The sequence below is a fragment of the Daphnia carinata genome, chromosome 4, assembly GCF_022539665.2.
Source record: "Daphnia carinata strain CSIRO-1 chromosome 4, CSIRO_AGI_Dcar_HiC_V3, whole genome shotgun sequence".
In the NCBI taxonomy this organism is placed as follows: domain Eukaryota; kingdom Metazoa; phylum Arthropoda; class Branchiopoda; order Diplostraca; family Daphniidae; genus Daphnia; species Daphnia carinata.
In genome coordinates this window covers 8,828,824-8,900,912 of record NC_081334.1, presented here as the reverse complement: position 1 = coordinate 8,900,912, position 72,089 = coordinate 8,828,824, and the positions used below count along the sequence as shown (strand labels likewise).

Sequence of the window (72,089 nt, the reverse complement as noted above, 5' to 3'; positions counted from 1 at the left end):
TGTTATAGAATCAGTTTCATGATCTACATTCAAACAGTATCAAATATACGTGTATTCAATGTGAATATAGTATGATACAGTGAGTTTCAATATCTACATTCAAACAGCATCAAATATACGTGTATTCAATGTGAATATAGTATGATACAGTGAGTTTCAATATCTACATTCAAACAGCATCAAATATACGTGTATTCAATGTGAATATAGTGTTATAGAATCAGTTTCATGATCTACATTCAAACAGTATCAAATATACGTGTATTCAATGTGAATATAGTGTTATGATACAGTGAGTTTCAATATCTACATTCAAACAGCATCAAATATACGTGTATTCAATGTGAATATAGTGTTATAGAATGAGTTTCAATATCTACATTCAAACAGCATCAAATATACGTGTATTCAATGTGAATATAGTATGATACAGTGAGTTTCAATATCTACATTCAAACAGCATCAAATATACGTGTATTCAATGTGAATATAGTGTTATAGAATCAGTTTCATGATCTACATTCAAACAGTATCAAATATACGTGTATTCAATGTGAATATAGTATGATACAGTGAGTTTCAATATCTACATTCAAACAGCATCAAATATACGTGTATTCAATGTGAATATAGTGTTATAGAATCAGTTTCATGATCTACATTCAAACAGTATCAAATATACGTGTATTCAATGTGAATATAGTATGATACAGTGAGTTTCAATATCTACATTCAAACAGCATCAAATATACGTGTATTCAATGTGAATATAGTGTTATAGAATCAGTTTCATGATCTACATTCAAACAGTATCAAATATACGTGTATTCAATGTGAATATAGTATTATACAATGAGTTTCAATATCTACATTCAAACAGTATCAAATATACGTGTATTCAATGTGAATATAGTGTTATAGAATCAGTTTCATGATCTACATTCAAACAGTATCAAATATACGTGTATTCAATGTGAATATAGTATGATACAGTGAGTTTCAATATCTACATTCAAACAGCATCAAATATACGTGTATTCAATGTGAATATAGTATGATACAGTGAGTTTCAATATCTACATTCAAACAGCATCAAATATACGTGTATTCAATGTGAATATAGTGTTATAGAATCAGTTTCATGATCTACATTCAAACAGTATCAAATATACGTGTATTCAATGTGAATATAGTGTTATAGAATCAGTTTCATGATCTACATTCAAACAGTATCAAATATACGTGTATTCAATGTGAATATAGTGTTATAGAATCAGTTTCATGATCTAAATTCAAACAGTATCAAATATACATGTATTCAATGTAAAATAGTGTGATACAGTGAGTTCAAATATCTACATTCAAACAGCATCAAATATACGTGTATTCAATGTGAATATAGTGTTATAGAATCAGTTTCATGATCTACATTCAAACAGTATCAAATATACGTGTATTCAATGTAATATAATGTGAATATACATTCAAACAGTCAAATATACGTGTATTCAATGTGAATATAGTTTCATGAGTTTCAATATCTACATTCAAACAGTATCAAATATACGTGTATTCAATGTGAATATAGTATGATACAGTGAGTTTCAATATCTACATTCAAACAGCATCAAATATACGTGTATTCAATGTGAATATAGTGTTATAGAATCAGTTTCATGATCTACATTCAAACAGTATCAAATATACGTGTATTCAATGTGAATATAGTATGATACAGTGATTTTCAATTTCTACATTCAAACAGTATCAAATATACGTGTATTCAATGTGAATATAGTGTTATAGAATCAGTTTCATGATCTACATTCAAACAGTATCAAATATACGTGTATTCAATGTGAATATAGTGTTATAGAATCAGTTTCATGATCTACATTCAAACAGTATCAAATATACGTGTATTCAATGTGAATATAGTATGATACAGTGAGTTTCAATATCTACATTCAAACAGCATCAAATATACGTGTATTCAATGTGAATATAGTATGATACAGTGAGTTTCAATATCTACATTCAAACAGCATCAAATATACGTGTATTCAATGTGAATATAGTGTTATAGAATCAGTTTCATGATCTACATTCAAACAGTATCAAATATACGTGTATTCAATGTGAATATAGTATGATACAGTGAGTTTCAATATCTACATTCAAACAGCATCAAATATACGTGTATTCAATGTGAATATAGTGTTATAGAATCAGTTTCATGATCTACATTCAAACAGTATCAAATATACGTGTATTCAATGTGAATATAGTATGATACAGTGAGTTTCAATATCTACATTCAAACAGCATCAAATATACGTGTATTCAATGTGAATATAGTGTTATAGAATCAGTTTCATGATCTACATTCAAACAGTATCAAATATACGTGTATTCAATGTGAATATAGTATGATACAGTGAGTTTCAATATCTACATTCAAACAGTATCAAATATACGTGTATTCAATGTGAATATAGTGTGATACAGTGAGTTTCAATATCTACATTCAAACAGCATCAAATATACGTGTATTCAATGTGAATATAGTGTTATAGAATCAGTTTCATGATCTACATTCAAACAGTATCAAATATACGTGTATTCAATGTGAATATAGTGTTATACAATCAGTTTCAATATCTACATTCAAACAGCATCAAACGTGTATTCAATGTGAATATAGTGTTATACAGAATCAGTTTCAATGATCTACATTCAAACAGTATCAAATATACGTGTATTCAATGTGAATATAGTATGATACAGTGAGTTTCAATATCTACATTCAAACAGCATCAAATATACGTGTATTCAATGTGAATATAGTGTTATAGAATCAGTTTCATGATCCACATTCAAACAGTATCAAATATAAGTGTATTCAATGTGAATATAGTGTTATAGAATCATAGTGTTATAGAATCAGTCATGATCTACATTCAAACAGTATCAAATATACGTGTATTCAATGTGAATATAGTGTTATAGAATCAGTTTCATGATCTACATTCAAACAGTATCAAATATACGTGTATTCAATGTGAATATAGTATGATACAGTGAGTTTCAATATCTACATTCAAACAGCATCAAATATACGTGTATTCAATGTGAATATAGTATTATACAGTGAGTTTCAATATCTACATTCAAACAGTATCAAATATACGTGTATTCAATGTGAATATAGTATGATACAGTGAGTTTCAATATCTACATTCAAACAGCATCAAATATACGTGTATTCAATGTGAATATAGTGTTATAGAATCAGTTTCATGATCTACATTCAAACAGTATCAAATATACGTGTATTCAATGTGAATATAGTGTGATACAGTGAGTTTCAATATCTACATTCAAACAGTATCAAATATACGTGTATTCAATGTGAATATAGTGTTATAGAATCAGTTTCATGATCTACATTCAAACAGTATCAAATATACGTGTATTCAATGTGAATATAGTGTTATAGAATCAGTTTCATGATCTACATTCAAACAGTATCAAATATACGTGTATTCAATGTGAATATAGTATGATACAGTGAGTTTCAATATCTACATTCAAACAGCATCAAATATACGTGTATTCAATGTGAATATAGTATGATACAGTGAGTTTCAATATCTACATTCAAACAGCATCAAATATACGTGTATTCAATGTGAATATAGTGTTATAGAATCAGTTTCATGATCTATATTCAAACAGTATCAAATATACGTGTATTCAATGTGAATATAGTATGATACAGTGAGTTTCAATATCTACATTCAAACAGCATCAAATATACGTGTATTCAATGTGAATATAGTGTTATAGAATCAGTTTCATGATCTACATTCAAACAGTATCAAATATACGTGTATTCAATGTGAATATAGTATGATACAGTGAGTTTCAATATCTACATTCAAACAGTATCAAATATACGTGTATTCAATGTGAATATAGTATGATACAGTGAGTTTCAATATCTACATTCAAACAGCATCAAATATACGTGTATTCAATGTGAATATAGTATGATACAGTGAGTTTCAATATCTACATTCAAACAGCATCAAATATACGTGTATTCAATGTGAATATAGTGTTATAGAATCAGTTTCATGATCTACATTCAAACAGTATCAAATATACGTGTATTCAATGTGAATATAGTATGATACAGTGAGTTTCAATATCTACATTCAAACAGCATCAAATATACGTGTATTCAATGTGAATATAGTGTTATAGAATCAGTTTCATGATCTATATTCAAACAGTATCAAATATACGTGTATTCAATGTGAATATAGTATGATACAGTGAGTTTCAATATCTACATTCAAACAGCATCAAATATACGTGTATTCAATGTGAATATAGTGTTATAGAATCAGTTTCATGATCTACATTCAAACAGTATCAAATATACGTGTATTCAATGTGAATATAGTGTTATAGAATCAGTTTCATGATCTACATTCAAACAGTATCAAATATACGTGTATTCAATGTGAATATAGTATGATACAGTGAGTTTCAATATCTACATTCAAACAGCATCAAATATACGTGTATTCAATGTGAATATAGTGTTATAGAATCAGTTTCAATGTGAATATAGTGTTATAGAATCAGTTTCATGATCTATATTCAAACAGTATCAAATATACGTGTATTCAATGTGAATATAGTATGATACAGTGAGTTTCAATATCTACATTCAAACAGCATCAAATATACGTGTATTCAATGTGAATATAGTGTTATAGAATCAGTTTCATGATCTACATTCAAACAGTATCAAATATACGTGTATTCAATGTGAATATAGTGTTATAGAATCAGTTTCATGATCTACATTCAAACAGTATCAAATATACGTGTATTCAATGTGAATATAGTATGATACAGTGAGTTTCAATATCTACATTCAAACAGCATCAAATATACGTGTATTCAATGTGAATATAGTATGATACAGTGAGTTTCAATATCTACATTCAAACAGCATCAAATATACGTGTATTCAATGTGAATATAGTGTTATAGAATCAGTTTCGTTATCTACATTCAAACAGTATCAAATATACGTGTATTCAATGTGAATATAGTGTTATAGAATCAGTTTCATGATCTACATTCAAACAGTATCAATTATACGTGTATTCAATGTGAATATAGTGTTATAGTATCAGTTTCATGATCTACATTCAAACAGTATCAAATATACGTGTATTCAATGTGAATATAGTATGATACAGTGAGTTTCAATATCTACATTCAAACAGCATCAAATATACGTGTATTCAATGTGAATATGGTGTTATAGAATCAGTTTCATGATCTACATTCAAACAGTATCAAATATACGTGTATTCAATGTGAATATAGTGTTATAGTATCAGTTTCTGACGGGGAACTGCGGGGAAGCCGATGTAAGGGAGTAAGAACACTTGAGACAGTAATTAGAGGAGAACGGGGTGTATTTCGAAGGAACAATCTAAGACACTTTCTGAAGAAGACTGAACCCCGAACCTACTTAGGCTCGGGGTATTTAAAGGCAAGGATCACCCTGTTACGGGTGACGCCGGAAGAATCTAGGAAAAGATGGTCATCTAGATAACACCTAGATGACCGCTACGACGTTCTAACCCTTTTTCTAGGGTAAAGTAGAAAGTGTATAACACTATATTCACATTGAATACACGTATAATTGATACTGTTTGAATGTAGATCATGAAACTGATTCTATAACACTATATTCTTATTGAATACACGTATATTTGATGCTGTTTGAATGTAGATATTGAAACTCACTGTATCATACTATATTCACATTGAATACACGTATATTTGATGCTGTTTGAATGCAGATATTGAAACTCACTGTATCATACTATATTCACATTGAATACACGTATATTTGATACTGTTTGAATGTAGATCATGAAACTGATTCTATAAAACTATATTCACATTGAATACACGTATATTTGATACTGTTTGAATGTAGATCATGAAACTGATTCTATATCACTATATTCACATTGAATACACGTATATTTGATGCTGTTTGAATGTAGATATTGAAACTCATTGTATCACACTATATTCACATTGAATACACGTATATTTGATGCTGTTTGAATGTAGATATTGAAACTCACTGTATCATACTATATTCACATTGAATACACGTATATTTGATGCTGTTTGAATGTAGATATTGAAACTCACTGTATCATACTATATTCACATTGAATACACGTATATTTGATACTGTTTGAATGTAGATCATGAAACTGATTCTATAACACTATATTCACATTGAATACACGTATATTTGATGCTGTTTGAATGTAGATATTGAAACTCATTGTATCATACTATATTCACATTGAATACACGTATATTTGATGCTGTTTGAATGTAGATATTGAAACTCACTGTATCATACTATATTCACATTGAATACACGTATATTTGATACTGTTTGAATGTAGATCATGAAACTGATTCTATAAAACTATATTCACATTGAATACAAGTATATTTGATACTGTTTGAATGTAGATCATGAAACTGATTCTATAACACTATATTCACATTGAATACACGTATATTTGATGCTGTTTGAATGTAGATATTGAAACTCACTGTATCACACTATATTCACATTGAATACACGTATATTTGATGCTGTTTGAATGTAGATATTGAAACTCACTGTATCAACACTATATTCACATTGAATACACGTATATTTGATGCTGTTTGAATGTAGATATTGAAACTCACTGTATCATACTATATTCACATTGAATACACGTATATTTGATACTGTTTGAATGTAGATCATGAAACTGATTCTATAACACTATATTCACATTGAATACACGTATATTTGATGCTGTTTGAATGTAGATATTGAAACTCATTGTATCACACTATATTCACATTGAATACTCGTATATTTAATGCTGTTTGAATGTAGATCAGTGGACTATCCTTGTCTCCCACTATCTTCACATTGAATACACGTATATTTGATACTGTTTGAATGTAGATCATGAAACTGATTCTATAACACTATATTCACATTGAATACACGTATATTTGATGCTGTTTGAATGTAGATATTGAAACTCACTGTATCACACTATATTCACATTGAATACACGTATATTTGATACTGTTTGAATGTAGATCATGAAACTGATTCTATAACACTATATTCACATTGAATACACGTATATTTGATGCTGTTTGAATGTAGATCATGAAACTGATTCTATAACACTATATTCACATTGAATACACGTATATTTGATGCTGTTTGAATGTAGATATTGAAACTGACTGTATCACACTATATTCACATTGAATACACGTATATTTGATGCTGTTTGAATGTAGATATTGAAACTCACTGTATCACACTATATTCACATTGAATACACGTATATTTGATACTGTTTGAATGTAGATATGAAACTGTTCTATAACACTATATTCACATTGAATACACGTATATTTGATGCTGTTTGAATGTAGATATTGAAACTCACTGTATCACACTATATTCACATTGAATACACGTATATTTGATGCTGTTTGAATGTAGATATTGAAAATCAATTCTATCACACTATATTCACATTTAATACTCGTATATTTGATGCTGTTTGAATGTAGATATTGAAACTCACTGTATCACACTATATTCACATTGAATACACGTATATTTGATGCTGTTTGAATGTAGATATTGAAACTGATTCTATAACACTATATTCACATTGAATACACGTATATTTGATGCTGTTTGAATGTAGATATTGAAACTGACTGTATCACACTATATTCACATTGAATACACGTATATTTGATGCTGTTTGAATGTAGATATTGAAACTCACTGTATCACACTATATTCACATTGAATACACGTATATTTGATGCTGTTTGAATGTAGATATTGAAACTCACTGTATCACACTATATTCACATTGAATACACGTATATTTGATGCTGTTTGAATGTAGATATTGAAACTCACTGTATCACACTATATTCACATTGAATACACGTATATTTGATGCTGTTTGAATGTAGATATTGAAACTCACTGTATCACACTATATTCACATTGAATACACGTATATTTGATGCTGTTTGAATGTAGATATTGAAACTGATGTATAACACTATATTCACATTGAATACACGTATATTTGATGCTGTTTGAATGTAGATATTGAAACTGATTGTATCACACTATATTCACATTGAATACACGTATATTTGATGCTGTTTGAATGTAGATATTGAAACTCACAGTATCACACTATATTCACATTGAATACACGTATATTTTATGCTGTTTGAATGTAGATATTGAAACTCACAGTATCACACTATATTCACATTGAATACACGTATATTTGATGCTGTTTGAATGTAGATATTGAAACTCACTGTATCACACTATATTCACATTGAATACACGTATATTTGATGCTGTTTGAATGTAGATATTGAAACTCACTGTATCACACTATATTCACATTGAATACACGTATATTTGATGCTGTTTGAATGTAGATATTGAAACTGATTCTATAACACTATATTCACATTGAATACACGTATATTTGATGCTGTTTGAATGTAGATATTGAAACTGATTCTATACACTATATTCACATTGAATACACGTATATTTGATGCTGTTTGAATGTAGATATTGAAACTCACTGTATCACACTATATTCACATTGAATACACGTATATTTGATGCTGTTTGAATGTAGATCATTGAAACTGATGTATATACTATATTCACATTGAATACACGTATATTTGATGCTGTTTGAATGTAGATATTGAAACTCACTGTATCACACTATATTCACATTGAATACACGTATATTTGATGCTGTTTGAATGTAGATATTGAAACTGATTCTATAACACTATATTCACATTGAATACACGTATATTTGATGCTGTTTGAATGTAGATATTGAAACTGACTGTATCACACTATATTCACATTGAATACACGTATATTTGATGCTGTTTGAATGTAGATATTGAAACTAATTCTATAACACTATATTCACATTGAATACACGTATATTTGATGCTGTTTGAATGTAGATATTGAAACTGATTCTATAACACTATATTCACATTGAATACACGTATATTTGATGCTGTTTGAATGTAGATATTGAAACTCACTTCTATCACACTATATTCACATTGAATACACGTATATTTGATGCTGTTTGAATGTAGATATTGAAACTGATTCTATAACACTATATTCACATTGAATACACGTATATTTGATGCTGTTTGAATGTAGATATTGAAACTGATTCTATAACACTATATTCACATTGAATACACGTATATTTGATGCTGTTTGAATGTAGATATTGAAACTCACTGTATCACACTATATTCACATTGAATACACGTATATTTGATGCTGTTTGAATGTAGATATTGAAACTGAATATATAACACTATATTCACATTGAATACACGTATATTTGATGCTGTTTGAATGTAGATATTGAAACTCACTGTATCACACTATATTCACATTGAATACACGTATATTTGATGCTGTTTGAATGTAGATATTGAAACATGAAACTGATTCTATAACACTATATTCACATTGAATACACGTATATTTGATGCTGTTTGAATGTAGATATTGAAACTGATTCTATAACACTATATTCACATTGAATACACGTATATTTGATGCTGTTTGAATGTAGATATTGAAACTGATTGTATAACACTATATTCACATTGAATACACGTATATTTGATGCTGTTTGAATGTAGATATTGAAACTGATTCTATAACACTATATTCACATTGAATACACGTATATTTGATGCTGTTTGAATGTAGATATTGAAACTGATTCTATAACACTATATTCACATTGAATACACGTATATTTGATGCTGTTTGAATGTAGATATTGAAACTGATTCTATAACACTATATTCACATTGAATACACGTATATTTGATGCTGTTTGAATGTAGATATTGAAACTCACAGTATCACACTATATTCACATTGAATACACGTATATTTGATGCTGTTTGAATGTAGATATTGAAACTCACTGTATCACACTATATTCACATTGAATACACGTATATTTGATGCTGTTTGAATGTAGATATTGAAACTGATTCTATAACACTATATTCACATTGAATACACGTATATTTGATGCTGTTTGAATGTAGATATTGAAACTCATTCTATCACACTATATTCACATTGAATACACGTATATTTGATGCTGTTTGCATGTAGATATTGAAACTGACTGTATAACACTATATTCACATTGAATACACGTATATTTGATGCTGTTTGAATGTAGATATTGAAACTCACTGTATCACACTATATTCACATTGAATACACGTATATTTGATGCTGTTTGAATGTAGATATTGAAACTCACTGTATCACACTATATTCACATTGAATACACGTATATTTGATGCTGTTTGAATGTAGATATTGAAACTCACTGTATAACACTATATTCACATTGAATACACGTATATTTGATGCTGTTTGAATGTAGATATTGAAACTGATTCTATAACACTATATTCACATTGAATACACGTATATTTGATGCTGTTTGAATGTAGATATTGAAACTGATTCTGTAACACTATATTCACATTGAATACACGTATATTTGATGCTGTTTGAATGTAGATATTGAAACTGATTCTATAACACTATATTCACATTGAATACACGTATATTTGATGCTGTTTGAATGTAGATATTGAAACTGATTCTATAACACTATATTCACATTGAATACACGTATATTTGATGCTGTTTGAATGTAGATATTGAAACTCACTGTATCACACTATATTCACATTGAATACACGTATATTTGATGCTGTTTGAATGTAGATATTGAAACTGATGTATAACACTATATTCACATTGAATACACGTATATTTGATGCTGTTTGAATGTAGATATTGAAACTCACTGTATCACACTATATTCACATTGAATACACGTATATTTGATGCTGTTTGAATGTAGATATTGAAACTGATTCTATAACACTATATTCACATTGAATACACGTATATTTGATGCTGTTTGAATGTAGATATTGAAACTGACTGTATCACACTATATTCACATTGAATACATGTTTATTTGGTGCTGTTTGAATGTAGATATTGAAACTCATTGTATCACACTATATTCACATTGAATACACGTATATTTGATGCTGTTTGAATGTAGATATTGAAACTGATGTATAACACTATATTCACATTGAATACACGTATATTTGATGCTGTTTGAATGTAGATATTGAAACTCACTGTATCACACTATATTCACATTGAATACACGTATATTTGATGCTGTTTGAATGTAGATATTGAAACTGATTCTATAACACTATATTCACATTGAATACACGTATATTTGATGCTGTTTGAATGTAGATATTGAAACTCACTGTATCACACTATATTCACATTGAATACACGTATATTTGATGCTGTTTGAATGTAGATATTGAAACTGATTCTATAACACTATATTCACATTGAATACACGTATATTTGATGCTGTTTGAATGTAGATATTGAAACTGATTCTATAACACTATATTCACATTGAATACACGTATATTTGATGCTGTTTGAATGTAGATATTGAAACTGATTCTATAACACTATATTCACATTGAATACACGTATATTTGATGCTGTTTGAATGTAGATATTGAAACTCACTGTATCACACTATATTCACATTGAATACACGTATATTTGATGCTGTTTGAATGTAGATATTGAAACTCACTGTATCACACTATATTCACATTGAATACACGTATATTTGATGCTGTTTGAATGTAGATATTGAAACTGATTCTATAACACTATATTCACATTGAATACACGTATATTTGATGCTGTTTGAATGTAGATATTGAAACTGATTCTATCACACTATATTCACATTGAATACACGTATATTTGATGCTGTTTGAATGTAGATATTGAAACTCACTCTATAACACTATATTCACATTGAATACACGTATATTTGATGCTGTTTGAATGTAGATATTGAAACTCACTGTATAACACTATATTCACATTGAATACACGTATATTTGATGCTGTTTGAATGTAGATATTGAAACTGATTCTATAACACTATATTCACATTGAATACACGTATATTTGATGCTGTTTGAATGTAGATATTGAAACTGATGTATAACACTATATTCACATTGAATACACGTATATTTGATGCTGTTTGAATGTAGATATTGAAACTCACTCTATAACACTATATTCACATTGAATACACGTATATTTGATGCTGTTTGAATGTAGATATTGAAACTCACTGCATCACACTATATTCACATTGAATACACGTATATTTGATGCTGTTTGAATGTAGATATTGAAACTCACTCTATCACACTATATTCACATTGAATACACGTATATTTGATGCTGTTTGAATGTAGATATTGAAACTCACTGTATCACACTATATTCACATTGAATACACGTATATTTGATGCTGTTTGAATGTAGATCATGAAACTGATTCTATAACACTATATTCACATTGAATACACGTATATTTGATGCTGTTTGAATGTAGATATTGAAACTGACTGTATCACACTATATTCACATTGAATACACGTATATTTGATGCTGTTTGAATGTAGATATTGAAACTCACTGTATCACACTATATTCACATTGAATACACGTATATTTGATGCTGTTTGAATGTAGATCATGAAACTGATGCTATTACTATATTCACATTGAATACACGTATATTTGATGCTGTTTGAATGTAGATATTGAAACTCACTGTATCACACTATATTCACATTGAATACACGTATATTTGATACTGTTTGAATGTAGATCATGAAACTGATTCTATAACACTATATTCACATAGAATACACTCATATTTGATGCTTTTTGAATGTAGATATTGAAACTGACTGTATCACACTATATTCACATTGAATACACGTATATTTGATGCTGTTTGAATGTAGATATTGAAACTAATTCTATAACACTATATTCACATTGAATACACGTATATTTGATGCTGTTTGAATGTAGATATTGAAACTCACTGTATTACACTATATTCACATTGAATACACGTATATTTGATGCTGTTTGAATGTAGATATTGAAACTCACTATCACACTATATTCACATTGAATACACGTATATTTGATGCTGTTTGAATGTAGATATTGAAACTCACTGTATCACACTATATTCACATTGAATACACGTATATTTGATGCTGTTTGAATGTAGATATAAAAACTCACTGTATCACTTTATATTCACATTGAATACACGTATATTTGATGCTGTTTGAATGTAGATATGAAACTGATTCTATAACACTATATTCACATTGAATACACGTATATTTGATGCTGTTTGAATGTAGATATTGAAACTGACTGTATCACACTATATTCACATTGAATACACGTATATTTGATGCTGTTTGAATGTAGATATTGAAACTCACTGTATCACACTATATTCACATTGAATACACGTATATTTGATGCTGTTTGAATGTAGATCATAAACCGTTTCTATACACTATATTCACATTGAATACACGCGTATTTGATGCTGTTTGAATGTAGATATTGAAACTCACTGTATCACACTATATTCACATTGAATACACGTATATTTGATGCTGTTTGAATGTAGATATTGAAACTGATTCTATTACACTATATTCACATTGAATACACGTATATTTGATGCTGTTTGAATGTAGATATTGAAAATGATTCTATAACACTATATTCACATTTATTAACCGTATATTTGATGCTGTTTGAATGTAGATATTGAAACTGACTGTATCACACTATATTCACATTGAATACACGTATATTTGATGCTGTTTGAATGTAGATATTGAAACTCACTGTATCACACTATATTCACATTGAATACACGTATATTTGATGCTGTTTGAATGTAGATATTGAAACTGATTCTATAACACTATATTCACATTGAATACACGTATATTTGATGCTGTTTGAATGTAGATATTGAAACTGATTGTATCACACTATATTCACATTGAATACACGTATATTTGATGCTGTTTGAATGTAGATATTGAAACTCACTGTATCACACTATATTCACATTGAATACACGTATATTTGATGCTGTTTGAATGTAGATATTGAAACTCACTGTATCACACTATATTCACATTGAATACACGTATATTTGATGCTGTTTGAATGTAGATATTGAAACTGATTCTATAACACTATATTCACATTGAATACACGTATATTTGATGCTGTTTGAATGTAGATATTGAAACTGATGTATTACACTATATTCACATTGAATACACGTATATTTGATGCTGTTTGAATGTAGATATTGAAACTGATTGTATCACACTATATTCACATTGAATACACGTATATTTGATGCTGTTTGAATGTAGATATTGAAACTGACTGTATAACACTATATTCACATTGAATACACGTATATTTGATGCTGTTTGAATGTAGATATTGAAACTGATGTATTATACTATATTCACATTGAATACACGTATATTTGATACTGTTTGAATGTAGATATTGAAACTGATTCTATAACACTATATTCACATTGAATACACGTATATTTGATGCTGTTTGAATGTAGATATTGAAACTCACTGTATCACACTATATTCACATTGAATACACGTATATTTGATGCTGTTTGAATGTAGATATTGAAACTCACTGTATCACACTATATTCACATTGAATACACGTATATTTGATGCTGTTTGAATGTAGATATTGAAACTCACTGTATCACACTATATTCACATTGAATACACGTATATTTGATGCTGTTTGATCGTAGATATTGAAACTCACTGTATCACACTATATTCACATTGAATACAAGTATATTTGATGCTGTTTGAATGTAGATCATTGAAACTGATTCTATAACACTATATTCACATTTAATACACGTATATTTGATGCTGTTTGAATGTAGATATTGAAACTGACTGTATCACACTATATTCACATTGAATACACGTATATTTGATGCTGTTTGAATGTAGATATTGAAACTCACTGTATCACACTATATTCACATTGAATACACGTATATTTGATACTGTTTGAATGTAGATCATGAAACTGATGCTATTATACTATATTCACATTGAATACACGTAAATTTGATGCTGTTTGAATGTAGATATTGAAACTCACTGTATCACACTATATTCAAATTACACGTATATTTGATACTGTTTGAATGTAGATCATGAAACTGATTCTATAACACTATATTCACATTGAATACACGTAAATTTGATACTGTTTGAATGTAGATCATGAAACTGATTCTATAACACTATATTCACATTTAATAACCGTATATTTGATGCTGTTTGAATGTAGATATTGAAACTGACTGTATCACACTATATTCACATTGAATACACGTATATTTGATGCTGTTTGAATGTAGATATTGAAACTCACTGTACCACACTATATTCACATTGAATACACGTATATTTGATACGGTTTGAATGTAGATCATGAAACTGCTTCTATAAAACTATATTCACATTGAATACACGTATATTTGATGCTGTTTGAATGTAGATATTGAAACTCACTGTATCACACTATATTCACATTGAATACACGTATATTTGATACTGTTTGAATGTAGATCATGAAACTGATTCTATAACACTATATTCACATTGAATACACGTATATTTGATGCTGTTTGAATGTAGATATTGAAACTCACTGAATCACACTATATTCGCATTGAATACACGTATATTTGATACTGTTTGAATGTAGATCATGAAACTGCTTCTATAACACTATATTCACATTGAATAAACGTATATTTGATACTGTTTGAATGTAGATCATGAAACTGATGCTATTACACTATATTCACATTTATTAACCGTATATTTGATGCTGTTTGAATGTAGATATTGAAACTGACTGTATCGCACTATTTTCACATTGAATACACGTATATTTGATGCTGTTTGAATGTAGATATTGAAACTCACTGTATCACACTATATTCACATTGAAAACACGTATATTTGATAATGTTTGAATGTAAATCATGAAACTGATGCTATTATACTATATTCACATTGAATACACGTAAATTTGATACTGTTTGAATGTAGATCATGAAACTGATTCTATAACACTATATTCACATTTAATAACCGTATATTTGATGCTGTTTGAATGTAGATATTGAAACTGACTGTATCGCACTATTTTCACATTGAATACACGTATATTTGATGCCGTTTGCATGTAGATATTGAAACTCACTGTATCACACTAAATTCACATTGAATACACGTATATTTGATGCTGTTTGAATGTAGATATTGAAACTCACTGTATCACACTATATTCACATTGAATAAACGTATATTTGATAATGTTTGAATGTAGATCATGAAACTGCTTCTATAACACTATATTCACATTGAATAAACGTATATTTGATGCTGTTTGAATGTAGATATTGAAACTCACTGTATCACACTATATTCACATTGAATACACGTATATCTGATACTGTTTGAATGTAGATATTGAAACTCACTGTATCACACTTTATTCACATTGAATGCACGTATATTTGATACTGTTTGAGTGTAGATCATGAAACTGATTCTATAACACTATATTCACATTGAATACACGTAAATTTGATGCAGTTTGAATGTAGATATTGAAACTCACTGTATCACACTATATTCAAATTGAATACACGTATATTTGATAAGGCAAAGGATCAAAGCTAATATACAGGGACATTAAATGTCTATACCCGCTAGAGCTAGAAGCAGGGACGATAGACGATGATCATAAAAAAACTCTGCCGTTTCAAGACGGAGATGTAACGGACAGCTCAGACTCTGAGTTGGACGAGGCTCCAACGGGGGGGGTGTCGGAAATTCCGACGTCTGGAGCAATCCGAAGGGACGGCAGAGGGATAGACGGGAGGGCAACAGAAGCCCGGGCACTCGGCACCGAAGAGTCGGTAGCCGGGGTAAGTCCAACGCTAGGCGGGAACTAACCAGAAAGTTCCCGGCCAATGAAAGTGACAGACCGGTAGACGGTAGAAGACGGAATGTAAACGGGAGTTAGAAAATTTTCTCGGCGAATCCTTGACATAGGAGGTCGGAAGCCGATAGCATATTATTGAAAGTACTTGACGTCTTTTACAGCTATGTGAGGCGGTCTTTACCGACCGCTCTCATAAGTCAACACCAAAAACCATCGTGACTGGAGCCTGTTTTAGCCCAGAGTTAGGAGGGTGTTGGCGATGGAGGAACCGACGGAGGGTCGGTGGAGGGGTGTTCGAGGTTGGAAGAAGCGGAGGATCCTGCGGCTAAAACGGGTGACGGAACAACGATGACATCTACTCCAGCGTTTAAACATATGTATGTCTATTGTATATTAGTCAACGGTGTTTTGTAAATGTTGAGTATATAAAGGCCGGTTTTCGGCCGAGTAAATACACACGAGTTTCACCGAAGCCCTCGGAGTGGTCTCTTCATTCAGCCTGGTAACTACCCTCAAGTATTCTCTTACTATCATTTGTTCCTGCTTGCTGCGCTCGGCCGTCTACTTCTGCCCGGCCGTGGATCACCCACTCACCGCCCGTCAGCCAGTTCCGTTTGGCCGTCTCTTTTCTCGACGACTCCAACGAAGCCGCTTAAGGATTTGCCCGGTCCCGTGAAATCCTGTCTCGCAGTCGCTTCAGCTGGACCATCAACCCGGGGGCATTCTACGCCAAGAATCACAAGTAATTCAGCGTTGTTATTCGTGTCCGTCATATTCGGCCGCCCCAAGTGGCCCGGCTTTCCAAGGCTACGTTTCGCGCTCGGCATCTTATTTGAGATTAAGCCCGTCCAACCCCTGCCGACCGGCACCCCCATCGGCGGCCTGCCTGGACGTAACGCGGCTATTACCCTGAGACTGACAAGTCTCAGCCACTACTTTACGCTGAGCCGGCAGACTCCGGCATTGAGGGGCCCAGCAGAGGGGCAAATCTCAAATTGGTCTTTCGAACTAAAAATTAAAATATCCGTACATCCAAACAGTGTCGGACAGCATATTCCACCAGCACCAGAAGGCGGTGTTTGCCAAGTTCCAGTACCTCTTAGACTCAGAGGCCAGACCATACGAGCTCTGGAGCGACCTGAAGAGCTGGAGCTTACGATCCCGAAAGGTGTCTTCAGGAGACTCAGGATTCCAGAGCCCTTCCTGGAACAACGCCCCAAAAGGCTAGTGGAGAAAAAGAGACGGCCAAACCCATACGTTCGGCCGGCAACACCCACCTTAGAATCGCCTGCCCAGTTTCTAAGTGAGCAAGAAAGGGCACAGCTAGCTGCGCTCACCAAAGTTCAAGAGTCGCACTCCTCTGTAATAGCAGCGGCACAAAAGGCAGCAGAAAGAGCAGAGGAGCACGCGAAATACCTACTGGAGACAAGCAAGTTAAGGCGGGACAAAGAGGAATTACAAAGAAGGGAGCAGGTTTTGGAGAGGGCACGCGGTGTCAAGAAGCTGCCGCCCGCCACACTTCAACTACCAGCCCCGGCACCGACCCCCACGGTGTTAGGTCAAGGGAGCGAAGATCCGGCCGCTGGAACTTCCGAGGAACCGGCCCCGGCAAGAAAAGCGAGATCCGCTACAGGCACGCCAAGAAGCTGGAAAAGATCTTCACCCGAAGAACGGTTGAGCAAACAACTATCGAAGCGACTTGCGAGAACAGGAATTGCATCCTCCTCGGAGGACGAAATTTTAAAGTCTCCAGTGCTTTGTTAATATATTGTTGTTTGTAATTGTTGAAACCTGTTATCAGAAAAATAAAAATATAAAAAAAAAAATCTCTGTTATCACTAAAAAAAAAAACATATAATAAATTGTCAGTCCCGACAAGGAGAAGAAGACATGCGGTCACAGACCAAGACGAGCCGAGCATTGACGAAAGACTGTCGATGATCGAAGAGAAACTAGAAAAAATATACAAGACAGGCGACCCCTATCACTCGATGTTGCATAAGAGGATAGAGGTCGCAGAGAAAACGATAGAAAAATTTATAACAGACACGGGAATAAAAATAAAAGACGATTGAAGACAGCCTGCCGGACCTAGAGGAGAGCCCGATAAGAAGGACGGAGCCGTTACGGGCATCGTCAAGGGCAGAGTCTCCCGATAGGCACACCGGAAGAGCTATTAGAAGATCGGGCACTAATAAAAAGAGAGCTGAAAGATAGCATAGCGTTGGCGGAAGCAGACGCAGAGAGCAGGCAGAAATACACAGATAAAGCCGAAGCTCGGTGGTTGGCCGTAGTGGCGATAAATGAAAAGCTTGCCGCAGTGTCTACAGCTGCCGATAAGGCGGGAGATAGAGAGATGGAGGACAAGTTAAGAGAAAAAATAAAGAAATTAAGAGAGAAATACAAGAAGAGCGAAACCCAATCGCCAGTAATCAGAACAGCGCTGCCTCTACCGACGTTTAACGGAGAGATCACAGCCTGGAAAGGATGGAGAGCGATGTGGACGGCGTATGACGCCGACCCAAGGCAAACAGAAGCCGAAAAATTTCAATATCTGCGGATAAGCCTGAAAGGCAAGGCCGCAGAATTGATATCTAACATACACTTTGATGAAAATCAATACCAGGCAGCAATGCTGAAACTGGAGAAAAGATTCGGGACACGGAAAAACAAAAGTCCCACTACGTGAACGAATTGAAGAGCCTCGTAGCAATACGGCTAGGAGATTCGGCCACAATCGATCAATTGAGGAGAATCTACGATGGGCTAACAAACACCAGAGTAGCCTTAACGAGTCTTGAAGTAGACATGGGTGGCTATGGAGAATACATCGCGGGTGATGTGCTAAAGGCGCTGCCGAAAGCTCTAACTTCGCGATGGTGGAGAGACAAGTGGTTTGACGAGGATCAACCAACATTAGAAGCCATTCTCAAGGAGCTTGATCGAGAGATACGGCTCAGAGAAATGGAGGAAGGTCCGGTAAATCAGCCACAAAGCCCCAGAAGGGAACCTCAAGAAAGGGGAGGAAGAATGACACCCTGTTGTTTCTGTCAGCAGAATCATATACACCATAGATGTATGGTGAATACCCCGCAGTTCAGACGGACGCTATGCGAACGAGAGAACCGTTGCTTGAAATGCCTCGGCAGACCGCATAGAACGGAGCATTGCGTAGCGAAAGTCCCTTGCAGAAACTGCGGGAGTATGGATCATAGCCCGGCGCTATGTCTGTCCAGACAGAGACAATACGGGCCTGTCAGACCTCAGTCCCCGAAAAGACCAAACAGATCGGTGACTGTAGACACCAACGTGAATTGTGCGCAAGCAACCTCGATCGGACTGCCCACGTTCACGGCGGTGTTGCAAGGGAAGAGTAACAGGAGAATAAAAGTGCTGGGACTGATAGACTCGGGGAGCGAGAAAACGTTCATCCGACAGAGTCTAATCAGAAGATTAAAGGCAGATGAAGAAGAAGAAGGAGAAGTAAAGCTGAATACGTTTGGTTCAGACCAAGTTGAAAGCACGGTGCTAAAGACATATAGCATATGGATGATCCCCGAGAAGCAGGGGAAGATAAAAATCAAAGCTACGGCGATAAAATACGTGGCAAAAGCAACCCCTAAAGTCCGGTCAAAACTGGTGGAAATTTTGACGGAAAAGGGGGAGAAGATCGCGGATGAAAGGCATTTCAAGCCCGATAACAAGATAGAGTTTGACATGATAATAGCATGCGACTATTATTGGCAAATTCTAAAACACCAAACGAGAAAGGGTCCAGACGACTCAGTGGCATGTGCCAGTAAGCTGGGGTGGATTATTTTTGGAGCACCCTCAGCAGGAAATCAGAAGGAAGTATCGGCAAACATAGTTACACAGGCCGATGGGAAAAGAGCGATGGTAGACTTCAAGGAATTCTGGGCCTTGGAACACATGGGAGTTACGCCCCAAGAGTTAGAGGACCCGGGATTCCTGAAAAACTACCAGGAGACTATAAAGAAAGACCAAACGGGCAGATACGAGATTCTGTTCCCGTTCAAAAACAACAGAAGGTCGATGGAGTCTAACAAGAACATAGCCTCGATCAGGCTAAAAGGGTTGCTGAAGAAAATGAAGTGGGAGGACAGAGTGGCCTACCACGAAGTTTTCCAGCAGTACCTGGAGAAGGGATACATAGAGGTAGCAGACAAAAGCTACACGGGAGCCTGTACGTATTTGCCGCACAGCCCGGCGATAAAAACGGAGGCAGCAACGACCAAAATCAGGCCGGTGTTTGATGGCTCGGTCCACCAACAAAGTAGGCCTAGCTTAAACGACCTGTTGGAGACCGGGCCAAACTTGAATCCAGAACTGTTGTCAGTGCTGCTCAGGTTCAGGCAAAACAAGATAGCGTGGATGGCGGACATCACGCAGGCATTCCTTCAGATAGGAATACAGGAAGAGCACGGACAGATAGTCCGGTTCTTATGGATAAAAGACCCGAGAGAAGACAACTCGGAATGGATAGAATACAGGTGGAAGAGGGTACCATTTGGGCTCTCGAGTAGCCCGTTTATTCTAAGGGCAGTCATTCTGAAATGCCTGGATGAGCATAAAGAAGACCACCCGGAGTTGGTAGAACAACTGGGCTCACAGTTATATGTGGACGATTGGTTGGGGGGAGTCAGCAGCATTCCCCAAGCAATTGACCTGATAACGCAGGCGCAGAGACTGTTCAGCTCAGCTAAAATGGAGCTTAAAAAATGGACGACAAATAGCAAGGAACTGAGAGAACGGCTACAGACGTTGCAGTTCCAGAACAACGAGAAAACGATGGGAGACAATACGGAAAAGACCGTAAAAGCATTAGGGGTCACTTGGGATCCGGAGACGGACTCATTTAGATTTAGACCCGAGAAAATAGTAGAAGAGGCCGAGGAGTTGAATAAAAGGCCGACGAAGAGGAAGCTGTTCAGCCTGGCGCTAAAAGTCTTCGACCCGATGGGGTTAATATCACCGGTAACGGTAGTAGCGAAGATCATTATGCAAGAGGTCTGGATAGACAAGACAGGCTGGGATGAACCAGTGTCAGCAAGCATAATGCCACACTGGGAGACATTCATTAAAAGTTTTTCGGAGCTTACGAACACTAAGCTGGGACGGTGGACTGGAGAGATCCGTTCACCGAGGTTACACTTGTTTTGTGACGCGAGTGACGACGCGTATAGTGTAGCCCCATATTTAGAGACAGGAGAAGAGACAAAGCTGTTATGCAGCAAAACCCGGATAGCACCGAACCCCAAAAAATCAGTATCAACCCCCAGGTTGGAGCTGCTCAGCAATTTGCTGGCAGTCAGGCTGGGGGAATACATTGAAAGGTCTCTTGGACGATCGTTCGAGAAAACACTGTGGACAGATTCGGCGATAGCCTACTGGTGGATGAAAGGCGAGTCGGGCCGTTGGAAACAGTTCGTTCACAACCGAGTGACAGAGATAAGAGAAAAAATCGACATAGAATCGATAAGGCACTGCCCGGGAGTACAAAACCCGGCAGATATAGCATCGAGAGGGGCTTCAGTGAGCCAGCTGAACCAAAAAAGTGATTGGTGGGTTGGCCCGAAATGGCTGAACAAAAAAGAGAATTGGCCGAAGAATCCAGCACAAGTGGAGCTGGATTGTACGGCAGAAATCAGAAAAGAGGAACGAGCCAAAGAAATAACACAATGCAGTGTGTCGATACCAAAGGAAAAAGAAAGGTATGAAAACTATAGTTCACTGCGCACGATCGTCAGGATCTGGGCGACAGTGAAAAGAGCGGTGAAGAGGTTTAAGGGACAATCGAATCCCGAGACACCACTGGCAGAAGTGTCTAGTGGAACCTCGCAGTAGAAGAGGTAGAACAAGCGGAGCTGGACTTATGGCGAGGGATGCAAAGCGAAGCGTTCCCCGATGTAATGGAAGCCATGAAGGAAAAAAAGCCCTGGAAAAATGACAAGCTGAGAAAGCTAGGGTTGGCCTGGGACGAAAGGAACGGGCTAATCAGATGTTACGGCCGGCAAGAAAACTGGTTGCGGCTCAACGGCCGAAAAGCGGTGATCTTGCTACCAGAGAACCACTACTTGACGGGCAAACTCATAGAGCAGACGCACGAGCGGCTACTGCATACTGGAGTGTGCACGACAATGGTGGAAATAAGGCGGACGTTTTGGATCCCAAGACTGAGACAGACGATAAAGAAAGTATTAAGGAGGTGCATTAAGTGCCAGAAATTAGATTCAAGGCCATTCAACGAAGTACCGGCACCCCTACCGGTAGATAGACTGCAAATGGCAAACCCGTTCAACGTGACGGGGATTGATTTTGCGGGACCTTTCCCGATAAGGCTCACAGCGAGAAGTGGGCAAGCGAAAGCTTATATTTGTCTATTTACGTTTGCGGTGACGAGAGCCGTGGACTTAGAAATGACTACAGACCAAGAAGCGGCGACCTACATCTTTGCCCTGAGAAGGTTTTTTGCAAGGAGAGGGGTGCCGAAAGCCATGTATTCAGACAACGGTAGAACGTTTACGCAAGCCGCCAAGTATTTGAGAGCGGCCTACAAAAGTGAGAAGGTGTATAATACACTGGTAGACCTGAATGTCAAATAATACGCCGATAGCATATTATTGAAAGTACTTGACGTCTTTTACAGCTATGTGAGGTGGTCTCTACCGACCGCTCTCATAAGTCAACACCAAAAACCATCGTGACTGGAGCCTGTTTTTGCCCAGAGTAAGGAGGGTGTTGGCGATGGAGGAACCGACGGAGGGTCGGTGGAGGGGAGTTCGAGGTTGGAAGAAGCGGAGGATCCTGCGGCTAAAACAGGTGGCGGAACAACGATGAAATCTACTCCAGCGTTTAAACTTATGTATGTCTATTGTATATTAGTCAACGGTGTTTTGTAAATGTTGAGTATATAAAGGTCGGTTTTCGGCCGAGTAAATACACACGAGTTTCACCGAAGCCCCCGGAGTGGTCTCTTCATTCAGCCTGGTAACTACCCTCAAGTATTCTCTTACTATCATTTGTTCCTGCTTGCTGCGCTCGGCCGTCTACTTCTGCCCGGCCGTGGATCACCCGCTCACCGCCCGTCAGCCAGTTCCGTTTGGCCGTCTCTTTTCTCGACAACTCCAACGAAGCCGCTTACGGTTTTGCCCGGTCCCGCGAAATCCTGTATCGCAGTCGCTTCAGCTGGACCATCAACCCGGGGACATTCTACGCCAAGAATCACAAGTAATTCAGCGTTGTTATTCGTGTCCGTCATATTCGGCCGCGCAAGGTGGCCCGGCTTTCCAAGGCTACGTTTCGCACTCGGCATCTTATTTGAGATCCAGCCCGTCCAACCCCTGCCGACCGGCACCCCCAACGGCAGCCTGCCTGGACGTAACGCGGCTATTACCCTGAGACTGACAAGTCTCAGCCACTACCTTACGCTGAGCCGGCAGACTCCGGCATTGAGTGGCCCAGCAGAGGGGCAAATCTCAAAACATTGAATACACGTATATTTGATACTGTTTGAATGTAGATCATAAAACTGATTCTATAACACTATATTCACATTGAATACACGTATATTTGATGCTGTTTGAATCTAGATATTGAAACTCACTGTATCACACTATATTCACATTGAATACACGTATATTTGATACTGTTTGAATGTAGATCATGAAACTGATTCTATAACACTATATTCACATTGAATACAGGTATATTTAATGCTGTTTGAATGTAGATATTGAAACTCACTGTATCACACTATATTCACATTGAATACACGTATATTTGATGCTGATTGAATGTAGATATTGAAACTCACTGTATCACACTATATTCATATTGAAAACACGTATATTTGATACTGTTTGAATGTAGATATTGAAACTCACTGTATCACAGTATATTCACATTGAATACACGTATAATTGATGCTGTTTGAATGGGCATGTACTCTTTTGGGCGAGTTACAAAAAGGACTCCAGGGTTTCCGACTTTTGGTTGCAGGTTTCCGACACTTGGACATCTGGTACCCGACGAAAGGACATCTGCCTACCGACTTTCGGACTAGTGGTTCCCGACATTTGGGCGCAACAATAAATTGTTGCTGAACCCAACGAGTGGTACACTTGACACCAAGAGGATTCCAGTGCAATTGACGTTAGGTCTTTTGACTCTTTTTTTCACTTGATGATCGGGACTATAAAGTTAAAATGCATACGTATGTCAGCGACAAGTGGACTCCCGATCCAGCGACAAATGGACTCCTGATTTAGGTACACATTAATTTTCGGAATTACTTCACCTCAAGGTAAAGTTAACACATGAAATCTTCAAATAACACTGTGAAATTAATGAGCCAATTGTATTGCTATTACAGCGGAAGATCTTACATCAGCAGCCATACTTGACTCGAGTAACTAATGTATTCATGGAAAAAAAGATATGGTAACGTAGTTATTCTTTAAATATACTCTAATGAATGAATGAATTATATTGTATTTACAGTACAAGATCTTACCTGTGCGATGGATGAACAGCCAATAACCCAGGATATCTCATTCATTCAATGTGAATTTGCAGGAAAAGGTAAAGTTAACACATCAAATCTTCAAATAACACTCGGAAATTAATAAGCCAATTGTATTGCTATTACAGCAGAAGATGTTACATCTGCTATTGATGAACAGCCAGCAGCCCAAGTTTTCTCAATTGTCCAATGTGAATATGCAGTAAAAGGTAAAGCTAACATAGTAAATCTTCAAATAGTACTGTGAAATTAACGAATGTATTACATTGTTATTTGCAGCAGCAACACTTACCTTTACTATCGATCAAGTAAAGGAAAATTCCACACCAATTCTCGCTTCCGGATAGCTTCTGAGTGGCTAGCTGACTTAACCCCTCCTCAATACCCTACACGTCGTAAGTTGGAGTCATTGCGTTATAAATTCCAAAAGTTGCTATAGGGTATATATTTACGTGGCAGAATATCCAGTCAGCTCAGTGGTGATAACAAGTTTTGACGTAAAGTTGGGAATTGAGTGGGAATTCTCCATGCCGAATTTGACCCTAGATGGAATAGTAGAAGCTGTTTATTGCTATCAGCGGAGTTGATGTGATGTGTCCATTTGAAGTCGCAGTTGACGTCATTTTTTACAATGAAGCATGTTTGAAACAGAAAAATATCCGCCACTGTATGCTGGTTTGCTTTCTTGTTTTGACTTGGCGTAAATCAGTTACCATTGTTACACACTGTAGTGCGCGCTACCCATATGGCTCATGAAGTAAATGAATGGGGACATAATTCAAAACAAAATTTCGGAAATTATGTAGGTTTGCATGCAATGATTATGCGATAGAGGAAACGCGGAAATGAAAGCAGAGCATACATATGTCGACGCTAGTCAAAGAAGATCACTAAATCCGTTAGCAGTAACCTCAGGTAAAAACAATGAAAAACATTGTTCTTTTCATATGGTTTCTAGAGTCAAAATATCATTCTTCACTGATAAGATATGGCTTCAATCAATAAAGAGTCTTTAAATAAGCTAAATAAACTAGGCCTATAACCGTTTCTTTCCGATAATGAAGAAGCTTGGCTACCTGCTTGTGTAAACTGAACAAAGTGCAAAGAAATGCACATGCTGCCCAAAAATAACTTTATATGTTTTAGATATGTTACATTTTATTTCAATTTCATACCTTTATTCAGTTTCTTACAACACATACGAACAAGCGCAAGGCATAATGTAGGCCAGAATGGTATTCGGATTAATAGAAGTAAAAGTAAAACCATTCTAGCTTTGCCAGTAGGAAACAACTTGCATCCATAACTTTTCACTCGTATTCCGCAATCAAAACCATCATATAGACACGAACAAGCAAGGCAGCGATTTCCATTAAGAATAACTACGTTACCATTATCTTTTTTTCCATGTATACATTGGTTACTCGAATCAAGTATGGCTGTTGACTTTGAGTCAGACTTATGAGGTCGCACTGTAAATGAAAAAATGATGTGTTCATTAATTACTAAATATAGTCATTTGAATTGTTTCGTGTTATTACCTTTGCTTCCAGATTCACATTTCTCAATAACAGACATGAAGTGGTCATACCCGTACCATACAATGTCTTGAATAGAATATGCATTAATTTTATACGGAATGGTTTGTATTGCTACACCATACCTCACTGCCTGGAATAAACCAAGCATAAGTAAATTTAAGTAATAAAAATTAGTATGTTTTACCTCTGGTATCAGCACATAATGAACGAGCTTACGAATTCCTGCTCGAGAAAGATTTATTTGTTCTGGGAAAATAGCTTCTATATTATTGGTAAGATAGGTTTCAATTTCGCCAAACAGCTGTAAAGGAAGACGAGGAATATTATAGTAAAAGAAATCATTATGTTTGATTAAAGGCAACAACTTACGGCGTTTATCCTCTGTGGGTTGTTATGGGATGAAATAATACCATATGTGGCATTAACTTTTAACCTACCCCAATCGTGTTCAGTTGCAGCTTTCATGACATCACTATCCTTTTCTACGTAGGACTTGAAGTGCGCAACACATTCTTTGGATTTGACGTAATTTTGCACTAACGTATAAATAACACTTTGGTTTCTGTCAAAAGCCATCACAAAAAAGTAAATAACGCAATTGCAAGTGGCGCTAATTTTATATGATTTTATTTACACTTTTTTTACAATACAAATACCAAAGTTCATTAACCAATAAATAATAGCAAAATATCTGTACAGCAATGAAATCAATTAACTACCAAACTATTTGGCAATACTCTAGGTAAATGATTCCGAAAATTAATGTGTACCTAGATCAGGAGTCCATTTGTCGCTGGATCGGGAGTCCACTTGTCGCTGACATACGTATCCATTTTACGTTTATAGTGCCGATCATCAAGTAAAAAAAAGAGTCAAAAGCCCTAACGTCAATTGCACTGGAATCCTCTTGGCGTCAAGTATACCACTCGTTGGGTTCAGCAACAATTTATTGTTGCGCCCAAACGTCGGGAACCACTAGTCCGAAAGTCGGTAGACAGATGTCCTTTCGTCGGGTACCAATGTCCAAGTGTCGGAAACCTGCAACCAAAAGTCGGAAACCCTGGAGTCCTTTTTGTAACTCGCCCAAAAGACTCTGTCCCGTTTGAATGTAGATCATGAAACTGATTCTATAACACTATTTTCACATTGAATACACGTATATTTGATACTGTTTGAATGTAGATCATGAAACTGATTCTATAACACTATATTCGCATTGAATACAGGTATATTTGATGCTGTTTGAATGTAGATATTGAAACTCACTGTATCACAGTATATTCACATTGAATACACGTAAAATTGATGCTGTTTGAATCTAGATAATGAAACTCACTGTATCACACTATATTCACATTGAATACACGTATATTTAATGCTGTTTGAATGTAGATCATGAAACTGATTCTATAACACTATATTCACATTGAATACACGTATATTTGATGCTGTTTGAATGTAGATATTGAAACTCATTGTATCACACTATATTCACATTGAATACACGTATATTTGATGCTGTTTGAATGTAGATATTGAAACTCACTGTATCACACCATATTCACATTGAATACACGTATTTTGATACTGTTTGAATGTTGATCATGAAAGTGATTCTTTAACACTATATTCACATTGAAAACACGTAAATTTGATACTGTTTGAATGTAGATCATGAAACTGATTCTACCACACTATATTCACATTGAATACACGTATATTTGATGCTGTTTGAATGTAGATATTGAAACTAAATGTATCACACTACATTCACATTGAATAAACGTATATTTGATACTTTTTGAATGTAGATCATGAAACTGATTCTATCACACTATATTCACATTGAATACACGTATATTTGATGCTGTTTGAATGTAGATATTGAAACTAAATGTATCACACTATATTCACATTGAAAACACGTATATTTGATACTGTTTAAATGTAGATCATGAAACTGATTCTATAACACTATATTCACATTGAATACACGTATATTTGATACTGTTTGAATGTAGATCATGAAACTGATTCTATAACACTATATTCACATTGAATACACGTATATTTGATGCTGTTTGAATGTAGATCATGAAACTGATTCTACAACACTATATTCACATTGAATACACGTATATTTGATGGTGTTTGAATGTAGATATTGAAACTGATTCTATAACACTATATTCACATTGAATACACGTATATTTGATGGTGTTTGAATGTAGATTTTGTTACTGACTTTTTCACTCTATATTCACATTGAATACACGTATATTTGATGCTGTTTGAATGTAGATCATGAAACTGATTCTATAACACTATATTCACATTGAATACACGTATATTTGATACTGTTTGAATGTAGATCATGAAACTAATTCTATAACACTATATTCACATTGAATACACGTATATTTGATGGTGTTTGAATGTAGATATTGAAACTCATTGTATCACACTATATTCACATTGAATACACGTATATTTGATGCTGTTTGAATGTAGATATTGAAACTCACTGTATCACACTATATTCACATTGAATACACGTATATTTGATGCTGTTTGAATGTAGATCATTGAAACTCACTGTATACACTATATTCACATTGAATACACGTATATTTGATACTGTTTGAATGTAGATCATGAAACTGATTCTATAACACTATATTCACATTGAATACACGTATATTTGATGCTGTTTGAATGTAGATATTGAAACTCACTGTATCACACTATATTCACATTGAATACACGTATATTTGATGCTGTTTGAATGTAGATATTGAAACTCACAGTATCACACTATATTCACATTGAATACACGTATATTTGATACTGTTTGAATGTAGATATTGAAACTGATTCTATAACACTATATTCACATTGAATACACGTATATTTGATGCTGTTTGAATGTAGATATTGAAACTCACTGTATCACACTATATTCACATTGAATACACGTATATTTGATACTGTTTGAATGTAGATCATGAAACTGATTCTATAACACTATATTCACATTGAATACACGTATATTTGATGCTGTTTGAATGTAGATATTGAAAATCACTGTATCACACTATATTCACATTGAATACACGTATATTTGATGCTGTTTGAATGTAGATATTGAAACTCACTGTATCACACTATATTCACATTGAATACACGTATATTTGATACTGTTTGAATGTAGATCATGAAACTGATTCTATAACACTATATTCACATTGAATACACGTATATTTGATGCTGTTTGAATGTAGATATTGAAACTCTCTGTATCATACTATATTCACATTGAATACACGTATATTTGATACTGTTTGAATGTAGATCATGAAACTGATTCTATAACACTATATTCACATTGAATACACGTATATTTGATGCTGTTTGAATGTAGATATTGAAACTCACTGTATCACACTATATTCACATTGAATACACGTATATTTGATGCTGTTTGAATGTAGATATTGAAACTCACTATAACACTATATTCACATTGAATACACGTATATTTGATACTGTTTGAATGTAGATATGAAACTGATTCTATAACACTATATTCACATTGAATACACGTATATTTGATGCTGTTTGAATGTAGATATTGAAACTCACTGTATCACACTATATTCACATTGAATACACGTATATTTGATGCTGTTTGAATGTAGATATTGAAACTCACTGTATCACACTATATTCACATTGAATACACGTATATTTGATGCTGTTTGAATGTAGATATTGAAACTCACTGTATCACACTATATTCACATTGAATACACGTATATTTGATACTGTTTGAATGTAGATCATAAAACTGATTCTTTAACACTATATTCACATTGAATACACGTATATTTGATGCTGTTTGAATGTAGATATTGAAACTGATTCTATAACACTATATTCACATTGAATACACGTATATTTGATGCTGTTTGAATGTAGATATTGAAACTCACTGTATCACACTATATTCACATTGAATACACGTATATTTGATGCTGTTTGAATGTAGATATTGAAACTCACTGTATAACACTATATTCACATTGAATACACGTATATTTGATGCTGTTTGAATGTAGATATTGAAACTGATTCTATAACACTATATTCACATTGAATACACGTATATTTGATGCTGTTTGAATGTAGATATTGAAACTCTCTGTATCATACTATATTCACATTGAATACACGTATATTTGATACTGTTTGAATGTAGATCATGAAACTGATTCTATAACACTATATTCACATTGAATACACGTATATTTGATGCTGTTTGAATGTAGATATTGAAACTCACTGTATCACACTATATTCACATTGAATACACGTATATTTGATGCTGTTTGAATGTAGATATTGAAACTCACTGTATCACACTATATTCACATTGAATACACGTATATTTGATACTGTTTGAATGTAGATATGAAACTGATTCTATAACACTATATTCACATTGAATACACGTATATTTGATGCTGTTTGAATGTAGATATTGAAACTCATTCTATCACACTATATTCACATTGAATACACGTATATTTGATGCTGTTTGAATGTAGATATTGAAACTCACTGTATCACACTATATTCACATTGAATACACGTATATTTGATGCTGTTTGAATGTAGATATTGAAACTCACTGTATCACACTATATTCACATTGAATACACGTATATTTGATACTGTTTGAATGTAGATCATGAAACTGATTCTATAACACTATATTCACATTGAATACACGTATATTTGATGCTGTTTGAATGTAGATATTGAAACTGATTCTATAACACTATATTCACATTGAATACACGTATATTTGATGCTGTTTGAATGTAGATATTGAAACTCACTGTATCACACTATATTCACATTGAATACACGTATATTTGATGCTGTTTGAATGTAGATATTGAAACTCACTGTATCACACTATATTCACATTGAATACACGTATATTTGATGCTGTTTGAATGTAGATATTGAAACTGATTCTATAACACTATATTCACATTGAATACACGTATATTTGATGCTGTTTGAATGTAGATCATGAAACTGATTCTATAACACTATATTCACATTGAATACACGTATATTTGATGCTGTTTGAATGTAGATATTGAAACTCACTGTATCACACTATATTCACATTGAATACACGTATATTTGATGCTGTTTGAATGTAGATCATGAAACTGATTCTATAACACTATATTCACATTGAATACACGTATATTTGATGCTGTTTGAATGTAGATATTGAAACTGATTCTATAACACTATATTCACATTGAATACACGTATATTTGATGCTGTTTGAATGTAGATCATTGAAACTCATTCTATAACACTATATTCACATTGAATACACGTATATTTGATGCTGTTTGAATGTAGATATTGAAACTCACTGTATCACACTATATTCACATTGAATACACGTTTATTTAATACTGTTTGAATGTAGATATTGAAATTGATTCTATAACACTATATTCACATTGAATACACGTATATTTGATGCTGTTTGAATGTAGATATGAAACTGATTCTATAACACTATATTCACATTGAATACACGTATATTTGATGCTGTTTGAATGTAGATATTGAAACTCACTGTATCACACTATATTCACATTGAATACACGTATATTTGATGCTGTTTGAATGTAGATATTGAAACTGATTCTATAACACTATATTCACATTGAATACACGTATATTTGATGCTGTTTGAATGTAGATATTGAAACTCACTGTATCACACTATATTCACATTGAATACACGTATATTTGATACTGTTTGAATGTAGATCATGAAACTGATTCTATAACACTATATTCACATTGAATACACGTATATTTGATACTGTTTGAATGTAGATCATGAAACTGATTCTATAACACTATATTCACATTGAATACACGTATATTTGATGCTGTTTGAATGTAGATATTGAAACTCACTGTATCACACTATATTCACATTGAATACACGTATATTTGATGCTGTTTGAATGTAGATATTGAAACTCACTGTATCACACTATATTCACATTGAATACACGTATATTTGATACTGTTTGAATGTAGATATTGAAACTCACTGTATCACACTATATTCACATTGAATACACGTATATTTGATACTGTTTGAATGTAGATATGAAACTGATTCTATAACACTATATTCACATTGAATACACGTATATTTGATAGCTGTTTGAATGTAGATATTGAAACTCACTGTATCACACTATATTCACATTGAATACACGTATATTTGATGGTGTTTGAATGTAGATATTGAAACTCACTGTATCACACTATATTCACATTGAATACACGTATATTTGATGCTGTTTGAATGTAGATATGAAACTGATTCTATAACACTATATTCACATTGAATACACGTATATTTGATGCTGTTTGAATGTAGATATTGAAACTCACTGTATCACACTATATTCACATTGAATACACGTATATTTGATACTGTTTGAATGTAGATCATGAAACTGATTCTATAACACTATATTCACATTGAATACACGTATATTTGATGCTGTTTGAATGTAGATATTGAAACTCACTGTATCACACTATATTCACATTGAATACACGTATATTTGATACTGTTTGAATGTAGATCATGAAACTGATTCTATAACACTATATTCACATTGAATACACGTATATTTGATGCTGTTTGAATGTAGATATTGAAACTCACTGTATCACACTATATTCACATTGAATACACGTATATTTGATGCTGTTTGAATGTAGATCATGAAACTGATTCTATAACACTATATTCACATTGAATACACGTATATTTGATGCTGTTTGAATGTAGATATTGAAACTCACTGTATCACACTATATTCACATTGAATACACATATATTTGATACTGTTTGAATGTAGATCACGAAACTGATTCTATGACACTATATTCACATTGAATACACGTATATTTGATGCTGTTTGAATGTAGATATTGAAACTCACTGTATCACACTATATTCACATTGAATACACGTATATTTGATGCTGTTTGAATGTAGATCATGAAACTGATTCTATAACACTATATTCACATTGAATACACGTATATTTGATGCTGTTTGAATGTAGATATTGAAACTCACTTTATCACACTATATTCACATTGAATACCCGTATATTTGATGCTGTTTGAATGTAGATATTGAAACTCACTGTATATCACTATATTCACATGGAATACACGTATATTTGATGCTGTTTGAATGTAGATATTGGAACTCACTGTATCACACTATATTCACATTGAATACACGTATATTTGATGCTGTTTGAATGTAGATATTGAAACTGAGTGTATCACACTATATTCACATTGAATACACGTATATTTGATACTGTTTGAATGTAGATCATGAAACTGATTCTATAATACTATATTCACATTAAATACACGTATATTTGATGCTGTTTGAATGTAGATATTGAAACTCACTGTATCACACTATATTCACATTGAATAGACGTATATTTGATACTGTTTGAATGTAGATCATGAAACTGATTCTATAACACTATATTCACATTAAATACACGTATATTTGATGCTGTTTGAATGTAGATATTGAAACTCACTGTATGACACTATATTCATATTGAATACACATATATTTCATGCTGTTTGAATCTAGATCATGAAACTGATTCTATAGCAATATATTCACATTGAATACACGTATATTTGTTGCTGTTTGAATGTAGATATTGAAACTCACTGTATCACACTATTTTCACATTGAATACACGTATATTTCATGCTGTTTGAATGTAGATATTGAAACTCACTGTATCACATTATATTCACATTGAATACACGTATATTTGATGCCGCTTGAATGTAGATATTGAAACGGAGGTCGGAGAAAAAAGCCCAGACGAAAAAGGCCAGCGAAAAAGGCCCAGACGAAAAAGGCCAATACGAAAAACGCCCACTTTTTGCAAATTCAAAAGTGGGCCTTTTTTCCATTGGACTGGGCCTTTTTCTCCTCTCAATTTCCATGTTAGCGTTTGTACGCTAGTTAATCTTTGATTATTTATTCGGTTGCAATCTTATTTCGGATTATGTTAGTATTTATCTATTGCTAATAGCTCGTTACATAAGGTTCATTTTTCACAATTTTTGTTTACTGAACAACTATCGCTTCTTTAAATATAATAGAAGAAATACATTTTTTCCGCACTTAGCCTTGTTCTGTCCACCCTCTTTAATCATTCCTCCCAACCCCCAGTCCATTTCCTTTATTATTTCCCTTTGTCGATGCTTATGCCATAGATAAAAACCACTGATTCGTTGTGAATACGGAAACTGAATGAGTTCCGCGGGGCTTTTGTGGTTGCTGGAAACAAAGATATGTTACCACGAAGACTAGTTTGTTATTACTAACATTTGATAAATAATGTTTATAGGAATAATATTACAAACTTAAACTATCGTCTGAGGCAAGGACCAAAACAAAGACTATTGTAATTCAATATTGATTCTAATACCATTTATTCCTTATACGTTTTCAATCCTTTTAACAATTACAAAGATCCCAATAAATATATTAAAATTATAACCTACTGCTAAAAATGATTTTGTTCGTTCTTCGTGTCCTGTTTTCACCGTTTGCACATTTTCAAGCAGCTATTGATTACCTAATTACACATCACATACTACATTGAGATATAAGGAAGCTTTACACTTTACGTTAACAAAGCTACTAATAATGACAAGTCAATTTTCTACCATGACGGTGGCAAAAACAATAAAGATGAATTGAGCAAGCTAAATAGAAAAAACATTGATAAATGTAATGTGTGAACAAAGCGAACGCAGACAATGAAAGAGACAAATTTTGCAAAAAAAATTTATAAAAAAAATTTATTGACAATTCTCTGCCCATTACAATTATTTTTGCAACTTTAAAAAGGCACAATAGCCCTTTCAAAAGTTGCCGTCAACCCAGGCAGGGGGAGACACTGCCTTGTTGACCCACCGGGGAGATTACCCGGTGATTGGCTAAGAGAAGCCGGAAGAAGAGCTGAAGATTTGGAACATTTTTAAAGGAGCGATTAACCTTCGGAAGTTCGGATTTGTGGGTAGCCACGTCGCCCTCCGTGAACACATCATCGGACTAAGCGGACCCCCACGTCCCCTTTCCGTCCCGAGCCCTCCAAACCTCGGTATATGTTGTTTTTATATATACCGTACAGTAGGGGCATGACCCCCTACGGGCTTATTACGAGTCAAGAGGAAACGGGGCTACGGAAAGGAAGGAAGCCCAGATATGCAATTCAATTTTTTAAATACAAAATACCGTCTCGGGAATCCAATTAAGTATAGAAATGTCATGTCATCCATTCAATCATTACAATTTATTCAGTGTCTTGCCCCAACCAAGTATCTTTTCAGATCCAATGTTACTATTAACCTATGCTGAGAAAAGAAAAACAACACCATTAAGCATCTCAATTGTTGCTCATGTGACTTACATGACTTATAGATTCAACTTCTGGCAGAAGCTTGGGAAAGGCCATTCAAATTGCAGATGAAAATCATTGTATAAGGCTCTTGAATGATAAAATAGCACCCCTAGAATGTTGCATTGTTGATAGTTGTGTTCCCAGTATGCTGAAAATCCTTTCCTATTGGATAAATTTTTTTCTGTAGATTAGACATGGTTGGCAAAAAGGAGGAGAAAAGCTTCATCATAAATTCAAAAATTTTTCAAGAAAATTCCTTTCATACCTAAAGAGTCCATGTATGATGTTCATCGCTGCAATGCCAGTGAAGTGAAACATCTTTAGGGCCATTTAAGTATCCAGCTTCACCAACACTCTGAGCGTAAAGGACAAGTTGTTCTTTAGCAAGGGAAGCAGAATTATTTGAGGCTTCTAGCTGTGACAGAACTATAAAGGATTGCTGTTATACAGGATTCATTCACACAAGATGGTACTTCTCATTAGACAATTTGCATACTCCATTACTTTACCTCACACCTTAACAGTAATGCACACTCAGTGTTTTTGCAACTACAGGCTGACTCTTCCATCCTGTAACACTTCCAGACTTGACTTGATCCCCCGCTAAAATTCTGTGAATGCAAAATAATAGCATTAAAAATACTTTTTCGATAGACAAAAAACCGAAAAGTAGCTAATTCATGTTTTATGTTGAACTCGTGCTATTTCTGGGTTTCCGTACCACACCCATTTTCAGCCCAAATACAGTCCCACAATTGTTCACTTCCTTCGCTGCATGGACTTATTACTAACAATTCTTTTAGTGCAGCACTAACAGAATTTAACTTTAACACACTGTCAGGTGGTAGACTGAATAACTAAACAATCAATAATTGTTTGTTAAAATTCTATACTTATTTAATCAAACAATAATTAATAATTGAAAACCAATATAATAATGTTTATACTTACCATCCTTTTGTTGTATTATCTTATCCATTTTTCAATTGTTCCTCCAGCCACGCGTTATTCTCCATCAACGCTACTGAACTAACTGCGAATGGCATCCAATGGACTGAAATTGCCTACGCCAGTAATAACGAGTCTGAGCGGTAGATGGCTACGTGTCGGAAAAAAAAAGTGTGATTTTTTTTTTTTGGCGAAATATTTTTTTTTGTGTGTGTAAAACGGATTGCCATAACTTTGTTATTGCTCATGGTTTCCATCTGCTTATACTGCCCTCAAGTGGAGGCGTCCTGAAGCTAGATTTGGTTTGAAAATGTTGTTCTCTAAAGAAAATAACAATAAGCTAGGTTCGTATAGTGTGATTTATGGATTGATCCATGATAATGTTGAGAGACCAAGGTAAATAATAATGAAGTTTAAAGATTATGATATTAGAGGCACGTTTTGTAAATGGAAAAACGGAAAACTTGAAAGTGTCGTCTAAACAAGATTTGTAGGAATTGGACCCAAAAAATGAAGAGCCTGATAAAAAGCGAGGGCGCGTTGACGTCGGCGCTCTTAAATAGCAACTCTCTTCGGAAGGCGTTTTCATTTCTAGCTCATTGACCAATATTCCAACTCAAAGTGTAGTTCTTTCCAAAAAATGGGAACCAGGAACCTTGCTTACAATCCTGAAGAAATGGAAGAACGTCCAGCAGCTAAACTCTCACACTTCACAGGTATGTGTTAACCTATACATTTGAGTAAAACGGCCAGTTTACTCCATTGATTTTCAGGTAAAAAGCTGGATTTATCTGATAAGAAGACAAAAACCAAATCAAAGTTAGATGAAATGAAGAAGAAATTAAAAAGGAAAAATAAGAAGAAGAGGTCCTGAATTGCCAAACTTGCACGAGCCACCAAGGCAACATCAGTGTTATCAACCTCTGGTCTTTCAGAGTTTTTCAAAACAGAAATTCCTGAACCAAGAGTAGCAAGTACAATGCCAACACCAATTTTCAACCGTGAAGGCTACCTAGTTATCAGCAAATTTGGTTTTATGGAATTTTTTAATCCCTCACACATTCTGAAAAAGACCACTTTAAATCAATAAATGGCAATGATTAAAATGGAAAAAAACTTAAACCAAACGTGAAAATCTTAGTAGGCCCAGCTGAAGTTGAGAATGCAAGAAGCATTGAAGAGAAACTGGCATGAAATGGTACTCTTCAAATAGCTGAAGGTTTGCAGGTAAACTATCAATTTGACAAACACATTTGTAAGATGTTAAAAACTTTTAATTTTTCTGTATTGCAATAGGTAGAAGACTGTGGAATTGCTTGGCAAATATATTAAGAAACGAGATAAATCAAATCAGAAAGTAAAAAAAAATTGGGCTGAACTCATCGAAGAAAAGGAAAAGAGAAAGGAATAACAACAGATAAAGAGAAAAGCCAACATTAAGAAAAAGGAAACTGAAAAGGAAGAATATAAAGTGATTAAACCAAATTAAAAAAAGGAAAATTTATCATATTAAATACTGATACTGACTCATGGATGAGCTAAATTCGTGTTCTTTCATGTGCAAGCCATGTCGTTATAGTTAAAAAAAAAATACACTGGCATGCCTTCCATGGAAAATTTCTTGGAAAATTTTAAGAAAAAAAATCTTAGATTCATTTTATAAGGTTTAGCGTCTTCACTAATAACAGTATCACAAAACAAAGTCCTTCATGGTAGAAAACTGTGGCTCATAGACGTTCCTACGCAAATTGAATATTCCAGTTTTGCTCGAACTATTTATTGCTTTCGATCGGGCCGGATTCCAAAAGGCATACTTCAGTGATCTCGCGTCGGAAGATTCCGGAGGGTAGTTCGATATCGATGGCGCGTACGCAGCCATCTGATCCCGGGAACACCTGCACGACGTGTCCGATGTTCCAGACTCCGCGACTAAGACTCTTGTCGATCTCGAGGACAACATCACCTATTTTGAAGTTCGGGCGTTCCGTCCTCCATTTCTTTCTGGCGGCTAGTGATTGCAGGTAAACTGTTTTCCATAGATCCCAGAAAAGATTGATGACGCCTTGCAGATACCGATAGTGGTCTCGCGGTGGAGCGTCGTCAAAGGATCCGGGTGGCGGGTAGGCGGTGGGGGAACGATTTAGGAAATCATTCGGAGTTAATGGGCGGAAGTCAGCTGGATCGGAGCTCACATAAATGAGGGGACGGGTATTCAGCAATCCAGCGACTTCGTATAGCAAGGTCCGGAGCAGGTCTTCTGATGGATAGCGAAGGCTATTGTTTTCCTGTTCCAGTGCGTTATAAAGCGCTCTTTTGGTTGACTTCACCAGTGATTCATGAGAGCCTCCGAAGTGCGGCGACCGAGGCGGCTGGAAGGTCCACTCGATTCCAGATTCTTTCATGAATTCCGGAACTCCATCGGAAGCGTGTAAGGCTTCAACTGCCTCGCGTAGTTCTCGTTCGGCGCCCACGAAATTCGTCCCGTTATCGGAGTGGATGACAGCGGGCTTCCGATACGTCGCGATGAATTTCCGCATCGAGGGCAAGAAATCTGCTGTCGAAAGGGATGGCACTAATTCGAGGGATATGGCGCGAGTCACCATGCAGGTGTACAGAACTCCCCAGCGCTTGGCGGTTCGATTTCGATAAAGGCCTACGTCGAATGGACCGAATAAGTCGATCGCGGTTCTGGTAAAGGGGAGTGAGCCGGAATCGAGACGTGACTCTGGTAGATCGGCCATACATTGCTCCCCGGGCTTGGCTCGGTCGCGACGGCAGGTAATGCACGCACGGTGGACCTTTTTCACTGCCTCACGTCCGCTGGTTATCCAGAAATGTTGCCGTAGGTAGGCAAGAAAGAAGTCTGTTCCAACGTGTTTAAGGTGTTCATGGAAGGCACGGATGATCTTTTCCGAGAACGGGTGTTTTCCTGGGAGAAGAGGGGGGTGCAGCTGGTCGTAAGGTAGCTTCGCTCGACCGGCCCGACCTCCAAGTCGTAGGATTCCATCTGCGTCGAGTATCGGCGCCAACGCCAGCAAACTCGAGGTTGATTGGAGCGGCTTCTCTTTCTTGACGCGCTTCAACTCTTCAGTATAGACCTCATTTTGGCAACGCTTGACGAGGTCGAGAAACTTCGTACTCATTCTTGTTAGGGTCGCGACATCGCGGGGCTTGACTTCTACATCGCTCCAGTCGAATTTCACTTCTTGAACGGCAGCGTGATAGGCGCGGCTCGTTCTGATTTCTTCTGTAATAGCCTTCCAGGGAAGATCTACTGGCCAATCTTCTTCAGAACGAGCGAGAAAGCCGGGTCCCGCTAGCCAAGTAGGAGGGAATACCTCCCCGTTCAAGGTGGAGCGGGTAGCGGCGTCGGCTGGGTTGAAGATGCCTGGGATGAATCGCCATTCCTCTGGCTCCGTGATCGTCTGGATTTCGCCGACCCGATTGCCGACGAAAACTTGATAGTGAGCAGCGACGGATCTAATCCAGTTTCGGACCGTGCTGCTATCTGTCCAAAACCGCCGACGATGGATCTTAACCGTCAAAGAGGTTTGGAATGCTACTGCCAGTCGGGATCCTAGCAGCGCAGCGTTAAGCTCCAATTTCGGCACCGATATCACCTTCTTTGGTGCGAGTTTGTTGGCTGCTCTCGCTTGTCGAACAATTATCTGCCCGTCGGAATAAGTGTTGCGGATGTAGATGACGGTGGCGTAGGCCTCCTCGGAAGCGTCGCAAAAGGTGTGTAGCTCCGATGTCAGGATGTTGAGTCTTCTCGGGAATAAACAACGCGGCATTTCCATTGCGTTCAGCTGACTAAGGGCTTCAAACCACCTGCTCCACCATATATGATCGTCGTCGATCACCACGTCCATCCAATTTAGGCCCTTTAAGCCTAACTCACGAAGGCCTCCACGATGAGAGGAGAGGCGGTTCCTAGCGGGTCGAAGACGCCGGCGACATGGCTGACTAGAGCCACTCGAGTAAAATCGGTGTCGGGAGGGTCGGCTACCTTAAACCCAATCGTGTCCGAACGGGTGTTCCACATTACGCCGAGCACCTCTCGTCTACTCCCCCGATCAACGGGTGAGTTGCCGGTTGATCCTCAGGGATGTCGGTGGATATCCCTAACATGAACTCGCGGGAGTTGGAGATCCATCGCTGCAAGTTGAGATCGACGTTGGCCAATGCGGTCTTGACGACGAGGGCTTCACTTAAGGTCGCTGGAACGGATGGAGCTGAACCCAAATAGTCGTCTACATACATCTGATCTCGGGTTGCAGTGATTATCCTTTCTTCTACTCCGGCGTCACGCACGATTTGGCGAACCGTGTGGATGGCAACAAAGGGCGAGCAGCTTGCTCCGAAGGGTAGTCGGTCCATCCTACAGACTACTGGTTCGTGTGTTTCCTTTTCTCGCCAAAGAAAACAGAAGTAGTTGGCGTCTTCGGCGTTTAGGCGGAAGCGACTGAACATCGCTTCGATGTCGGAGGCCCAGGCAATTTCATCTTGCCGAAATCGACTGAGGACTGTTGCTAATGCCGGCTGTAGGGCTGGCCCGCTGACAATAGCGTCATTCAGGGATTTCCCTCTAAAGGGAGCGGCTGTGTCGAAGACGAACCTCAAGTTCGGCCCCTTGTATACTCCGTGGTGCGTAAGGAAATATTTGGCAGAAGCCGGGTCTAGAGGACGAGAAGCATAACCGTGGTCAAATGTTTTCTGCATCGCCCTACGGTAATCCTCTTCAAACTTGGAATTACGCTCGAATCTCTTCAGCAAACTCTTAAGCCGATTTTCGGCCAACTGTCGATTGTTGATCAGGTTCGGCTCTTCTTCTTTCCAAATGATGAGCACCTCATAGCCGATGTCTAGCTTTTGGGTCTTCTTTTTCATGATCGCGAGGGCTCTGTTGTCTTCTGGGGAAAGGCAACCGGTTTGAAATTCGGTTCCGAAAGCCTCTGTGTCGCAGAATCGACGCATCTGAACCGTGAGACCGTCTAAGGGGATGCGGCACGATATTGTGCAAACTCGAACGGCCGTTACTGTCGTGTGTTTGGTGGTAACTCCCCGGATAATCCAACCAAGTCTCGTTCGAGAGGCAATCCGTTCATAGTCCTTGCCTTCTCTCGTTTCTTTCACTGCTAACAGGTGGGTATGATCCGTGCCGATCAATATGTCCACCTTTCCACCTACTTCTCCGGTCGGTAAGTCTCTCAAGTGTGGCCATTTGTTCTTCATCTGATTCCAATCAGTAATGGGCGTAGGGCTAGCGACTATCTTCATCGTCGAACCTTCTAACGTGACGATTTCGCCAGACTCCGTGCGTAGCTGGAACTGGACACGTCTGGATCTGTGTCGGTTTACCACGCCTCCTGCACCGTCGATCTCGAGAATTTGAGAGGTGCCTTTAATCTTCAGAGATGTAGCGAATGCGCTCCTCATGAGTGTAGAATCACTCCCTTCGTCGATGAAGACGTTGGCCAGGCGCCAATTTCCATCGGCTGCTTGGATCTCCAGACGCATCATTCCTAAGGCCACACGTTGTCGTCGACCCATGCGTGCAGTGGTAGAACGCGCTTGCTTAGTTGTTACTTGTATGGGGTCGTGTAGCAGCGGATGGTGCGAATACCGGCAGTCTTGATATTTACACGGCTTCTTAGTGGTACAGTCTCTAACGGAATGCTTCGGCCCCAAACAGCTGAAACACAGGCGGTGTTTCATGCAGAAGGTTACGCGTTCTCTAATTGAGAGCGTCTTAAAGTCCCCGCAGTCGGACAGTTTATGCTCCTTTCCGCATTTGAAACAGTAGGCCCAGCTAGTTCTCTTTGGTAGTTCCTCCCCCGTCAGGTGCGACGAGCTCTGATGTGTTCTGGCTTTCCGGAAGCGGCCAACTGAACTCGGGGGCGCAGATTGTTCAGCAGCTATGCTGTACGCGTTTTGGTAGGCGGCTGCACGATTGCAGAGCCAGGATCCGAAATCGTTCAGGCTTCGATGCTCCAATTGTCCCCGTCTCCCCTCATTCCATGCGAGACGATCATGTAGGCTGAGTCTTAGGCAAACTCTTTCGATCAGGTCAGCTGCTGATATTTCCCAATTCTGCTGAGGTCGAAAAAGTGAGTTCGCACCCTTTCTGCGAACCGCCTGAGCGTGGCTGGATCCTGCCTAATCTCTAACTGGTTCAGGGCTTGAAGATCAGCGGCTCTCATGACGTCTCGTCGACCGCAGGTCTGCTTCAGACGAGTGAGGGCTTCCGTGTAGGCTGGTTCTCCGCCGCCGAGGCCGTAGATCACGTCTAGACAATTACCGCGCAGATACCGTTTCAACATTGCCAACTTCTCACCTGACGAATTCGTCGTGTCGTGCACGAGCGCGCGAAATAAGTCAATCCCCGAGAACTATTCTAGGGAGTTCCCATGGAATACTTCTAGGTCTACTGACACCGTCGAGCGAAACCCACGTTGACCGATATTCGGCGGCAATGTGCCGGAACAGTACTGGTCTATCCAGTCATCGGTTGCGTCTGAGACAACGGCTCGAGGTTGTCCGTACGATAAACGTTGTCGTAAGAGCCAATCAGCGACGTGTGGTGCGACGGGCGGGTTGTAGTGGTCGACTGAACTGAAGGGTTCTTGGTCGTCAAGGCTTAGCCGCTGCAGATCTCTCTCCGCGTCTGCTGCCGCCGAACGTGCGACGTCTGCTTGCATTCGGGCCTCTTCGACTCTCTGGTGGGCGCTTGCGATCTCGCTTCTTCTAGCTCTCTCTTGTCTATCACTAACTGATTGTACGGCAGACGGTTGAGTTGTGTGAGCCCCCAATATTTCTGAGGGCGCATCTTCGGCTCTCGATTCCAGGTAGTCCCGGGCTGCTTCCCGGGTTTCGCCTATTTGCTGAACGTAACGTAGATGTATGGCATCTTGTCTCACATTCTCCGTTTGGTCTGTCTCTGCGTTCAGCAGATCGGTTTGCAGATGGGTTGCCGTAGAGGCTAGCGTTCCAAGATGATCGATCATCCTATGATGGCTCCTCGTGAGCCGTGGGAGTTGATTAGCGAAGCGATCTGACGGCAGGCTGTAGTCACCTGTGCGCGTATCGCTCGTCGCTGTCTTTTCCGTATTTCTATATCGATCTCAGCTGATAAGATGTTAGAGCTGCCGATTCGCATGATCTCGTGGTCAACCAACGATCTCGTAGCTCCTGCCTGATGGTCAAAAGAATGCGATGGCTTGTCCGTGATCGTAAATATTGCTGCTAGGGATCTTGCGCTGAGGGGCTAGTATTGGTGAACTGTTACAGGAGGGCCTGGGTTGGTGGGCAGAGCTGTTGAAGAAGGTTGCAAGACGTGCACGAGGTGGTAGAACGATCGCCGAAATTCCAGTCATAACAGTTGAGGTGAAACCGTGGAACAACGTGCTGCTCCAGTTCGAAGGACCAAATGTTCCCGCTATTGTAACCGGACTCGACTGTGTGTTAAATACTTGAGGTTTTGAGCAACTGCTGTTGTAGGCAGCAGTGTGTATTTATGAGTACAGGAAGATAACGCTTTGGTAGAAACCTTGGCTAAGTAAGATGATGAACTGAGAACAGTCAGAAAAATGGGCAGCGAGATGGACGCGTGTTAAGTGTCGTATTCTCGTTGTCTAACTAACTTTATACTGCCAAGAATGGGCAAAAACTAGACAGCAAAGGTAGGGGGTTAAAGCCAGACAGTAGGAGGAAGAGAATTTAGACTAGACAGAGGTAGGATGGAAACAATAGCACGGCGCGAGTTCGAGAGGCTTGGTTGTCATATCGGTGATACGATTTCGTCGGAACAATACGTGTAATCAATGTGAATATAGTGTTATAGAATCAATTTCATGATCTACATTCAAACGGTATCAAATATACGTGTATTCAATGTGAATATAGTGTTATAGAGTCAGTTTCAATATCTACATTCAAACAGCATCAAATATACGTGTGTAAAGTTTCAAACCTTGTGTATTGCAGTGGATTGTCGTAACAAGTCCCCATTACATGTTACAAAAATGCAGTATTTATACTACTAACACACATACAAAATGAAGGTAAAATGGGAGGGGACATGTTCACTTTCACTTGTGAAACGCTTGAGGGATGTTGAGGGTGTGGCCGTCTTCGGATAGCCTGTGGGCTCGTTACATTCCTTCCCCTCTTCGATGAGAAGAATTGGTCCTCCAATGTGTGTGTTTCCATCACCGACTATTGTTTTACGGATAATATAAAAAACTTGTTCCTTCACCTGAATTTTTAACAGAAATTGTTCTCCTTCTTCTTTTTCCGTCACCAACTACAGCTGCTTCTATGAATACTAATGATGACTATGGTTGAATAACTCGTTCCACCTTTGTCTTGATTATTGTATGTTTGTGCTGTTATTATTTGCTACAGCCGTATGTCCACGGTTGTCTTTTATCTTTTTATCTGCTCCATGTAGAAGCAGTAATTCGATCATGTCCAGTCGTTTATATTTCACTGCTTCGTGTAAGGCAGTTGTGCCCGTTTCGTCTTGCTGGTTGACGTCAATTATTCTTTTTGTACAGATTTGCGTAGCCAAGTCTTCGAGTCCATATCTGGCGAGGTAATGCAAGATGGTTCTGCCCTTGCTGGTTGCTATTTTGATGTTTGTTGGTGTCGAAATTAGGCGTGCGCATTCCTCATGTTCGTGTGATATTGCTGTCATTAGCGGGGTTTCTCCGTCTTTATTGCGATTTGTGAACTCGCAGTTGTGGTGTTTTAGTATCCTTACCAGGAATAAGTCGTTATTTTCCGCTGCCATGTGTCCAATTGTGCTGCCTCGATACATTATCTCGGGGTTTGCCCCATAGGCAAGTAGAGCATCAGTTATGTCGTACCTTACTTTTTGTATACTGGTGTGGAGCAGGGTACGTCCATCCTCGTATCTTTTATTAAGGAATATGGCCATTTTTTGTCGTGGCCAACATCCTAGCGATTCTAATCTTTTTTGGATGCATCTTCTTATAGTTGGTAGTGTAGCTTCCATCATTGATAGACAAAGTTTTCCGTCTTCCAAGTCAATAGTAGCCTGTCGGTGCAGTTGAATCTTCTCTGCTTGTTCTGTTGAAAGGGGTGCTATTGTCTTCATCCTACAGTTCTTGCATGTTTCTGTTTCCCTTTGTTGGTTATTCGGTCTGCTCCGTTTTTTGGGCGGTTCACATTGGAGGTCGGTGTCACTAACATTTTCCAATTCGGTACCGTGGGGTGGGTCATATTGGAAACCGGTGTCACTGTTATTTTCCAATATAAATTCGGTACTGTAGGTACTATCCAGATCGGGTTCCATTTCACTATAGGCATTTACCTCCTCAGTGTCGTCGTCACTTGATTCACTGATGTCTTTCCTTTTTCTCTCTAGTTCGGAAAAATCGTTTTTCTCGGTTTTGATTCCGTTCCATTCCACATTTTTCACTATCTGCTTGTTCACATCTGCATTTTTAGCACTTTCCTTTTCTTTGTACTCCTGCTGGCTATTCTCACTTTCAGTATCACTAATGTATATTAATTCGTATTCTTTTTCCTCTTGTGGGATGATGGTTACGTCCATTGCGTTATCCTGAGTGATGTTGTTGTTTTCCATTTTTAGAGTAAAGGTTGACTTGTGATGGCACTTTTCTTTGTAGAACTTTGTCTGAATTATGTCGTTGAAACACTGGGAAGAGGTTAGTTTTTTGAAAAGTCTTCTTTTGCAGAGTTTTTCATAAATTCTTGTTCCCCTCTTCTTAATTTCAAAACAGGTAGTTTCTTCTATTTTAATGTGTTCCGTCTTCTATTTCGCCGTGGGGCGAATTGATGAATATACCGTTACATTTTGAACTTTCTATCTTCCTTTTTAAGTCATTGTCTTTTCTTATAGGGGTTCTTGCGTCTTTCTTTTTCTTCGTGCGTTAGTTTCTGTCGTTCTTTGTTACACTACACTGCTTTTTCTCCGATGATTTTGTTATTGACTTTTTTTTTTTTTTTTTTTTTTTTTTTTTTTTTTTTTAGTCGAGGAAAAAAAAAATGTTATTTGGGTTTGTAATTTTTGTTTTGTCTATCCCAAAGGTTTCTATTTTGAATTTTTTAGTTCATGTTAGTTTGGAATACAAAATTGTTATTCGGGTTTTGTCTCTACTCTTTGTTTTACTATAAAGTTACGAGTATGGGATATATTTTAAAAATCACCTAAGTGGTCGGGAAGAAAAAAAAAATGCTGATAAGTGTGTTATTTTCTGGGAGCTAATTTATTTTGTAATTAATTAAATTTGTCAGGGATTATGTTTAGTGGCTACTTTTAATTTCAATGACCTTGGGACTTTTACTTTCTGGCTGAATTACTATTGTCTGTTTCGGACATGCAACGGCATAGGTCTTCCCAAACCATGCCATATCCGACGACGTAAGTGCACATGGTGTGTTTTCCTGTACATCGTGTGATTGTGTCAGTTGTTTCGATAGAGGGGTAAATTAATGAATTTGGTGCACTTGGTCGGGGAGGGCGCATTTGACCTTGTCTTTCTGTTGTTAGTTGTGCAGGGGCGGTTGTTCTTAGGAACGGTTGTTCGATTGCTATTTCCGAATGGTAATTTGTTTCTCGTGCCGGTATCATTGATGCGAGTTCGTGTTCTTCCTCTACGCCATCATCGTATCTGGTTGTAAAGTTCCGTTTTCTGCGGATATGTTCTTTTATCTTCGAGATGGGGTTGCAAATAATGAAGATGCGTAAACATACGAGGAATAGTACAAATCCTATCGCTGATAGACCAATTATTTTTAGTTTGTCGAACCATGAGAACATGTTTCCTATTTGATTATCTTGTTGTTCTGACATTACAATGTCTCCAACAGAATTGGAGTTGCCTTCTTGCATTCTGCCAACTAGGTCATTTAGAATATTTAATTGTTCCATTTCCATCGTCTCGTGTGCTGGATGGCTTTTCAGCGCGAAGTCGAAATCGTTAAGATGGAGTTCTTCAAATTCTGAAATGAGGTCTAAATTAGGCATGTGAATGCTAGGTGTCTGGCGTATCCAATCTCCTGTCGTAGAATTGTGTTCCCATGTGTGTGGATTTCCATTTAAATTTACCAAAGGTGTTTTCCAGAAACAATCAGAATATGGATGAATTGACCATCCATCTGTTCCAATCGTACAGTTTTTTCCTTCGTAAGTAAAAAACGGCTGAAATCCACATTTGGTTTCGTTTGCTGATATAAAAATTCTTTTTGCCTCGCATTGTTGAAGTGTCATTGCTTGACCGAAGCCTTGTAGTCTTGTGCAGATTGGTAAACCTACTGCTGCTGCTGCTAAAATTCCGTTGGTTTGGGCTAATATAACTGCTTGTGTTCTTTTGATTGCTGATAGTTGACAATAAACGTCCCGAATTTCTTTTGCCAACTTGTTTTCGTGTTCAGTTTCGATGCTTATCTTATATTGGTCGTGCATTTTACTTATTTCGTATTTAATTTTGTCGTTGAATTCTTCAATGTTTTTGGGTAAATCGGCTTCTAAATTTTCATTGTTTGATGTATCTTCAGCTTTTTGATCCATTGAAATTATCAAAGAATCAGCTAACGGCAAGTTTCGAATACTGCTTTCTTCGATGGCCTGAATTTGAGTTCCTTCTGTTGTAGACGTTGTTCCCGTTAGTGCTAAAGGGGTTACTCCGGCAGTATGTGTTGATGATTGTTGGGTAGTCGAACTTTCGATTACTGTTTTTGTGCTCGGCGTTATTGAGCTTGGCTGGTGCGTCGTTGTTGTCGCTGTTGTTGTGGAACTTGTCGTAGTAGGCGTTGTTGTTTTCTCTGTTGTTGTGGAACTTGTTGTAGTGGCCATTGTTGTTGTTGTCGTAAGTTTTGTAGTTGTAGTGGTTGTTGAAGTTGAAGTTATCTTAGCAGTTGCCGTAGGTCTAGTAGTAGTGGTGGGTTTAGTGCTTGTCGATGTGATTATTGGTTTTGTAGTTGTGGTGGGTTTTGTTGACGTTGATGTCATACTGGGTTTAGTTGTCACTTTCTGTGTTGTGGTGGGTTTGCTAGCTGCTGTGCTTGTAACTGGTTTAATTGTCGTAGTGCTTTTTACTGTTGTTTTTGCTGTTGTTCCCAGTGTGGTTTTTATTGTGGGCTTTGTAGTCGTTGTAACGCTTGTCGTTGTAACGCTTGTCGTTGTTGTGTGTTTTTCTGTTGTGGGCGTGGCAGGGGGTGTGGCCAAAGTTTTGCTGTTCTCTGATTGGTTGTTATCCTCTCTTTTCATTAGTGGTGGTATGGTTGGGAGTGTTTTCCCGTCCAATGGCTGTTTAGTGTGCAGTGCTATGATGGCTGCCGCTGAGAGAGTCCGTATTTGGTGTGGGTTGCGATATTCAAAGTTAAAGTGCTGTTTTTGGCTGGAGCTGTGACAATGCCCCAGGGTCACCCGTCCTACTCTCTGTGTGAGACACTTCCTGTCTGATGAGGGTGAATGTAGCCCAGTTCTATCTGTTGCCATGAGCTGTCCTGTGTGCTCAAATGTGCCCCAGATTGAGCTGGTGCTAGCGCACTCTTGAAGTACTAGCATTGTCGTATTGGCTTTGATACAGGTGTTTGTGTTGAACGGTCTGATGGTGAAATCAGATGTATATTCGAAAGCTTGTCCTCGTTCTGTTGCTTTGCTACAGTTGGCTACCATTGTTTGTGATTGTACTAATGGATCGTTGCTGTTAATTAGTTTTCTTAGTTCTTCTTGACATTGCGGCCACTCTTTGTCGCATTCTTCTAATGTCATTTGTTTGTTTACTCCATGGTGTGTTAGACATTTTTCGTTTGGTGTTTTTCCGTTTTTCAATAGGCCCCAGGCAATCATATCCCAGATTATATTTCCGCTACCGTGATTAGTTTTTAAAATTCCTCCAAATAGCGGCGAATTAATCGTGGTTGTGATTGCCTTCCGTTGTTCTTGTTGAATTTCCTGCATTTCTGCTAAAGTTGTGTCTGGGAAATTTTCTATGATGTCTGGATTGGTGTTGACAGTTTCAAAGATCCATTTTTGTGTTACGCTGTTCTTATCATCTCTGCATTCTGTCAATATGATAGCTTGGTATGTTCCTAGTGTAATACAGAGATACGATTCTTGTGAAATTAATTGATGGTTTTGTTGATCTAGAATCCACCGTGTTGAAAATTCTGAGCATTTAGCAACAATTAGTCGGCCTGCTTCTCCTTCCGTGATACAGATATTACTGTTCTGGATTCTTATTGTTTGGTCAACGATGTATTCGAATTCTGATCCTTGAGGAAGTGGATCATCGTCTTTGAGACGAAAGTGGGCGGTTAACTGAGTGTTTTCGTCTGGTTTGTATATTATGTATATAGTGGCGTTGTAATTTACACTCCGGTCCTTCTCGTTGATCCTGATTGCCTGTTGATATCCCATTCTTATTGGCCCCCAGGCGTACGAAATGCTGTACAGACGTTTTTCTGAGTCTTCCGAGGGAGTGTTGAGCAAGAATGTAACTTCCTGTTGAATGGATCGTTTCCGCTTGGTTAACTGGAGTTCCCTGTAGTCCTTGCACACCGATGTATCTAGGTGAGTATTTTGTATACATGTATGTATAGTTGTTTTGAACATCTCGTACAATTTTCTCGTTGTTTCGGTTGGAAAGATTAGGTATGTGAGCGGTACGCCCACAACTTTGTAACCTTGTGGTGTTATGTCCCGATCTGGTTTGTTGAAGAATGAAATCTCGATCTGTCGATTGGTGTCGTAAAGACGGCTGGTGTTTTCGCGTTCCGGTATTCTCGGAAGTTCCAGATAACCGCTTCCTTTGATCAAGGTTTGAGAATATGAATTATTTGTTGTCCTATCTCCCCATACTATTGTGTTTTGATTTTGGATGAAGTGTCCTTCTTGCTGGGTAGTATTTAATGGTCCAAATGGGCTCTCGATTGGGTCGTCTTGTTTTTCCTGCCGTAAGGTGATTTGTTCTGCAACACAGTTGAGGGTGTGATATGTTTTTATGGCATACCATTGCCCTTCGCCTGTCGGGGTGGCTGTGAAACTCAGACCCGCTGGTCCGGTCTGCATGTTATTATCGCCACATTTCTTGTCGTTCACCATTCTCCAGCATTCCAGTGGGGAAATTAGTTTAGTTTCTTGTGAATATATGGTGTCGAAAGATCCGATCCAGAATGACCCAGTTATTTTCTTCGTTTTTATCCATTGCTTGCAGGTCCAGCCTTTCCAAGAGGCTGCTGGTTTTTGTGTTGTTTTTAAAGTGTACAACGTGGGTATTCTGGGTAAGTGAGCTGTATCTGATTCTTTGTTATTGCAGTAATAGGGTGCCTCTATATCTAAAATTCCTCTGGTCTTTACGTTCTGGCAGTCGCATACGGTTGAATAGATGGGATATGTGGATGGAATGATGGTGAGTAATTGGATGAGTGATAGTATCAGTTCCATCTGCGAAAAGAAAATTTGGACGTTTTAGAATCTCGATACTTCGTTGCGTTGCCGTAAGTTGTATCGTGGATTCGTCATTCTAGTGTGTGCAGGATTAATTGGTATAGGACCGGGGAGATTTGGTGTGATGATTTTACAATTTTCCGTTTCTGCTGCATGATGATGCCGATGCCAACACGCTCTACGGACAGGTATTCTTTTGTTGTTGATGAAGTTGTTTCTTGGTCTGTCTGGTCCTCGTCGCACTGTTTCACTTCCTGGTTGTTGTGGAACACTAGATAATTCTTCTGTTTCTTGGTTTGCTGGGACGTAGAGCTTTAGGCGGTTGACGTGTACCACTGATTTTAGTTTTTCATTGCTCGCGTGTTGAATCTCATAAGTGAGATTTGAGAAATTTCTGATGATTTTGAATGGTCCATTCCACCTGTTGATGAATTTTCCGGCAGTTGGTGGAGCTTTCAGTAGCACAAAGTCACCAATGTTATATTTGATCGCTTGTGTTCCTTTGTCGTAGTATCTTTTTTGTTTTGTCTGTGCCCGAAATAGGTGTTCCTTCGCTAGTTGCTGAGCCTTCTTCCATTGGTGTGAGTACATTACACTGGTATCCTCGTATGTTTCGTATCGCCTGTCTATTTTGATGTCGTTTGGGAGCACTGGTTGTCTCCCGAAGAATAGAAAGAATGGGTTTTGTTGCAGTGTTGATTGCTTCGCTGTGTTGTAAGCAAATGTGACAAATGGTAGATATTTGTCCCAATTTTCTGGTTCATCCGTTACGTAGCAAGCCAACATGTCACATAGGGTTCTGTTAAATCGTTCTACTAATCCGTCTGTCTGGGGATGGTATGCTGTTGTTCTGATTTGTTTGATTTTGAATAATTTGCAAATATCTTGGATTAAGCTCGACAGGAAATTAGTTCCTTGATCTGTTAGTACTACTTCGGGGGATCCATATTTTGTATAAATATCATTAACCAGTATTGTAGCAATTGTTTGGGCAGTTTGATCTCTCATTGGAACCGTGAAGACGAAACGACTGGCATAATCTGATAGGACTAAAATATACTTATGTCCCTTTGCGCTTTCTTGAACGGGACCCACAATATCCATCGCAAGTCTTTCCCACACCCTTTCGGCTGGGGGCATAGGTTGCAATGGTGCTTTACTTCCTCCCACAGCCTTGCGTTTTGCGCATTTAAGGCAATTTTTGATGTGTTCTGTTACGTTTTGTCGCATGTATGGGAAGAAGTATTGTTCTCTAAGTCTGGCTATTGTTTTTTCGATTCCTAAATGCCCTGCCATCATGTGATCATGATTTGCTCGTAAAATTCCGTCGATTAACGGTACAGGGACTACTAATTTTCCTTGTCTATCTGTTAATAGACCCTTTTCATTGATTATAAAGTTGCTTGAGAATTTTTTATTTCTATTTTTCTGGCTATCTTCTTGTATTTCCATCATTAGTTTTTGACAATATTTATCTGCTTGCTGTAATTCTATCCATCTGTCTTCTTTCTCAGACCTTTTACTTTCACTTCCAATTTCTCTTTCAAAACCTACGCTCTTCCTTTGACTTTCCCTCTCAAAACTTTCGTTTTCTTTTTGAATACTTTCGTTTTCTTTCTCCAGCTGTTCTTGTTTCTTTAATCTTTCAATCCTTAGTTTTTCTTTTAGATTTTCACCTTCTTTTCGAATATTTTCTAGCTCTCTTATGACAGTTTCTCTTTCCATTGCCCTTGTTTCTACTCGTGCTATTGGCACTATGGGAATACGGCTTAGGGTGTCTGCATTTTGGTGCGACTTCCCAGGCCGGTACCCAATGACGATGTCGAATTCTTGTATTTTTAGTGCCCATCTAGCTAATCTTCCTGCGGGTTCTGTCTTGCTCATTAACCATTCTAAAGGTCTATGGTCTGTAAATACGGTGAATCTGCGTCCGTATAGATACGTTCTAAATACGTCAATTGCGTGGATGATGGCGTAAGCCTCTTTCTCTGTGGTTGACCACTTGGCTTCGCGGTCGTTCAGATGTTTAGAGCTATACGCTATGACGACTTCCGCGCCGTCTGATTCACGGGGTTCCTGTACGTCGGACTCCGCTGAATCCGCTGATTGAGGTAGAGTTTGCATCTGAGCCAAGACTGCTCCTATACCGTATCCTGAGGCATCTGTGTAGATGATAAATTCGCGCGTGAAATCTGGATACCCTAGGATAGGTCTAGTTATGAGACAGTTCTTGATACAATCAAAGGCGTCCCTTTGTTCCTCTCCCCATTTCCACTCGGCTGATTTTCTCGTTAGCGCTGTCAGTGGGTGGGCTTTATCAGCAAAAGCCCTGATGAACTTTCTGTAATAGCTAGCCAAACCTAGAAATGAGCTTAATTCTTTCACGTTTTTGGGAGCTGGGTATTTGATGATTGCTTCTAACTTTTTTGTACTCGGTGTTATTCCTTTTTTCGAAACAATATATCCTAAATAGTCTAATTCTTCTTTGAAAAATTCGCATTTCTTTCTTTTTAATTTTAGTCCTGCGTCTTTAAGAAGTTTAAACACTGCTTCTAGATGTATCACATGTTCAGCAATATTATTACTGAACACTATGATGTCATCCAGGTAAACCAATGTGAACCTGAACAATACTGATTTCAATATGTTGTTCATTGCTCGTTGAAAAGTGCTTGGTGCATTTGTTAGTCCAAATGGCATTCTATTAAATTCGTATTGTCCAAGTTCACAAATGAAGGCGGTTTTGTGTTTGTCGCTTTCTTCTATCTCGATCTGCCAGTAGCCACTTAGTAAGTCCAATGTTGAGAAGTAAACCGATCCGCTCAATGCATCAATTGTGTCGTCGATTCTTGGTAATGGGTATTTGTCTTTTACGGTTATTTTGTTAAGTGCCCTATAATCAATACACATACGCATTTCTCCATCTTTTTTGGGAACCATTACAATTGCTGCTGCAAATGGGCTGTGGCTTTCTCTAATAATATTGTTATTTACCATTACTTCAATCTTTGTTTTGACAATTAGTTTTAATGCTTCTGGTGTTCTACGCAATCGTTGAGTAATTGGGGCGTTGTATCCTATGTTAATGGAATGTTTTACATCAGTTGCTAGACCCAAATCTGATTCTCTTTCTGCAAATAGAGTTTCGTGTTTCTTCAATAGATTTTCAATTTTAATGCGTATCTCGTCGGAGATGTTAGTCGTTTCACTCTCTTGGGTTTGTCCAATTCGCTTAGATTTCTTGTTAATTTCTGATTGGGAGAAAGATTCTAGGCTGCGATAATCTGCTACTGTCAGATCGTTGTTGTAGTTACTATCTGACGAACGGTCTGGGAGGAGTGGAATATTAATACCTGTCTTGCCAAAAGTTATGCTATATACTGGGAGTGTGTATTTACCAAAGCTATGTTCTTTTCCGGAATGATCGTAATTGATCTGCCTGTTTTTAGTATTAATTTTTACATTGTTGCTCGATAAGAAGTCTAATCCTAATATGCAAGTTTCGTTCAAGTTTTCCATAATAAAGAAATCATGCTTAATGACGTGATTGGTGTTAATGGTGATTGAAAACCCATATTTCCCTTTCGATTTTAGTATTTCTCCTGACACCGTTCTAAATATTGGTGAAGGGGAGTCTTTAACATGTTTAAGTTCTTCATACTCCTTTAGATTAAAAAATATGCTGTCAGAAACTAAACTGGCTGCTGCTCCTGTGTCTACTAAAGCCTTAATTTCTTTTCCAAAAATTCTTACTGGTATACGGATTAGTTTGGGTATCGCTATTTCTAAATTTTGTGTTAAAGGGTTGGTTGGTAGGGATATTGTGTTTACTGCATTGGACGGTGGTTCGGGTTGTTGATACGTGCCATATCTGTCCAACATTCTCTTGCAATGTGTCCTTTTTTATTGCACTTGTAACAGATAATAATCTTATTTCCAAGAGTGTCGTGGGTGTTCGGCTGGTTTTGTCGTTGCTGCGGGTATTGTCGTGGATAACCTGGGTTTTGGTGATACGCTTGTTGATTGTTGCTCGGTTGAAAGTGTGGTTGATTGTAATGGGTCGGTCCGTTGTTGTATGAAGGTCTCGGTGTTTGTTGATATGAAGGGTAATTGGGTTGTCGATACCCTGGGGAAGTACCTTGTCTTCGTGGTGAAGTATAATTGTTGCGGTATGGGCTGTTCTCCCTGCTTCGGCCGAAATTTCGGTCACTACTGGGGCCTCTGCTATTTGAACTGTCGTCGAATCGAACTCGCGGATTTTGTGATCTGGAGTACCGATCACTTGATCGTGAGGATCTTGGTTCGTATCGATCTGCTGCTGCTACGGTTATATCAGTATCCTGTGCCAAGTTACGGTTTTTATTAGTTTTTTCCAGTTCCTGAATTTTTTGTTTTAAGAATTCAATTTCTGTCTTTTGTTGTGAAAGTTCGTTGTCTTGTTGTTTCTCGTGGTGCGTTATCCCTGCTATCACCGCATTTATTTCCTTATCTTCTGCAGTTTCCTTGCTATATAGGATACCTTCGGATATGATTAATTGTTTACAAAGCTGATCAAAATCTTCAGGGTCTTCGGGCATTCGAAAATAGAGCTCTGCTCTGAATTTTGGTAAAATGCCTTGCATCAGAATTTTGATTTTGGTATAATCTCTCATTCTTTTGACTGTGTTTATGAGTCGACCTTCAACTATGGTCTGGTTTTGGTCAGATTTTTCTTCTTTGCCTTCAATGGACTCGTAGAGACTGTTGATTCTTGAAATAAAGGCTTTGCATTTCTCTTCAGGTTTTTGTTTTAGCGTGGATAACTTTTTTCTTTGTGCTGCTAAGTCGTATGCATCCTGGAATCTTGTAATAATGGCAGTTTTCCATTCGTCATAACTTAATTCGTCACCTTGCTCTTCCACGTAGTTTCCATGCCATTCTAAGGCATCGCCTTTTAGTCTGTCAGAGAAGAATCGTATTTTTTGGTTGTTGTCCCAGTCGTTGTTGCGTGCGACATGTTCGGCGTCCTTCAGCCATTCTGTTATTAGTTTATCAGTACTTTTCCCTTTGAAGATTGGAATTGACTTTTTGTCTTCTCTGGAAAATAATTCTCCTAATGCTTTTACAATTGGTTGGGTTGTGGATGTATCAAGGCTATCGGTATCTGTTGTGTCGCGGTCAATTCTTGAAGCTTCTTTGTGTGAAAGTCCCATTTCGATTTTGTTTTTGAGAGTTTGGTACTTTCGCTCTAGTTGAAGAAGGTTGTCGTTTTGGATCTCGATTTGGTTTTGTAGGTCGTTGTTGAGTTGCTGTAGTTTTTCAACTTGTTCAGATTCTAACTCGAAGTGAAGGGATTTGTCTCCTTCTGTTATTGAGGTTAGGTCGTTTATCTCACTTACTAATTTCGTTATCTCTCCTGGTTCGTTGGAATTGTCTAAGTCTTCGGTTTCAGCGAATGTTACCTGTTGCTTTCTATATTCTCTTATCCTGTTTTCCAGATACTTAATCTTTTCTTCTTGGTTTATTGTCTGCGCGTTGATTTTTTGTAATTCTGTTTCAAGATTTTTATTCTTTGTAGTAATATCTATCAGACTTCTTCGTAAGGCGACTTTTTCTGTTAAGGTTTTTTCAAGGATCTCTTTTGTTTCTTTTGTTTCTGTCTGAAGTTGTTTGTTTGTTTCTAAAGCTGCTTTTATCTGTTGCTCGGCGGTTTCTGACTTCGTAACCAGTTGTTTTCTTTCACTTTCAAGTTTGCTAATTATTTCTTGCCCTTCTCTCTCAACTGCTATGATATTGGCTTCTTTTTTTCGTAACAGGTTTTGTAGTTGGTTTTCTGTTGCTGTGGCACTTTCAAGGCTTGTTTCTAATTCGCTTATTCGATTGGCAGTTTTTTCAAGGGAGTTTTTTAGAGTTTCGTTACTTTCTTGGAGTTGTTCGAGGGAGCTACTTAAGGTGTATTTGGAACTCTTTGCCTTTTTCTTGTTGCTCTCTAGCTGCTTTCTTAAGCTCTGTAACTCAAAATTGAGTTCAGACGAACATTTTTTCTCTGTAATCTGCGCAAGTACTACTTCTCTTTGTAAAATACGGCTGGTACCTAATAAGAATTCTTTCTCTTTACCATGTACAATGCTAATTTGCTGTAATAAACTGTCAAGGTTTTCGGTGTTGCCACCAAGGGATTCTACGTAATTTTTGACTGTCTTTGTGGTGTTTGTAATAGTTTCTGCTGTTATACCACTTGGTACTTGCAACGATGGTTCTAACAACGTATATGAATACAATTGTAATGCGTTGTGGGTCTCTTTAATAACTTCTTGTTTTTTGGATTCTATTTGTTGGATTTTTGCTTTTGTCGTGGTAGTCTGATAGGTTTTGTTTTGTTCTACTTCTTGTTCAAATTCTAAGTCCACAAGAGTTTTCCAGTGGTCTAAAAATTTTTCTCGAGAGTAGTTGGGATTTTGGTTGGTTGTGTCTGGCTCGGGAAATACGGGGTACAACGGTGGAGATAGTTCGTCAGCAATGTTCGGATACAAAGTATTCTCCTTACGAGTAGTCTCTGATACAATATGATCAAGCGGCATTCGCTTACCTTTGATGGTGTTCCTTGGTCTGGTAGAGTTGTTGGAGACTCGTCGGGGAAGTGTAGAGCACAATCACTGAAATAAGGTACGGGTAGAAACTTTGTACTGGACAACAAGTGTGAGTCTCGTTGGGACCTCCAATTGTAAAGTTTCAAACCTTGTGTATTGCAGTGGATTGTCGTAACAAGTCCCCATTACATGTTACAAAAATGCAGTATTTATACTACTAACACACATACAAAATGAAGGTAAAATGGGAGGGGACATGTTCACTTTCACTTGTGAAACGCTTGAGGGATGTTGAGGGTGTGGCCGTCTTCGGATAGCCTGTGGGCTCGTTACACGTGTATTCAACGTGAATAAAGTGTGATACGTTGAGTTTCAATAACTACATTGAAACAGCATCAAATATGCGTGTATTAAATGTCAATATAGTGTGGTGGAATTAGTTTCATGATCTACATTCAAACAGTACCAAATAAACGTGTATTCAATGTGAATATAGTGTGATACAGTGAGTTTCAATATCTACATTCAAACGGCATCAAATATACGTATATTCAATGTGAATATAGTGTGATACAGTGAGTTTCAATATCTACATTCAAACAGTATCAAATATAAGTGTTTCAATGTGAATATAGTGTGACACAGTGAGTTTCAATATCTAGATTCAAACAGCATCAAATATACGTGTATTCAATGTGAATATAGTGTAATAGAATCAGTTTCATGATCTACATTCAAACAGTACCAAATATACGTGTATTCATTGTGAATATAGTGTGGTAGAATTAGTTTCATGATCCACAATCAAACAGTATCAAATATACGTGTATTCAATGTGAATATAGTGTGATACAGTGAGTTTCAACACCTACAGTCAAACAGTATCAAATATACTTGTATTCAATGTGAATATAGTTTAATAGAATCAGTTTCATGATCTACATTCAATCAGTATCAAATATACATGTATTTAATGTGAATCTAATGTGTTCAGTGAGTTTCAATATCTAGAGTCAAAAACCATAAAATATTTGTGTATTCAATGTGAATATAGTGTTATAGAATCACTTTCATGATCTACATTCAAACAGTATCAAATATACGTGTATTCAACGTGAATCTAATGTGTTACATTTAGTTTCAATATCTACATTGAAACAACATCAAATATACGTCTATTCAATGTAAATATAATGTGATACAGTGAGTTTCAATATCTACAATCAAACAGCATCATTTATACGTGTATTCAATGTGAATATAGTGATATAGAATCAGTTGCATGATCTACATTCAAACAGTATCAAATATAGGTGTATTCAATATGAATATAGTGTTATAGAATCAATTTCATGATCTACATTCAAACAGCATCAAATATACGTGTATTCAATGTGAATAAAGTGCGTTACATTTAGTTTCAATATCTTCATTCAAACAGCATCAAATATACGTGTATTCAATGTGAATCTAGTGTTATAGTATCAGTTTCATGATCTACATTCAAACACCATCAAATATACGTGTATTCAATGTCAATATAGTGTTATAGAATCAGTTTCATGATCTACATTCAAACAGTATCAAATATACGTGTATTCAATGTGAATATAGTGTGATAAATTTAGTTTTAATATCTACATTCAAAGAGCATCAAATATACGTGTATTCAATGTGAATATAGTGTGATACAATGAGTTTCAATATCTACAATCAAACAGCATCAAATATACGTCTATTCAATGTGTATATAGTGTGATACATTTAGTTTCAATATCTACATTCAAACAGCATCAAATATACGTCTATTCAATGTGAATATAGTGTCATACAGTGAGTTTCAATATCTACTTTCAAACAGCATCAAATATACGTGTATTCAATATGAATATAGTGTGATACAGTGAGTTTCAATATCTACATTGAAACAGCATCAAATATACGTGTTTCAATGTGAATATAGTGTGATACAGTGAGTTTCAATATCTACATTCAAACAGCATCAAATATACGTGTATTCAATGTGAGTAAGGTGTGATACATTTAGTTTCAATATCTACATTCAAACAGCATCAAATATACGTCTATTCAATGTGAATATAGTGTGATACAGTGAGTTTCAATATTGTAACGAAGCCGAACATATTACTTTAACTTTTTCTCGCTTTTGCTTCAGTATTAAACGCAAGTCTGGACATGGCAATTGCAACGCTCTATACGCAGCGTTCTGACCCAAATGAACACCTGCAGCTGACTCACGCAGACAATACGCCCTCAACATCACGCCACATCAAACGGCATCGTTTAATTGGCTGTCGCGCGAATGCACAAGCTCCGCCCAATCACTCCACTTTTGCAGTATGCAAAGTTTTGTGATAAACCTAGCAGTTGACGGAAATCAGACAAGTAGTTGCAGCCGTGCCAAATAGTTGCCTTAAGTCAATCTTCCCCGCTTTATTGAGTAGTATTGTGCCTTGCTTAATGTTTCTTTGCCTAAACTTTGACTTAGTTCGTTAATCGCTTAATTCGTTCTTGTCCTGAGCTATCCCGGACACTGATTGTCGAAGTCTTACGTTTCTGAACTCTTGTTGTGTACCGTTCGTGTGGAAGCTGAAATCCAGGTTCCCCTTGTGTCGTTTTCTTCCATTCTTTCACTCGTGAGTTCACGGTAAGACCCCTGTCTATTTGTTCTTTCTTTAACTGTTTTCCCGAATGTTTCTTCTTATCTTTTGTTCACTTATCTTTTTAATTCTTATGTCTTAGCTTACAATAAACACATACGTCATTGTGGGTAAAACGCCTCGAGTTCAATTTACATTTATTGTCTTAATCCGAAAAGTCCGTCTTCCCACACGGGAAGATGCTTTACATTATGGTGGCAGCGGTTTCTCGAACTCAACCACAATGACGGATGATGTTATTTATGGCGGACCTAAGATACCTCGCACGCCGGTAAGCACCCCCCTTGTTCCCCTAACGCCAGTGGTACAAATCTCCGACGAAACGGTTGCTAAGTTAATTGATTTTGAGAAACTATCCGATCGCCCTTCGTCCACGATAGACAAAGTTCAGGGCTGTAAAGCGTCAGAAACAAAAACTGAAGTCGTTAAGAAGTCTGCTTCTCCCGTTTTGAAACCTAGAGTGCAGACAGATAATACTCAGTTAAGTAAACTACGATCGAATCCTGCTTATGAGGAAGTGGCTCCGTTCGTTAAACCCACCACTAAAACAACTGGTGCACGTGCTAAATCTACTGCTGCAGCCACTCAACGTCCACGATCGGTTTATGCTAAGTTCTTTTCTCGTCTTTCTCCTCCAAAATCACCTACGAAAAGCGAATCAAAGGCTAGTCTCCTCTCGAGTACTCTTTTAAGCTTCTTCCAAAAGAAAAGCCCAGTGAATGGACGATCACCTCAACTTGGGTCTCCATCACCTATACCACGAGATCCAGAGTAATCCATCCAAAGTATTTCCGACGCCGTCGAGTCCGATTCCGTCCCTGATATTAGCACTCAAGTGCCTGAAGGAGAGGGCGTTGGACTTCCAGTCCACGACCCGAAAATTTGGGACCAGCTGAACCGGCTACTGAACGATTTCGGGCTGAGGGACCGCCCCCTGGGCAAACCGCAGTTGCTGACGGACGTGGAGACGCCAACAATATTCCTGAAATACTTAGCTGCGGTTCAAGAAGTGAGGGCCAGCGGGCAGATAAAGCGGACAACGCGGAAGGCGGATCAACAGGCGTCCGAGTTGACGACGTCCTTTACGACGTATGCGAGGCAGTTTACGACGTTCCTGTTAGAACAAACGTACAGCATAGAGGAACTGCAGACGCTCGTACCAGCGAAGGACACGACCCTCTTCGGCTTTGTGCCGAGAGCGACAACGCAAATCAGCGAGGAGGAGAGGCAATACGAGTTTCTGATCCTGGAAACGTTCGAATTCTCGATCCACCTGGAGAAAACCTTGTTGGGATTCCAGCTGACTCTTCTCACGGCCATACTAAACCTACTATCGTTCCAAAGGAAACTACAATCAATCACCAGCTTGGAATCACTGTTACCCGAACTGATACTCCTCGGGAACAGATTGACCCACTTCCCGAGAGTGACAAGATCGTGCCACAAGCAGCTATCGGCCATCATCAAAGACGTCATCACCCAGACTGCCAAACAATTGAAACAGTTGCTATCGTCCATTCGGGAAACCCAGGACGAGCTGGAGATCACCCCAACTTGTCCGACATCATCACAGCAGATAGACAAGCGCCACACAGAACGACTACGATTCCGAAACCGTCGATACCACTGACCGACAACAATATTGGCGAATCCCGGCCAGTTTCGAACCGCATTCCGGGCACCGCGCAATCTCACCATCACAGAGCTCCAAGCTCTCCTCTAACTTTTTTTACCAACAATATGGCTTACTCTTATTCCCCTACCAGGGCAGCTACAGTAAACGATTTAAAAGATTTACAAAACAACCAGCATACCTTTTCACGATTGCAATTGCTTCCTCCCTTTTCCGGTAGTCCAATTTCTCGCTTTGACTCTTGGCTAGAATCTTTTAAGAGTATAGTTGATGGGGCAGGATGGTCTGAAGGGAAAATTATTCAGATGATGCGTGCAAAAGTAACAGATAAAGCTTTTTCACTCATACAAACCTTAATTAAAAAACATCTATACGACTATGGTTCCATTAAAACGGCTTTGCTCGATCACTTCCACGGGAATGAAAATGTTGATGTATACATTAAGAAATTCAATAAAGCTAAACGTAAACCTGGAGAAAAAATTGTAGATTATGCTCATCGTCTACAGGAAATTTTTAAAAAGGCATATCCTGATGGTTATATGGAAAAATCTTTCGCAGTCATTCTCATGCAGAAATTTATCGAAGGATTGGATTCAAAATTGCAAGCTAACGTCAGATATAAGGAATTCAAAGATTTTCACGAGCTCGTAGCAGCCACTCGCGTTTACGCCGTTCGGCTGGAAGCCTTGGAAACAGCCAATGAGAAGTATGAATTTGTTAGGGCAATTGACGAGTCATTTAGCACAAAAAATTCGGAATTAAAAGAACTTAAGCAAATGTTAAGTGACCAGAAAGAAATTGTAAGCAGTGCCGTTGCCAATATTCGCCATAGCCATAAGCAAGGGGATAATCCAAAGTCGGATAAAGATGAGATTAAGGATGTTCTTCACGAACTCACACAGGCTGTTAAACGACTTCAGCAAGATAGGAAAAATTATTCTCCGGCTACACCAGGCATCCCTTATAGGAAACAAGTTTCATTCCAATCGAATAAGGCTAATCAAGACAGAAACTGGAGGCCTCCCCAGCATCGTCCCAATAATAATTATAATAATTATAATTATAATCCTAACCCTTACCAACACCAACCTTCTCGATTTCCAAACAGCCCGACGCCAGTTGCGCCCTCTTTCTCGAGGCCACCTAGCAATTATAATAATAACAGGTCAGATCAGCAGATAATAACTTGTAATTTTTGTGGTTACCGCGGTCACACTCAGTTCAATTGTCGCCAATTTCAGCGTCACAATCTGGAACAAGCCCAGCCTCCAATCTGCTATTCCTGTCGATAAATTGGGCATAAGTCTAATAATTGTCCAAAATATAGGAACTCACAAAGACCTAATATTCCAGCGCCCCCTCAACGCCAGGGAAACCAGTAGCTATCAACTGTAGCTTCGGGTCAGTTGATAACGAGCCTCATATTTAACCCCGACAAGCCGCAAAATTAACCTCTATTACGAATGAATCGACCCCTAGAATTCCATTGAAAATTGTTCAGATCCCGTTACAAGCATTATTTGATACAGGCACGTCTAAAAGTATTAGCCATGAGAGATTATTTAATAAGTTACCCCCTAGAGGTCAGGTGATCTGCAGTCGGCTTGACTTCGATTTATATGATGTAGGGGAGAAGAAATTACATACGCTGGGAAGAGTTATTTTACCCGTACGATACGGAGAAACAGTTTTTGAGCAAGAATTTATTGTTACTAATGGTGTTTCTGAGGACTGTATCATTGGATGAGATGCAATCCAGAAGCACGGATTTCGGCTTGACGGAGAAGCCAGGAGCATTTACCTAGCGAGGGATGAGCAGGGATTAGCCATCTCTGAGGTACCCGACATGGCAGTTACTACGGTCAAAAAGACGACGCTATTTCGTTAGACGTCGATAGTAGTTGCAGCACAAATGAAAGATTCATTTCCGTATGTCCCACAAAATACAGCGTTTATATTTAGCCCAGCAAAAGATCTGCCAGCAGGCATTTATATCGAAGAATTTATCGGAAATGTATTGGGAGATGGAACTTATAAAATTTTGGTCCAAAGTCATTCACTACATCAAACCAAAATTCCCAGAAACACTAAATTAGGCGTAATTGAAATAATTGGGAATGTTATCAGAAAAATTTCTTTCGCGAAATTAGAAGATAATTCTAAACCAGTAGCTGAGCCAATTTTTATCACAGAAGTCGACTCCGAATTTCAAGCACCGCTCTCAAAATTATTTGATGACTTTCACGACTTGTTCGCGTCCAAATATTCAGAATTAGGAAACACCAACCTTATAAAAAATATGATTGATACACAAGGACGAGGCCCCATTCGACAACGCTCATACAGAGTAACAAATAACCAAAGGAAATTATTAGATGATAAAATTCAAGAAATGCTTGACGCAGATGTAATCCAATATTCGCATTCTCCATGGGCTTCACCCGTGGTTTTTATTGCGGGGGTGCGACGCGTAGTGTCGCACCTACTTCAGGGATAGCATAGGCTACCGCCAAGTGTACATAAAAGTATATATTGGATCATTACATTCCTTCCCTCTTTATCGATAAGAGTTGGTCCTCCAACTAGATATCATTTATGCCTTAACGCCTACAAATGAAGGCTTAACATTTCAATATTGTTTATACGAAGATGCTTACTTTGGTTACATATTTGCTTGAAGCTAAGTCTAAGGTCCCAAACATTTTGAAAATATCTAGCTTGTTTTATTATTTTTTATTTACTTTAAAATTGTAAAATTGGGAACGGCAATTTCTGTGGTTAATCTTCTTCCGATGCTAAACTGGATCCTCTCCTCTTCTTGCATCTCCTTTCTCGGTCGTAGTGTATTATCAGCGTTTTCTGGCCTTTTCTTTTCGGAGTTATGTTTCTGTTAAGGAATACTTTCGCTATTTCGTCGTTTGTGCCGATGTAATCCATGGCGTAATTTCCTAGGCCGTCTGGTTCGTCGTATCTGGCCCCGTTTCTTAACAGTACTTCCACGATTTAAGGGTTTCCGTATCGTACGGCTATAGTAAGGGCCGTTTCGCGGCGCGTCCAGGACTCTTGGTTGATGTTTACTCCATGCAGGTATGCACTGTTGACGTACTCTTTCTTGTTATTGAATCTTGCTGCGTAGTGCAGAAAGGTTTCTGCATCGCGACTCAATTGTTTTATCAGTGGAGTTACCCACAGGAAATCGATACATTCTTCGTTTCTTAATGCAATAGCCACCATTAGGGGAGTTTCCCTAATAGGACAGTTCCATTCGCTAAACTGACACTTGTGGTATGCTAGAGTTCTGAGTAGGTGTTCATTATTGTCCGCTGCGGCTCGGTGAGCTATTGTTTCGCCATTTTCCACGATGTTGATGTTGGCGCCGAACGTTAATAGTAAATCCGTGACGTCGTATCTTTTTTTGTTTACACTTTCATGGAGCAGGGTTCTTCCGTTTGGGAATTTCGTGTCTAACATACTTCCTACGCTTCTCCCTGTTGCTCTTCCCTCTTCTTCCTTTTTCTTCAGAAATTTTCTTAATGTGTTTCGGGGGGCGTTCATTATTTCTAAGATTAACTGGCCTTCCTTGGCTGCTTTAGTAGCCATCCTTTCGAGGCGTATACTGGCTGCCTCCCCCGCGGCTAACGAAGGGAAAGTCTTAAGCATGCAGTTACCGCAGCTGATAGTGATATGCGCTTCTGGGTCATGATTGAATCCTCCTGTTTCATTGCCTGCGGGTGGGTCGTATTTGTCACTTCTGTATTCCGTTCCGTTCGAGGTGTGATTCATCCTCACGGTGACTGTAACTTGACTGGCTTTCTTCGTGGTTGCGGTGCTCGTTCGCCAGTGCTATTGCTGTTGCGGCGTTGTCTGCAGTATTTTCGGGCTTCTCGATTTGCTAAATCATTTTCTTCAGCCAATCTTTATCGTCGTCACCGTTCTCATCTATTTCGTGTTTCACTATTTCAATTTCGAGCCCTACTTCAGGTTCTGTTTCGTGCTCAATCTTTACTGTTTTCTGAGTTTCTTCGGCTCCCATCCAGTCGTTTACTAGATTTTCAATCCAGCTCGGTCGTTCTTCCTTGATTGTATTCATTTATAGGATGTTGGTGGTAGACATCTTAACTTTGGATACAGTGGTTGGTCGAGGTATAGAGTGCTTCTCTTAAGGTTTGATTTTAAACTGAAGATGGTGTTATTCCACATCATCCCTTATAGTACCCATAGGTTTGTCGGCTTTTTCATCATTAGCTCAGCCTTTTATCTGGGTTATCTTTTAAGTTGGATATCATATAGACTTCAATTAGAGCGTAACTATCCGACTATTATTTTTTGTTTTTGTCTATTACTGTTTGATTATTTGTGTTGTGTTTGGTTATTATTATCATTATTTTTTTTTTATTTTTTTTTCATTAATTTATTTATTTTTTATTTTTTTTATATCCCTGTGTCCGAGCTCCCTGTGCATTTGCACAAGTCTTCCCACACCATACCGTGCCCAACGACATATGAGCATGTCGAATGGTTACCGGTGCAGGTTTGTTGTCTGCCGTTTTCCAAACTAGATTCTTCCGTCGAGTAGATGTTTTCTTTTTCTGGTGCGCTAGGACTAGGCGATGTCATTCCCTCCGCGGCTGATTTTCTTGAATTAACCCTTTTTATTAATCTGGGACACGGGTTGCAGGCGATAAACGCCCGAAGACATATTAGGAATAATATAAATCCAATTGATGTTAGTCCTAGGATTTTTACAGTATCGAACCAAGAGAACATGTGCCCAATTTTGTTTTCTTGCGCTTCAGATACTACAATATCTGACAGGGATCTCGCTTCTCCTTCCTGTAGTTTCCCAACTAAGTCATTTAGTATATTCAACTGTTCCATGTCCATAGCGTTATGGGCTGGGTGGCTTTTGAGTGTTGTAATCAAAATTGATTAAATGCAGCTCATCAAATTCCGCGATTAGATCCAGATTCGGGGTGTGGATCGTTGCGTCTTGTTTTACCCAACCACCATTGGTGTCGTTATGTTCCCATGAAGTGCGGGTATCCATTGATGTTTACTAGTTGCGTTTTCCAGAAGCAATCAGAATATGGGTGAATAGACCACCCATCCGTTCCTATGGTGCAATTCATTTTTCCATACTTGAAGAACGGTTGGTATCCGCATTTCGTTTCTTTTGCCGATAGTAAAATCCTTTTTTGCTCACATTGTTGTAGCGTCATGGCTTGTCCAAAACCATAAAGCCTCAAACAGGTAGGTAGGCCTAAGGCAGCTGCTGCTACTAGGCCATTTGTTTGAGCTAATATAATTGCTTGCATTCTTTTTATCTTTGTTAACTGGCAGTATACGTCTCTAATCTCTTTGGCCAACTTATTTTCGTGTTCCGTCTCTATACCTATTTTATATTGCTCATGCATTTTACTAATTTCGTACTTCAGCTGGTCGTTTAGTTCATTTACGGACACCAGTAATTCTGTTTTTGCTTCTTCGTCCCGTCGCGGTGATGATGTATCGTTTGCCATTTCCTTGTTTCTCTTTGTTATTCCGCTTCTTGGCTTTTGGGTTGTCGTTGTGTCCCTTGTTTCTGGTATTGTGGCTTCTAAGTCGTTGGATTTTGGACTGGGTTTAAATATGTCTATTTTTTCTTGAGCTGGTGTATGTGTTGTTTCCGGGGTGGTTGTTCCTGCTGGCGTTGTGGGTGTTTCTGGACTTTCTTTTATTGGCCTTGGGGTAGTATTTTTTGTTGTATTGGTGCTTAATGTTGTTGCGATAACCATTCGAGTGGTTGCTGAAGGTAATGTAGGTTTTACTGTTGGTAAGGTTGTCTTTTCGGTTGTCTTCGTCGTGGTTGGTGTGGGCCTGAATGTCGTCGTCGTTAGCTTTGTCGTTGTTGTTGTTTTTATGGTTGTGGTCGGTTTTGTCGTTGTTGTTGGTTTTGTCGTCGTTGTTGGTATTGGTTTACTAGTCGTTGTTTGTTTAAGCGTCGTTGTAGTTTTCGATGTGGTAGGACGATGCGTTGTTGTCGTAGTTGGTTTGGCGGTTGATGTGACAACTGATTTCGCTGTTGTTTTAGGGGATTCTTCCGTTTCATTTCTAAAAATTGAGTTGATATTTTCACGTTTGTTTAACAGTGGGATTTTTAGTACAGTTTTCCCGTCGAACGATTGTTGCGTATATAAAGCTATGATGGCTGATGCTGGCAAGGTTCTTATTTGGTGAGGATTTTTATACTCGAAGCTGAAGTGTAGTTTCTTGCTCCTTTCGTGGCAATGTCCTAGGCTTAACTTTCCTATTTTCAGTGTCAGACATTTTTTGTCCGAGGCAGGTGAGTGTGATCCCGTTCTATCCGTTGCCATTAATTGTCCCGTGTGTTCGAATGTTCCCCATACTGAGCTAGTATTGGAACATTCCTGTAAGACTAGCATCGTTGTATTGGCCTTGATACAGTTGTTGGTATTGAAGGGTCTGATTGTGAAATCTGCTGAATATTCGAACGCTTGACCTCGTTCCATTGTCCTACTGCAGTTTGCTACTGTAGTTTGAGTCTGTACTAATGGGTCATTGCTAGTTAGCAATTTTTGTAGGCTTCTTTGGCATCTGATCCAGTCTGGGTCACATTCTTCCAGCGTCATCATGGTGTTTGTGCCGTTGTAGGTAACGCATTTTTCACTTGGCGGTCTTCCGTTTTTAACAGTCCCCAGCCGATCATATCAAATGATGTTTCCATGTCCATGGTTGAATTTAATTAAGCGTCCAAAGAGTGGCGAATTAATCGTTGTCGTTACTGCTCTTCTCTGTTCCAGTCTTATTTCCTCCAGCTCGTCGATGGATGTTTCCGGAAAGTTTTCTAATACTTCTGGGTTTGTATTCAATGTTTCAAATACCCATTGCTGGTTGTCGTCTACATCGTCAGGTCTGCTGCATTTTTGCAGGATTAAAGACGTTTGGTTCCTTCGTCCTCGTCTCGTAGTGTGATACATAGGTGTTTTTCCATTGATATTAGCTGGTGGTTTTTTGTATCGAATATCCAGCGCCGTTATAAACGTGGTGGTTCTTCTGATTCGTAAGGTTTGATCCATTAGGTACTCGAAGTCTGTTCCGTAAGGTAATTTTTCGTCTATGTCGAATTGGTTATGAATGGTCACTTGTTTATGGGTGTACATTATCTTGATGTAAACGATTAAATCTTGTTTGCGTATTACGCCGTTTTCTTCTATCTTTATTATTTTTGGATGGCCTAAACGAATCCATCCCCAAGCATAAGAAATGCTGTAGAGTCGTTTTCCCAATTCTGCTTCTTCGAGTGGATCGTTTAAAAGGAATTCGACTTCTTGCTTTATGGATCTTTTTGTTTTGCTTTTCCTCGGCTCTGCAAATTCATTGCATGACCATGAGTCGATATTGGTTTGATTTTTACAGAAGGGTAGGGTGTTTTTATGTATTTTGTATAACTTTCTTGTTGTTTCGGCGGGGAATATCAAGAAGGTTAGAGGGATGCCGACTACTTTAAAGCTGGGTCGAGCTAGTTCTTTATTATTATTATCAGGGGTGTTAAAGAATGATATTTCAATTTGTCTACTGGTATCTAAGAGCCTACTGGTATTTACGATTTCTGTGGTCTGGGTCAATTCGAGGTATCCTACCCCTTTAAGGATTATCTGGGAATTTGAGACATTACTTGTTTTATCCCCCCATACTATTGTATTATTTTTGAATGACTTGGCCGTCTTGTTGGGTAGCATTTAAATATCCAAAGGGGCTTTCTATGGGGCTTTCATGGGTTTTTTGTCTTAAAGTTATCTCTTCTGCGAGACAATTTAGTGCGCGATATTCTTTTATTGCGTACCACGCACCCTCTCCTGTAGGGGTTGCAGTGAAACTTAATGAGGTTGGATTGGCCTGCATTACATTTCTTCCACATTTTTTATCGTTAACCATTTCCCAACACTAACGGTGAAATCAGTTTGGTTTCTTGGGAGAAAACGGTATCGAATGATCCAACCCAAAAGGGTCCTGTAATTTTTTTTGTTTTTATCCATTGTTTACAAGTCCACCCCTTCCATGTTTTAATGGGTTTTTGTTTGGTCATTAGGGTATAACTAGTGGGGAAACGTGTGAAATGTAGCCTGGTTTCGACATTTTCTTTATCGCAATAATAGGGTGAATTTATATCCAGTATGCCTCTTGTTTTCACATTCTTACAATCGCATACGGACACGTAAAGTGTTTTGGAAGTTTCAAGGGTAGCTAACACGCAAATTACTAGTAGGGATATCTCCATCTGTGATATAAAAAGTAATTTTTATTACTACAGGGTTTTTTTGTTTTTTTTTTAGTTTTGCTTAGTTAGTTCTTTTCCTAAGATTATAGCGGGCATTCCTCGAATTGGGTGGGGTGTTTGGTTCGGCATAGGACATTCTTTGGTTTGTGATCAGGGGTAAAGGATTCGTGGTGTTCTTTTCTTTTTTCAAATTTACGGGGCCAATCTCTGTTGTTACATTTTTACGTGGTCTTCCAGGACCTCGTTTGTTTTTACTTTCGATTTTCACGTTTGAATTTAGTGCTTCTGTGATGTTTGGTACACTTTCTCGAGGGGTATAGAGTTTCAGGCGATTAGAGTGAACCGTTGCTTTTTGTTTTTTGTTATCAATGTTTTCGACTTCGTAAGTTATGTCTGAGAAGTTTCGTATTATTCGGAACGGTCCGTTCCACCTGTTAATGAATTTACCTGCTGATGGTGTTGCTTTAAGCATTACTAAGTCACCAATTTTATACTTAATTCCTTTTGCTCTTTCATCGTAGTATCCTTTCTGTTTAGTTTGTGCTTTGAAGAGGTGACTTCTTGCAAGTCTTGA

At 37.8% G+C, this 72,089-nt stretch overlaps 6 protein-coding genes and 1 pseudogene across 6 annotated transcripts; 3 read left to right on the top strand and 4 right to left on the bottom strand.

The window, feature by feature from the left end:
• The first annotated feature begins 19,643 nt into the window (after window positions 1-19,643).
• Window positions 19,644-23,152, top strand: LOC132087916 (uncharacterized). Its single transcript, XM_059495007.1, has 2 exons — window positions 19,644-19,860; window positions 19,914-23,152. The coding sequence occupies exons 1-2, from the start codon at window positions 19,644-19,646 to the stop codon at window positions 23,150-23,152; spliced, it is 3,456 nt and encodes a 1,151-aa protein (XP_059350990.1).
• Window positions 23,153-23,217: 65 nt separating this feature from the next.
• Window positions 23,218-23,910, top strand: LOC132087915 (uncharacterized). Its single transcript, XM_059495006.1, has one exon. It carries the CDS (start codon window positions 23,218-23,220, stop codon window positions 23,908-23,910), a length of 693 nt encoding a protein of 230 aa, XP_059350989.1.
• Window positions 23,911-38,330: 14,420 nt separating this feature from the next.
• LOC132087914 (uncharacterized) lies at window positions 38,331-39,450 on the top strand (annotated as a pseudogene).
• A 230-nt stretch (window positions 39,451-39,680) lies between these two features.
• On the bottom strand, window positions 39,681-41,708 carry LOC130687590 (uncharacterized). Its single transcript, XM_057510764.1, has one exon. It carries the CDS (start codon window positions 41,706-41,708, stop codon window positions 39,681-39,683), a length of 2,028 nt encoding a protein of 675 aa, XP_057366747.1.
• A 244-nt stretch (window positions 41,709-41,952) lies between these two features.
• LOC132087913 (uncharacterized) lies at window positions 41,953-43,431 on the bottom strand. Its single transcript, XM_059495005.1, has one exon. It carries the CDS (start codon window positions 43,429-43,431, stop codon window positions 41,953-41,955), a length of 1,479 nt encoding a protein of 492 aa, XP_059350988.1.
• Window positions 43,432-46,279: 2,848 nt separating this feature from the next.
• Window positions 46,280-47,521, bottom strand: LOC130687589 (ankyrin repeat domain-containing protein 1-like). The gene has a single exon (XM_057510762.1). The coding sequence runs from the start codon at window positions 47,519-47,521 to the stop codon at window positions 46,280-46,282; it is 1,242 nt and encodes a 413-aa protein (XP_057366745.1).
• Window positions 47,522-66,240: 18,719 nt separating this feature from the next.
• LOC130687588 (putative ankyrin repeat protein RF_0381) lies at window positions 66,241-67,020 on the bottom strand. Its single transcript, XM_057510761.1, has one exon. It carries the CDS (start codon window positions 67,018-67,020, stop codon window positions 66,241-66,243), a length of 780 nt encoding a protein of 259 aa, XP_057366744.1.
• Window positions 67,021-72,089: the final 5,069 nt, after the last annotated feature.

Excerpts from the sequence above, each read along its gene's own strand:
- LOC132087916 (XM_059495007.1), top strand. The coding sequence starts at position 19,644 with ATGGAGGACAAGTTAAGAGAAAAAATAAAGAAATTAAGAGAGAAATAC. Across the intron at positions 19,861-19,913 it reads TCTGCGGATAAGCCTGAAAG|GCAGCAATGCTGAAACTGGA; the intron begins GCAAGGCCGCAG and ends AATCAATACCAG.
- LOC132087915 (XM_059495006.1), top strand. The coding sequence starts at position 23,218 with ATGGAAGCCATGAAGGAAAAAAAGCCCTGGAAAAATGACAAGCTGAGA.
- LOC130687590 (XM_057510764.1), bottom strand. The coding sequence starts at position 41,708 with ATGGAAATGCCGCGTTGTTTATTCCCGAGAAGACTCAACATCCTGACA.
- LOC132087913 (XM_059495005.1), bottom strand. The coding sequence starts at position 43,431 with ATGATGCGTCTGGAGATCCAAGCAGCCGATGGAAATTGGCGCCTGGCC.
- LOC130687589 (XM_057510762.1), bottom strand. The coding sequence starts at position 47,521 with ATGGAAAACAACAACATCACTCAGGATAACGCAATGGACGTAACCATC.
- LOC130687588 (XM_057510761.1), bottom strand. The coding sequence starts at position 67,020 with ATGAATCACACCTCGAACGGAACGGAATACAGAAGTGACAAATACGAC.